General features: G+C 36.6%; 1 protein-coding gene across 1 annotated transcript; it reads left to right on the top strand.

Annotated features, from left to right (window-relative positions):
- Nucleotides 1-21,584: 21,584 nt before the first annotated feature.
- On the top strand, nt 21,585-48,313 carry LOC127840603 (uncharacterized). The gene is made up of 8 exons (XM_052369012.1): nt 21,585-21,687; nt 28,947-29,002; nt 31,319-32,423; nt 33,357-33,398; nt 35,175-35,407; nt 40,417-40,569; nt 47,767-47,981; nt 48,193-48,313. Exons 1-8 carry the CDS (start codon nt 21,585-21,587, stop codon nt 48,311-48,313), a joined length of 2,028 nt encoding a protein of 675 aa, XP_052224972.1.
- The last annotated feature ends 8,765 nt before the right edge of the window (nt 48,314-57,078 follow it).

Below are 57,078 nucleotides of genomic sequence, written 5' to 3'. Positions count from 1 at the left end.
ACATAGATTTAATGAGATACAAAATGCTTGTTTGAAAAGCATAAATACGTTACCTGCTATCTAATAGCTACTACCTTTCCAAGGTGGGTTTATTAGTGCCCCAGATAATTATCCCCCGCCAGAGGCGGAGGGATATTATTTTGGCGTTGTCCGTCCGTCCGGCTGTCCGTCCATATGTCCGTCCGTCCGGCCATTTTGTGTCCAGAGCCATATCTTAGAAGTGCTTTGGCGGATTTCATTGAAACTTGGTATGAGTATATATATGCATAAGAGGATGATGCACGCCAAATGGCATTGTATGCCATCTGTTAAAAACAGGGTTATGGCCCTTTGTATCTTAAAAAAATCCTTTTTACTATAGGCACTTTTGTGTCCGGAGCCATATCTTTTTTAACATAACATATGTTGTGTTCACTCTGCAACACTCTGAAAATTGAGTGTATATAAACATTGAATGTTTTTGTGGAAAACGCACAACTTATTAATTCACCTAAATAAATTTTGAAGGCTCAAGAACCTTCCTCTGTCTTAGTTTTGAGTTATTGTCCTCCGTCCGTCCATCTGTCAGTATGTTCATCCGTCCGATTTGCACCCATCCCCAAACAAAGCATATGTTGCGGGGGATATCAATTCTACGAATTTGCTTGTTATTTGTGAAATAGGGTTTTCACCCATTGGTTTTGAAAAATAGGGTGATTTCATTCTTGAAATATGGTGAAATGAGTAATAAAAGTGCATACCTTAAAATCGTTTCTGCTTTACTTCTGTTGAAGCTGCACACTTGTATTGATTCAATAAAACTGTAAACTATCGTAATTTACTTTAATAAACTGTTGTCAACTTAACTGCTGCATACACAGTTTCTAACAAAATCAATAACACGAATGATTCGGTACTTATTGGGTCTTGATTTTTTTGTTGAAAAAAGTTTGAGATCGACTGATATTTTGGCGCAACAATCACGGAAGTCTTTCAAACTCTCTTAGACATTTGTATTTCATATCGCAATATAAACTGAAAGTACAGACGCTTTACAAATACATGCACAATGAGCGATGGATTAAGTCAGATTGAAAACGCATGTATGTCGTCGTTAATAATTTGGTCAGACGCTTTATTTAACTATGAAATCTAGTCCACAGAGCGTTTGAATAACTTTAAACTGTTTTCCTGCTCTGTCATCCAGGTGCTTACTGAATGAAAGTGTTGCCGCTTATGATAAATGTTCCAAAAGAGAAAATACCGAAAATAATTAAACATTTTCGATCAAAGATATTGTATTGTAAGCATCATGTTTGACGGATTTGCGTACAAGTTAAATTGGTTGCTTTTCAATACGCATGATATTGTATTTCTTTGTGTTTTTAAACATTTTAATAGGGTGAAAGACACAGAAACGCAGCTTATCTGGGGCACTGGGTTTATTCATTCGGAAATTTCTCAAGCTGGGAACCAGCCACCTATATGCTGAAATTAGACTAGGTTAAACATAGTGCAATGTAACCCAGTCCAAAACAACAACCACAACTCAATCTTCTTTCCGGATCGGCCATGTGTACATCACCATTTTATTGGCTGTGACATTGAATTTATTTTTGATTGATTTTGCGTGGTCGTTTTGGGTTTTTGTTTAGATAAATTGTATTATTTATCTATCTACTATTCATTCGTGTTATTTCATATGTATTGTATTAAACCTTTGTTTAATTTATGCCCTGCTGGGTTTATTCAAGCGTGCACGTGCACAGAGTGCTCTTTTACAATAATAAACAGAGAGAATGTTAATCATTTGCATAATGTACAAATAATTATTTGAATGTGCCATATGACAATCTGGTTGATGACAATTTTATTGTTTCACATGTTTTGTATTAAGCTTTTGTTTAATTTATGCCCAAGGGCAGTGTGTATTATACTTACTCTTGACGTTCTCTATTACAATAATAAACTGAGAGAATGTTAATCATTTGCATTATGTGCAAATAATAATTAATTTGCCGTATGACAATCTGGTCTATGATCAGTTAATTGTTGAATATGTTTTACTCTTGTCTTTCATATACCAGCTGCACGAAGGTCGCAGATACAAAGAAATAGGACCTTCCACAGCCACAAGAGTTGAGAAGATCCTGTTCCTGTGGACCTTTACCACTGGACACCGGGCAAGACGTCGACCACATGGCTTCGGTCATGCGTCGGTAGACGTCAGACCATATGGCGTCAACCACGGGGCTTCGGCCGTACGTCAGACCATATGGCTCCCGCCATAGGTCGGTTTTTGCCCGGTGACGTTGACCACAGGGCTTCGGTCGACGTCAGATCATATGGCTCCCGCCATACTTGGTCTTTACCCGGTAACGTCACCGGTCATTTTATGACCGGTGTGGGCATCGGTCAGGTATTACCCGGTCATATTATGACTGGTCCATTCACTGGTCATCGGTCATTGACCGGTCCAGGCACCGGTCAGGTATTGCCAAAGAGGAAAAGAGAGAAAGAAAAGAAGAAGCAAGGATAGAAGATAAGAGTGAATAAGAGATAAAGGAAAGAGGAGACATTACCCGGAAACAATGGTCATATTATGACCGATCATCGGTCATTGACCAGTCCGGTCACCGGTTACCGGTCATAGACCGGTCCGGTTCGGACACCGGTCACCGGGTATTATAATAATATTCCGCCTCCTCTGACTTGTCATCGCTGGACTCATCATCTGTTTCAATGAGCCATCATTGCTACCGCATTAGACATCTGGCACGCTTTTTCCGAGCAGTTCTCGGCGTTGATCCGCCTAAGGAACAATCACACTAACTTCTGGCTAGACATTGGCTGAACGTCAGACCATATGGCTCCCACCATACTTCGGTCTTTTCCCGGTAACGTCACCGGTCATATTATGACCGGTCTGTTCACAGGGCACCGGTCATATTATGACCGGTCCGTTCACCGGTCATTGACCGGTTCAGTCCGAGTACCGGTCACCGGTCAATGACCGGTTCGGTCACCAGTAACCGATCACCAGGTATTACCCTTTGATTTCACCGGTCATGTTATGAAGCCCCACAGGTATCTTCTACGTTACCTAGTTGTATACCCCTGGCTGCTACTCCATGGAATCAAAATACTTTATGGATTCAGCAGTCTCCAGGATACTCTACCGGCGACCACCGGTTCCAAGTCAACTTCACTGACTTGGTCTCTGGTCGACTTTCCTTCCCAGCTAATTTCATTCTGGTACTGGATAATGAGCCACTGTTGCTAGAAGCTTATGAAATACCTCCATCTGGTATTCCTACTTCTATCTCAGCCGGGTACATGCAGACCACTGGTCTTGCAGATGGTTCAGCTGAAGCGGGCTCGGAGTCTAACGTTGAGGCCGAACATTACTACCGTAAATCTACGAATATAATACACACTTTTTTACCTGCCGATTTTTCTTCAAGTAGGGGGTGCGTATAATATATGAGTTTAGAGCAGAACAACATTTTTCCTGTGCTGTACAAATTTTGAACTTAATCGCTGTTATTCGCTTCGCGGCAGCCATTTTGAACTACACTATTACATCATAGGGGTGCAACAAGGCTCGCGCTTTTGTTCGCCATTTGAGTCATTTGCGAAAATATTGAGAATATCTTCAGGAAGTGCCCAACCAGAATTTTCTTACATTTGGTTTTCTACTGGTCGACCTGTTTACAACCAGAGACAACCACAGACTTCCTTTGTACGTGAGTCCAGTTTACAATCCAGCAGCGTGGGCGATTGTCACACTTTTGTCTGCCTGAGACCAACTGGACGCTTACGCCTATATCTCACCCATTCTATTCCTCTTATCTTGGAAAATCAGGGTGAGCTCTTGCCAGATCCTCCTGGTCGCTAATTGCTGACCCATGAGATTATGGTTCAACGACCTTCTCAGTCTCCTGTACAATTTTTCCTATCTCGGAGAGACAGATTTTATATAGATCCAAACATTTGCCACTACACGTCTGGCCATTATTTGGTAATCCCTACAGAAGAACGTTTTTTCTGTTAGGGCGTCAATCCTTGTGCCTCTGCAAGGAGAAGTCCACTAGAACAGTCTATGAGGCTCTCTGGAAGCTCTTGTCTGACTGGTGAATTGGAGGGCAAATTGATCGCCTCAATCACTCTGCTAGACGCATAGAGGATTTTCTCATCTATTTCTTTGATGATAAGAAACTTTTTCTTATCTCCATCAAAGGATACAGACTATGCTTTCGCATACCTTGGCTTTTCGTAAGTCATCACATGTCTGTGCTGACCTAGCTATTTCGTAACTGATCCAAGCCATGGAACTTCAACGCTATGTTTCAATTTGCTTAACCCCTTAAGGGGATTTGGCTTGCGTTCTTTGGTCGCTTACTTGGCTTCCTATGAACCCTTTTATCAGGCTTACTAACAGTTCCAAAAACTGGAAGACCGTTTTCCTTCTTATTATGGCTTCAGCCATACGGAGAAGTGAAATTCATGCTCTTTCTGTGGAAGACGACCATCTTAATTTTGATCCGATGGCGTCGTCACTTTGTTGTGTCAGCCAGGATTCCTTGCTAAATATCAACTCCCCTATATGGCTTCTAAAACCCTTTAAGGTCCCAAGTCTTTCTAAAACTTGTAGACGTGAAGATGAAGATAGACTCTTCTGCCTAGTCGGGGCTTTGAAGTTCTATCTCAGCAGAGTTAGTCCATTCGAGGTTCTCGCAAGAGACTCTTCATTCCCCAAAAAGGGGGGGGGGGAGATGTGTCTGCGGCTTCTATTTCTAGTTGGGTAGCTACGACTAAGAAAGGCTTACTCCTCTCTTTTATCTAGGGATTCATCCCCTTTTAAGATCAGACCGCATGAATTAAGAGCTCTGTCTGCTTTGTGGGCGTATATTAATCACACCCCACTCTCTGACGTGCTCCAAGCTGCTTTCTGGAGGAACCACCTTCTCATCCTTTTATCTTCGTTTTCTGGAGTGCCAACAAGACAACTTGTATATGTTGGGTCCTCTTGTGGTTTCACAAACAGTAGTGTCTTTTACGACAAAGACATACTTTCTCTTTTCAGAGAAGTCACAGTCAATACCGTAATAACGAAGATTAGCTGACAACCCTTGTTATGGGTTCTGCTATCATTAGCTGATAACCCTGAATATGGGTTCTGCTGTGATGGGGATTGGGGAGCTATACGGGAACCTTCCCGCCGCAGCTACTAAATCAACTATTAGATAGCAGGTAACGTATTTATGTTATTAAAACAAATTTTTTAAGTAAAATTCATTTTAATTATTAAATACTTACCTGCTATCGGTAAGTCCCACCTCCCACCCCGCTCTTCGACGTATGTTTTTGTAATATATTGAAAGAAGATTGAGTTGTGGTTGTTGTTTTGGCCTGGGTTACATTGCACTATGTTTAACCTAGTCTGATTTCAGCATAGAGGTGGCCGGTTCCCAGCTTGAGAAATTTCCAGATGAATAAACCCACCTTGGAAAGGTAGTAGCTATTAGATAGCAGGTAAGTATTTAATAATTAAAATGAATTTTACTTTAAAAATTTGTTTTAATTTTTTGTGTGACAATATATTCCATGTGAATTTCCCGCGATGATACCCGAACATTTACGAGTGAATGCAAGATTTGTTTCAAGCAGCTCATGAGAACTATGTCGTGCTTCTGACCCTGCATGGCTGAAGCTGATCTTGAATTTGATCGTAAATGTTGGGATATCGTCGTGAGATTTTATAAGAAACGCTGATTTTTAATGGGTTTACTTTATTTTACAAAATATTTTACAAAATATTCATTGATTGCATAATTTGAAAACTTTGGATGTTATCATTTTATTTTTTGACAATACAAGGATTGCTTATAAAACAAATAAAATGCAGACAGTTTCATGTCATCATGGAATTGGCCCAGGTGTTAAAGCACTAGACTTTTAATCTAAAGGTCAGTGGTTCAAGGCCATTTGTGGCTTACTTTTTTTCTTTAATTTATTTTTTTTATACTGAAATTCTCTAGTTCTCAATTTTGCATTTATCAATTAAAAGCATTCAATGACAAACTTCAAAACATCCCAAAACCTGTGAAAAGGTCCCTTAGAATAACTTCACTCAAAATAAAATAAAAAAAGACTCAAACACCATGATATATAAACCAATCATTGGACTACAGGTTTGACCACAATCTGTATGTCTATCTTTATCCCTCTGTTCTTCAGTCTATTAGTCTCACCATCTGTGTGCAAAACCTTTAAAGAATTTGAAAAGATAAAGTTTATCATGAACTTTTTTGCACGAAAAATGCACAATTTGCCCAACTGTTAGGTCTGCATAAATCTTAAAACTTCAGTCACCAATTTACATATGCCTTAATTATGATTTGATACAATTAAATATGGAGCAATATAATGTTTTTGCATGATCTTGCATTATAGAGGTTTTAAGCAGTAGTGGACTACCTTATTGCCAGAAATACTGTAAACGCCTTTTGTATTCATGTTTTATTTTATGCAGATCATTGGCTGAACACACTGTTGTGGGACAGAAAGTCTTCATGTATTTTAAGATTTGAGCATCTTGTCTGTAAAGCAGTTTGCGTATCACTAAAGCAGACTGTTGGTGTTGATAAGTTTATCTACATTGCAAAAGATGGAGGAGCTTCATGGCCAGGTTTGTAAACTGTTACTGAAAGTTTGCATGCAAATCTTGTTTATTAAACAATTTGCACAAACATTGTAGATATTGAGACTTAACTTACTTTCAACAATGTATGCCAATAATGTCTTAAATATGATATAGTTTTACCCCAAAACATGTAATTTCTATGCACTTTTGTAAAATCATTTATTTTTAGCAGAAGATGTTCCAGCACAATTTGTTGGATATATAGGGTCTGATGGTTCTGAAATTAACATGAGCATGTATATTGGACGAGCATTTACAAGGGCAATTATGGAAAACATGAACACTGTTGGAATATATGTTCAAGGTAAGCCATTCCTTTTAATATAATTTCTTGCCACACACAATATTCAGTTTCTGTGAAATGCCCCCTCTCTCATGAGGTTTTATATTGATTTTCTTATATTGACTGGTTCATATGGTGGATTGTGGACATTATAATTGAGACAATATTAGCTATACTCATTATTATCCTCCGCCATAGGAGGGATATTGTTTTGGCGTTGTCCGTCCTTACGTCGGTCCGTCCAGCACTTTTGTGTCCAGAGCCATATCTTGGAAGTGCTTTGGCGGATTTCATTGAAACTTGGTATGAGTATATATATGGATATGATGCACGCCAAATGGCATTGTACGCCATCTGTTAATAAAGTAGTTATGGCCCTTTGTATCTTGAAAAAATGCTTTTTAATATCAGCTTAGAGCTTTATCTCCATTAACACATGAGCCAGAGCCATGGAACTTGCCATAGTTGTTCTCAATCATCTGGGGGTGCTTCACATTCAACACCCATAATCCTAGGGGCTAAGGTCAAGGTCACACATTGAGGTCAAAGGTCACAAATTTGATGAATTATTCATTATTTAGTCATTACTTTACTATGCATCAAGGGATTCTTTAATAACTGTCTACAATGTTCTCCATTATCTAGCTGAGTGTCAAATATGCACCCATCCATAACCAAAATTTATTTTGTGGGGTGTTTCAATTCAACGAATTTGCTTGTTAATGACTTGGTTTGATAATAAAAGGTATCCACTAAACTTGAAATGCTGGTGAACCTTTCTTAACATATGTCCAGTCTGTCTGTTGACTTTATCAGTTATAAACTAATTTGTTAATATAATGTATTGAAATGAATGACCTTTTAACGAAAATTCACCGAACAACCCCTTTGACATTGACCAGCCTTTTTGTATAATTATGGCCTCTTGTGCACATAGAAAAATAAGGTCATGGTTTGCATGCAAGTTGATATTCAAGTTAAATTTCGCATGCAGCTAGTACAAATCTCTGTAACCAGTACAGTAGTGCTTCTGTTAGTAGTCTCAACAAGTGGCCAATATTGATTTTTCCAGCTGTCTATCAAATTCTTTTCAGTAATCACATGTCATCATCCAATCAGCGTTCATGCAGCCAGTACAAAGGTGTATAAATAACTGCAAACATCACAGATCAATACTGACCTATCTAAATGACTGCACTGTCTGTCTGTCTGTCTGTCTGTCTGTCTGTCTGTCTGTCTGTCTGTCTGTCTGTCTGTCTGTCTGTCTTCTGTCTGTCTGTCTGTCTGTCTGTCTGTCTGTCTGTCTGTCTGTCTGTCTGTCTGTCTGTCTGTCTGTCTGTCTGTCTGTCTGTCTGTCTGTCTGTCTGTCTGTCTGTCTGTCTGTCTGTCTGTCTGTCTGTCTGTCTGTCTGTCTGTCTGTCTGTCTGTCTGTCTGTCTGTCTGTCTGTCTGTCTGTCTGTCTGTCTGTCTGTCTGTCTGTCTGTCTGTCTGTCTGTCTGTCTGTCTGTCTGTCTGTCTGTCTGTCTGTCTGTCTGTCTGTCTGTCTGTCTGTCTGTCTGTCTGTCTGTCTGTCTGTCTGTCTGTCTGTCTGTCTGTCTGTCTGTCTGTCTGTCTGTCTGTCTGTCTGTCTGTCTGTCTGTCTGTCTGTCTGTCTGTCTGTCTGTCTGTCTGTCTGTCTGTCTGTCTGTCTGTCTGTCTGTCTGTCTGTCTGTCTGTCTGTCTGTCTGTCTGTCTGTCTGTCTGTCTGTGTCTGTCTGTCTGTCTGTCTGTCTGTCTGTCTGTCTGTCTGTCTGTCTGTCTGTCTGTCTGTCTGTCTGTCTGTCTGTCTGTCTGTCTGTCTGTCTGTCTGTCTGTCTGTCTGTCTGTCTGTCTGTCTGTCTGTCTGTCTGTCTGTCTGTCTGTCTGTCTGTCTGTCTGTCTGTCTGTCTGTCTGTCTGTCTGTCTGTCTGTCTGTCTGTCTGTCTGTCTGTCTGTCTGTCTGTCTGTCTGTCTGTCTGTCTGTCTGTCTGTCTGTCTGTCTGTCTGTCTGTCTGTCTGTCTGTCTGTCTGTCTGTCTGTCTGTCTGTCTGTCTGTCTGTCTGTCTGTCTGTCTGTCTGTCTGTCTGTCTGTCTGTCTGTCTGTCTGTCTGTCTGTCTGTCTGTCTGTCTGTCTGTCTGTCTGTCTGTCTGTCTGTCTGTCTGTCTGTCTGTCTGTCTGTCTGTCTGTCTGTCTGTCTGTCTGTCTGTCTGTCTGTCTGTCTGTCTGTCTGTCTGTCTGTCTGTCTGTCTGTCTGTCTGTCTGTCTGTCTGTCTTGTCTGTCTGTCTGTCTGTATGTCTGTCTGTCTGTCTGTCTGTCTGTCTGTCTGTCTGTCTGTCTGTCTGTCTGGTCTGTTGCTCTGTCTGTCTGTCTGTCTGTCTGTCTGTCTGTCTGTCTGTCTGTCTGTCTGTCTGTCCTGTCTGTCTGTCTGTCTGTCTGTCTGTCTGTCTGTGTCTGTCTGTCTGTCTGTCTGTCTGTCTGTCTGTCTGTCGTGCTGTCCTGTCTGTCGTCTGTCTGTCTGTCTGTCTGTCTGTCTGTCTGTCTGTCTGTCTGTCTGTCTGTCTGTATGTCATTGTATGTGTGTGTCCCAAGACTTTAACCTTTGTTAATGTTATGCAATAACTTTTGCAATATTGAAGATAGCAACTTGATATTTGGCAGGCATGTGTATCTCATGGAGCTGCACTTTTTTTAGTGGTGAAATGTCAAGGTCAAGGTCATCCTTCAAGGTCAAAGGTCAATTTATGGCTTCAAAGCGGCGCAATAGGGGACAATGTGTTTCTGACAAACACATCTCTTGTTAATCAGTACAAAGGGTTTACACAAAATACACAACAAATGTTTATTTGTGGCAATTCTATTTTTAACTTTACGTGAATATTTTCATGCTTTTCGGATAACCGGTTAAATTATGTGAATTGAAAATACTTACATGGAAAATATGTTTTTTGTTATACACATTTATACGTCATGTGATTTACATATGTTCAATGGGAATTCCCTGATCCCACAATTCACTTTATATATGAATGTGCATTTAATATGGGACGTCTGTGATTTTGAAATACTTAAACACATTCTTCATCAATATTGGCCATATTTTGGTTTAAAAATAGAAATTGTAATTACACAAGATTATTCTGAAATGGATAGAGTTGAAACAAGTGTGCATCCATCAATCAACGCATATGGTGGAATTTACTTAAATACTGAAATAAAAATGGGCTTCCCAAACTCATAACTGGGATATCCAAATCTTAAAAGTTGGAAGTCAGGACTTTCAACTTTTGAAATCTAGTGGAAGCACTGCAGTACAGATATTCAATTGAAACTTCACACATGTCTTAATGATCATCATGAAGGGTTGCAGACCAAGGTCTGTAAGTGTGACATGCACTTTAACAGAAGTATGCCCCTTATTGTACTAAGGATATTCAGGTAAACATGCAAGTCCAACATCTCCTATCTCTTGCTGACATGCGGAGATCAAGCATAGGTTTGCTTTTTGATCCAGTTCAAGGGCAGTGTTGCTTAAGGTATCTGACCCATCATACTTAATTAAACCTAACAAAAGATATTATTTTTTCTTGGGCATTAATATCTGGACTCTTTTTGCAAAATATTTGAAGATTTCACCATTTTTATGCTCCCCGAAATATGCTTACAATAATATACTTTTTCCGTCACACTTTTGTTACCGTTTCTCATATCACCTTCAATACTTTACCGATCTCTTTCATATTTGGCATGTAGGTACCTTGCATGGACCTACCTTTTGATGAGGTTTGAGGTCACTGGGGTCAAGGTCACCGAGGCTAATAATATACTTTTTCCTTCACACTTTGTTTACAGTTTCTCATAGCACCTTCAATACTTTACCGATCTCTTTCATATTTGGCATATAGGTACCTTGCATGAAACTCTACCTTTTGATTAGGTTTGAGGTCACTCAGTCAAGGTCACCAAGGCTAACAATAATATACTTTTTCCGTCACACTTTTGTTACCGTTTCTCTTATCACCTTCAATACTTAACCGATCTCTTTCATATTTGGCATGTAGGTACCTTGCATGGACCTCTACCTTTTGATGATGTTTGAGGTCACTGGGGTCAAGGTCACTGAGGCTAATACTATACTTTTTCTGTCACACTTTTTTACAGTTTCTCATAGCACCTTCAATACTTTACCGATCTCTATCATATTTGGCATGTAGGTACCTTGCATGGACCTCTACCTTTTGATGAGGTTTGAGGTCACTGGGGTCAAGGTCACCGAGGCTAATAATAGAATTTTCTGTGAAACTTTTTTATGCCCCCCTTCGAAGAAGAGGGGGTATATTGTTTTGCACATGTCGGTCTGTCGGTCCGTCGGTCTGTCGGTCGGTCGGTCCGTCCACCAAATGGTTTCCGGATGATAACTCAAGAACGCTTAGGTCTAGGATCATGAAACTTCATAGGTACATTGATCATGACTGGCAGATGACCCCTATTGATTTTCAGGTCACATGGTCAAAGGTCAAGGTCACAGTCACTCAAAACAGTAAAATGGTTTCGGGATGATAACATGAGAACACTTAGGCCTAGAATCATGAAACTTCATAGGTACATTGATCATGACTGGCAGATGACCCCCATTGATTTTCAGGTCACTAGGTCAAAGGTCAAGGTCACAGTGACTCGAAACAGAAAATGGTTTCCGGATGATAACTCAAGAACGCTTAGGCCTAGGATCATGAAACTTCATATGTACATTGATAATGACTGGCAGTTGACCCCTATTGATTTTCAGGTCACTAGGTCAAAGGTCAAGGTCACAGTTACTCGAAACAGAAAAATGGTTTCTGGATGATAACTCAAGAACGCTTAGGCCTAGGATCATGAAACTTCATAGGTACATTGATCATGACTGGCAGATGACCCCCATTGATTTTCAGGTCACTAGGTCAAAGGTCAAGGTCACAGTGACTCAAAACAGAAAAATGGTTTCGGGATGATAACTCAAGAACGCTTAGGCCTAGGATCATGAAACTTCATAGGTACATTGATCATGACTGGCAGATGACTCCTATCGATTTTTAGGTCACTAGGTCAAAGGTCAAGGTCACAGTGACAAAAAACGGATTCACACAATGGTTGCCACTACAACTGACAGCCCATTTGGGGGGCATGTGTGTTTTACAAACAGCCCTTGTTTTTACAGTTTTTCATAGTACCTTCAATACTTTACCGATCTCTTTCCTATTTGGCATGTAGGTACCTTGCATGGACCTCTACCTTTTGATGAGGTTTGAGGTCACAGGGGTCAAGGTCACAGAGGCTAATAATAGATTTTTCCTTCACACTTTTGTTACAGTGTCTCATAGCACCTTCAATACTTTACCGATCTCTTTTATATTTGGTATGTAGGTACCTTGCATGGACCTCTACCTTTTGATGAGGTTTGAGGTCACTGGGGTCAAGGTCAAGGTCACCGAGGCTAATAATAGATTTTTCCGTCACACTTTTGTTACAGTTTCTCATAGCACCTTCAATACTTTACCGATCTCTTTCATATTTGGTATGTAGGTACTTTGCATGGACCTCTACCTTTTAATGAGGTTTGAGGTCTCTGGGGTCAAGGTCAAGGTCACAGAGGCTAATAATATATTTTTTTTAGGTGGTTATTAACACATAGATTGACAAAGCGCATCATCCGGGAGCATCCATCAGTTTCACTGATATTCTTGATTTTTCCAGATATAAATTTCAATTACCACTTCCCTCTGTTTATAAAAAAAGGAACTGCTTTTATATATACATCTCTGCATGGTTAATATAAAATATATTACATTTTGATGGACAGTTTCCCGTCCTTACATTAATCTTGCTTTTTTTGTGACAGTAGTTGGGCCACTCAAAAACTTCTTTGACAAAATGTTATCAAACTAAAAAATAACCTTCATGCATGATCAACATCTTCTCATAGAAAAAGCTTGCTGATCTTTTCTTGCTACTTGATGCCATTTTGGCCATTTTGTCATATACAAAAGCCTTTATTCGGTTAAAGATAACCAAGGTTGAATACCTTGGCTAAATATTATCCAAAACTTCACCAAAACATGCACCTGTTCCGAAATCTAGATTTTAGCTCAGCTGTTTTCGAGAAAACCCGAGGTATTGTCATAGCCAGCTCGTTGTGTCGTCTGTGTTGTGCTAAAACCTTAACATTTTGTCAAGGTTTTGAACATTGGCTCTAAAATCAAAGTGCTTCAACCTACAACTTTGAAACTTCATATGTAGCTGCACCTTGATGAGTTCTACATGCCACACCCATTTTTGTGTCACTAGGTCAAAGGTCAAGGTCACTGTTACCTCTAAAAAAAAATAATTCTGACAAGCTTTAATTTATTCAAAACTGCACCCGCAGCAGAGCGTGGCATCCGTTATGCGGTGCTCTTGTTTATACAATCACAAACCAAAAATGATATTGTAAAATTGAAGATAACATAAAAAAATTATCCGCTGGATAAGAGTTATCCAGATTTGTATATTTGGCTACTTAAGTGCAAAACAGGACTGTTTCAGCTTCATTAAATAGTTCTTACTCTACCAATAGTCAAATCAACAAAAGGTTTACATGGTTCCCTCACATATCAAGAAGGAATTAATTACCTAAACCTTGAAATTAAAAGTGCATTTTTGTTCATTATGAAAAAGATTGGAAATTTTGACAAGGGGACATTATTGGACTTTTCAACATTTTGTGTGTACTTAAAAAAATGTCATTTATGTAGTATTAAACAACACTTTAATATTTGTATTGCTCTGCAATAACTAAAATGGAAAGATTCTGTTATATAAATTTTACAATAATAATAGGCACATGTCAGATGAGAAAACTCAGATACCACGGCCATGCTATTTCTTGATTTCAGACGGACTGATGACAAACAAGGTTGGACAATTATTCTGTATTACTGCAGCGGCAATGGCAAGTCAGTGTATAAGAACACTAAGAGTTGTGCTTCTGTTTAGTGAAGACAAATGGTGCAAAGATACATTCTTGCCATTTGAACAAGGTAAACATTGACTAGTTGTGCGTGTGATATATGTTGTAATAATTATAATTTGTCTTGTCATAAACAAGAAATGTCTTATAAAAAAGATAATTGGAAGTTAATACTTTGATGGTTTGCTATAAAATACAGTAAAAGAGGACAATGTTATTATATATTTTCTAGACAATATGTTGTTATAAGTTTTGCTAAACGTTTATTCACTCTAGGCAAATAAATCAATTTAACATGATTACCATTAGGATGCACTGGGAGGACTTAAATGGCAAAAATTATCTGTGTTGTCTAGTCATTGTCTAGCCTGCTTATGGAAAGCTTGATATAGCAATAACAATGGTTGAACATATATGAATACCTGACTGGGTTTCGATGTACGAGCTTATCCTGACTGGAACTTTTGTCATTCATCTTGCAATTTTAGAAAAACTTATCGCAAATGTTAACCATCATAAGACAAAGTTTTGCATGTAATTATCCCCCGCCAGAGGCGAAGGGATATTGTTTTGGCGTTGTCCGTCCGTCCGGCTGTCCGTCCGGCTGTCCGTCCGTCCGGCACTTTTGTGTCCGGAGCCATATCTTGGAAGTGCTTTGGCTGATTTCATTGAAACTTCGTATAAGTATATATATGCATAAGAGAATGATGCACGCCAAATGGCATTGTACACCATCTGTTAAAAACAGAGTTATGGCCCTTTGTATCTTGAAAAAATGCTTTTTACTATAGGCACTTTTGTGTCCGGATCCATATCTTGAAAGTGCTTTGGCGGATTTCATTGAAACTTGGTATGAGTATATATATGCATAAGAGGATGATGCATGCCAAATGGCATTGTACACCATCTGTTGAAAACAGAGTTATGGCCCTTTGTATCTTGAAAAAATGCTTTTTACTATAGGCACTTTTGTGTTCGGAGCCATATTTTGGAAGTGCTTTGGCGGATTTCATTGAAACTTGGTATGAGTATATATATGCATAAGAGGATGATGCACACCAAATGGCATTGTATACCATCTGTTAAAAACAGAGTTATGGCCCTTTGTATCTTGAAAAAATGCTTTTTACTATAGGCACTTTTGTGTCCGGAGCCATATCTTGGAAGTGCTTTGGCGGATTTCATTGAAACTTGGTATGAGTATATATCCCCCGCCATAGGCGGAGGGATATTGTTTTGGCGTTGTCCGGCTGTCCGTTCGTCACTTTTGTGTCCGGAGCCATATTTTGGAAGTGCTTTGGCGTATTTCATTTGAACTTCGTATGAGTATATATATGCATAAGAGGATGATTCACGGCAAATGGCATTGTACACCATCTGTTAAAACCAGAGTAATGGCCCTTTGTATCTTGAAAAAATGCTTTTTACTATAGGCACTTTTGTGTCCGGAGCCATATCTTGGAATTGCTTTGGCGGATTTAATTGAAACTTGGTATGAGTATATATCCCCCGCCACTCTGTCTTAGTTTTGAGTTATTGTCCTCCGTCCGTCCATCTGTCAGTATGTTCATCTGTCCGATTTGCACCCATCCTCAAACAAAGCATATGTTGCGGGGGATATCAATTCTACGAATTTGCTTGTTGGTCTCCATTTAAAGGTTGAATTTAGGCATATGTGGATTTTCCTTATGAGTCATTTGTCATACAATTTTAAAATTACGAATAACCGCCATGAACAGAAATGTAGCCTGTAACAACCATCTACCTTCTTTGGTTGTCAAGGTCATACATAGACATCAAAGGTCCAATTCTGCCATAAAGCAGCCTATCTGGACTGTAGTTTTGCCATTCGTCATGCAATTTTTAGCTAACTTGCCAATAATATCTACCATTGAGAAACAATTTTTTCGGATGTAACTTATGTCTCCCTACCTGAAAGGTGAAGGAAACATTGGTCCAAAGAAAATTTTGGGCAAGTTAGAAACGTGATCAACAACCAGATCACACATTCAAATTGAAGAAAAGGCTTGTGAACACTTTTGAATCAACATTCATTGCCTAATATTCATGAAAGTTGGTTTGAACATTAGTTCTAATTATTTCTCCATTGAGTGAGATATAAAGTCGATTGAAAAACATGGCTGCCATGAGGGGGAGACAGTTTTCTTTATCTGGCCAAAGAAAAACTATTAGAACATTGAATAAAGAATATTTGTAACCCATGCATCCCATTAAACAAATGTAACTTAATGATATCTGGACAGAGTTGAAAATGATTGTAGATTTTTAAAAACATTGCTTGCAGTAGTTAGGGCAGTTTTATTGTGAAACCTAGTGAACACAACCTGCTCTGTGCCTTTAAGTTCCATAGAGTCTTCGTTGAGTGCCTTAGATCATTTGGCCCTCTTGTTTAATTTAAACCCTTTACCACTTAGATTTGATTTTCACGCATATGTAGTCCTTCAGAAAGTTAAATTTTATTACAGGCCTTTCTTACTAGATCCAGGTTTTAAAAGTTTCAGTTCCAACCCTTACATACTGATGAGCAGCAAAAAGCAGGCTGTTCTGGGTTTAAGCTGTTTGCACATAGTTACTTTCACTTTGCCTCTGAGTGGGAAAGGGTTAAAGAAATGCAATTAAAAAATTCTAACTGTTTCTCCTCGACAACTATGCACCCTAAGTTGCGGATGCGATGTGTGACAGCTTCTTTTCCAGACTGTAACTATATAAATTACAATGCAATTTTAAAATAATAAACCTCATCTGTTGACCATGTGGAGACAGTCATGTGTAACAACCTACTCCTTGACTCGAAGGACAAGGTCACATTTATAGATCAAAGGTGAAATCCAAACTGTTACTTGCAGATCAAATGTCGAATTTTGACAAACTACAGCTTTTTGGACCATTTCGTATCTGTTACTTGATCATTTTTTTAATAGTTTGCAAATATTGCACACAAATATTCCCTGTTTGGAGAAGATGTGGCACAGCATGGGCAAATGTCAATTTCGCACTTTGGCCTAAGATAAAACATGCCTAGTGCAGCTTGTGAAATAATTACAAGCATTATTGACAATAGACTGAACACACTGACAGGCATTTTACTAGTTACAATATGATATGTACAATTAATTGTATAACCCTCTTACCAGTTCGTAATGGAGGGCAATATTATAATTATAATCTGTGCTCTGTTGCTGCACCAGTATATGGAGAGGTTTCTTAACCTTGACTTTCCCACATATTGAAAAAATAAGTACACAATTAAACTACTGTTAGCAAATAAGGCTGATATTACCGTTTGTATGCCTCCAGATCGAATGATCGGGGGTATATTGTTTTTGGCCTGTCTGTAATTGTACTGTGTGTGTGTGTGTGCGCGGGTGCGTGTTGTGTGTGTGTGTGTGTGTGTGTGTGTCCCAAAACTTTAACCAAAACTTTAACCTTGGTCATAACTTTTGCAATATTGATGATAGCAACTTGATAATTGGCATGCATGTGTACCGGTATCTCATGGAGCTGCTTTCGAATGGTGAAATGTCAAGGTCAAGGTCATCCTTCAAGGTAAAAAAAAAAAAAGCGGCGCATTATATAGGGGGCATTGTGTTTCTGACAAACACATCTCTTGTTTTACTCATTTGTTGTAATCAAAAGAGTATTAAAGGCTAAGGCCAACGGCCCTATTATAATCTAGTTTTTTACAGAATAAAGTGCAGATAAAATATTCATTATTCACCATGATTATTTCTTTTGCAGAGACTGTCAAGTCTGTTACATTTACTGCTCAAGGGCCAGAAAAAGATATTCAGGCGTTTCTGCATACACTGAGGTCTTCTAAAGAGGTAACGTTAGTATTCAGTTTTCTGTTGTTTGTCATGTGTTTAATGTTGTATGTTGTCCATCGTCAATATTACCCTGTGAACTCTCTGTTATGTTAATCATATGAAGGCATGTTTTAACAGACTTTATTGTATATATATAATAATAATTGAATTTTAAATAGTAGTTAAAAGATCTTTTTTTCATACGGACATAACAAATATTTCTTAAAACATAAAAAAGAAAACGTAAATATGCTTAAGCATATGTTTTTACGTTCCTAACCAAAAATGTGACTTTGTATACCTTAGAAAATGCAAATATGCATGAGCATATGTTATTGCGTTCAGACCAACGATGTGACTTGTAACAGATGCTAAAATGATTAACTTCTGGAGTGAAAATATGCATACCTAATGTGAATATGTATTGCTTTCAAACCAACAATATGAATTGTAGGTCAAACAAACATTCTCCTTAAGGCTGTTATACATAACAGATGCCAAAATAAATAGTATACATAATAGACGACAAAATGATTAATTATCAGAATGCAAATTCCTTGCCTCTAGAATTGTATGCTAATTAACAGCAATACACACTCTAATGTAATTTTGAATTATTCCTACTACCTCATTTAGTCAGCAAAAATAGAGAATCAGCCAACCAACTATCAGCACGTTTGAGGGGGGGGGGGGGGGCGTAATATTGCCTGTCCAAAAATTGAATACAGAGACGTTTGTTTGATGACCAGGTAGCTCTCAATATATATAATTATGTGCATGTTTTGTTAGAAAACACACACTCTGCGCTTTGATTGGGATAAATACTTGAGGCTAATTACTTAGGAGAGTGGGACGTGGATGAACAGAGAGACCGTCCAGTCTTGTAGTCATTTATGGAATAAGACTGTGTTTAGCTCACCTGAGGTTGTGCTCATGGTAAGCTTTTGGGATCACCTTTTGTCCGGCTTGTGTCGCCTGTCGTCAACATTTTGACTTGTTAACACTCGAGTTATCTTACTTATTCACAGATGAATTTGTGAATGTAGAATTGTAGTATATATTGAGAAATTAACTATACGTTAAGAAATTGGAGCGAAAATTAAATTTGACTTTAATTTCTTTATGAATTTATTGTTCTTTATTTCATTATACAGATGATTTATAGAATGGTACCAACTTATATTCGCCACATAATATACTGCTTTCACTTGTTAAGACAATTCACATCATTACAGCAAATTTAGCATGACATTGTTAATAAAACGACTATGCAACATCTCTAGTGGCTCCATTCATCGCCCAATCTTTAGGAAACCTGGTCAGAACATTTTTCTTAGTGATGCCTCGGCCAATCTTGAAACTGGATCACATGGCCATAAAACTTGGTTACAAAGTCAAATTTTAGAATAAGGCTTTGAATACTCACGAAAACATATTTGTTGCCTTGTAATCATGAAACTTGCTCAAAAGATTTGTTCTACTGCTATTTCAGCCAAGTTTTAAAATGGTTCTTGTCTATTGAAAAACATGGAGGCCAGGGATCAGGAAAGTTATCTTTATATGGTTGTAGTTAAACCTTGTGAACACTCTATAAGTCATTTTTTGGTTTAGTCATTACGAAACATGTTTAGAACATTTGATTAAATTATATTTCATCAGAGTTTAAAAATCTTTTTCGGTCTGTAAAGAAACATTGCCGACAGGGGGCAGGGTACCATTACTTGTACCTTATTGGCCAAATTAAATTCTTGTGAACACTTTAATTCTTGTTATAATGATATCATGGCCATATTTGACAATGGTTCTGGTCCGTTTAAAAATATGTTCTCCAATGGGTGGGGCAGTGTTTCTTACATGGCTATAGTAAACCTTATGATAACTTTAGAAGTCATACTTTTTGTCCATTTCATGAAAATAGCTCTAAACATTTGTTATAATAACACAAGTTAGAAAATGGTTCCTGTCCATTGAAAAACATGGTGGCAGGGTTGTTGTTCTTATAAAGCTGTATTGAAACCATGTCAACAACTATAGAACACTCATTATTAGCTCATGTACCTGTTCACATGTGCTTATGGTGAGCTTTTTTTATCTTTGTCAGAATATTTTCCCCAATTATATCTTGCTTGAGTTCAAAAGTAGTTGGGGTCTGTTAACAAACATGGCCACCAGGGGGCAGGGCACTTTTGCTTATAAATTGTCCTTATATGGCTAAAGTAAAATCTTCTGAACACTGTATAGGTCACATTTGTGGCTCAATCTTCATGAAACTTGCTGAGAACTCTTGTCCAAATTATATCCCATTGGAGTTTGAAAAGGTCAAATGGCTTGAAAAGTACCTAAGATAAAATTGTATTTATATCAAAAGTGATAACAGGGTATAAACTACTTTTTATACCACAACTGCCTGTAGGCAGACTAGAGCTATATTAAAATCACTTTGTCCCATGCATCTATCTGTTGGTCTTGACCGAAAAATTGTTCCAACTTACTTTCCATTAATAAAAAGTTTTTATGCTCCCCCAAAATTTATTTTGGGGGGAGCATATAGTCGCCGCTTCGTCCGTCCGTCCGTGTGTCCGTCCGTCCGTGCACAATTTTTGTCCGGGCTATTTCTCAGCAACTAATGACTGGAATTCAATGAAACTTTATGGGAAACTTCACTACCAAGAGGAGATGTGCATAGTATCAGCGGGCTGGGGTCGGATGATTTTTCACAGAGTTATGGCCCTTTGAAACTTTCTATTAAAAAATTCTTGTCCCCCCAACTACTGTGCCCTCAAGACGTTTCCTTTTATCTGAATATATAGTGTAATATTGTGACAAAAAAAACTTTGGGGAGCATCACCCGTCTCCAACTGTTTCTTGTTTAAATAAATAAGCACAAATTCTATCTATGTATAACGTGTGTGGTGCGCAAAACACATTTTGCTATCTTCAGGTTCAAGATCTTACTTGAAGTAAAAGATCAAAACACTGGACTTTTATACTATAAAAAATACTATTATCAAAATCAACTTATTCTTCACTTTGTGTCAAAAGATGTAAAAATAACTGAGCATAAATGTTCACCTATATGAGACAGTGTGTGTGAGAAATGATCATGTAGCTATATTCAAGGTTCAAGGTTGAAGAAAACTACATTTAGAAAATGGGGCTTTTCCACTCTATATTTAATTAATTACAAATAATATGGCACAATTTGTTCACCAATAAAAGACAGGGTGTCACACCTATAACTTCCTGGCTAATTTGGTGTTAAGGCCATACTTAGAGGTCAGATTTCAAAATACAGGACTTTTTTTGTCCAAATTGGGCTTTTCATTTCTTTAAAACGACCAGTTTAAAAGCATTTAAAAATTACTGGGTACACAAATTCACAATGAGACGGTTACCTGCATTTACCATCTGGCGAGCTTAAAGGTCGACATCAAAGTTTGTGTTAAAAGTCAATGTAACTGCCTTGAGTTGTAAAAATAGGGCTTGACCATGCAATGAAGGATTTTAAAGTAACAGCTCACACATGTTTAACTATAAATGCCTTGTTTTTACTCAAAAGATCAAAAGTGAAAATGCAGCAACTTAGATTGTCATGGTTATTCGTCTGTGTCTAAGTGGTATGTGGGGGTATTAATCACTGATTGATAAGTCTTGTTTCTACAGTGTTCAATTGTTGGGTGATTGTAACTAAAAAATAAAATTAACAAATACAACAAAATATTAATATTATTATTCATTGTATGTATTTAAATTATTACAGTTTCAAGCAGATACAGACAGCTCAATGGAAACAGTTGAGCCAAGTGTTGATATCAATGCATTTAATGGAGCAAAACCAAAACACAGCAAAGCTGCTGTAGCACCAAGCAAGATGACACTCCAGAGAGGTACTATCATTGTCTAGATGTTTTAAACATGAAGTAAATTATAGTACATGGTTTCATTTTATTATTCAACAAAGTAGCTTATCTGTTAATCAATGATAAAACTTAATGAACAACCAGTGCCTTGTGCATTCAACATATTATATGTATCTATTTTAAAGCTCACATCAAGCTTCCAAAAAAAAAGACTTAATAATTTTGAGTAATTGATACTTAATATTATTTTATACAATGTTTATGTTATTTAATATTAAATGTGGAATACTGAAAAAGATTGGGAGAATTATTCCCAACATTCTCTTACTAAGGAATACTTTTTAGTATACACTCTTAAAAAAATGCCAGTTTAAAAAAAAAATATGGGAACACTTGTGGCATGCTGAGAGCAGGTGGTGAGAGAGTAGTCAGGTGGTGATTAGGAGAACATTATGTCCACTTATAAACTCAAATTGGATCTTCCTGAATCTTTGTGAATATGTTTTTTGGCGTAATATCTGGTGCAAGTTTGATAACCAGCCTGATCACTGGAAACACTCTAAATTAAGGATCATATGCCAGTTTATGTATCTTGTTTACAAAATCACATATCTGTGGTACCATCTTGTGACTGTTGTTGTTAATATCCCGCCGCTTTGGAAATGCATTAAGTTGGCTTGTCGTTTTTGAGACAATGGGACAGATGACATGAATCAGTTTCTGATATTTACTCGTTAAAGCTGCCCGAGTTGATGTTTGGTATATTTTCCCATTTTTGTTATGTGTCGCAAAAATGTGATTATGAGTCAAAATGTGTTTGTATTTATGTCAGATGTGCCCTAAAATGTGGTCAAGAAATGCCCAAATTCAGTACAAAGATAGGGCTTTTCAATTTCTGTGCATGCACAGAAAACCACATGTAAAACCACGTGACCATTGCATCATTATTTACAATGCCATTTGCATGAATGATGAATAATCATGTCATTACCCATTTACAATGGGACAAGCAAACAGACAGGACATAGCAGCGTTATGTTTTTTGCAGCGTGATTTTTTGTCAATATCTATGCATATTACTCGACAAATATCAATATACATTAATCAAGCTTGATAAAAACTCCTTTTGTTTTCAATCCACAAATCGACCTTATTAAATTCGCTCTGATTTGAAAAATTGTTTTTATGTAATCAGCTTGCATTTTGACTTTTTACGAACATGATATTCAATACACAATGATCCTTGTTTATCCATTAAGACAAAAACATGTTTTTTAATCACTTTGCTAGGGCTATCAGTAGACATAATTCATTTGTAAATTGCTTGTGTTATTAAGTAGTTCTTCTTTGTTTTGAAATGCGCGGAAGTGTAAATCATGTGAAATTGGTGCACACATGACCCAAAGCGTGCATACGTCACAGGTTAATAATAGTCTAATGACTTGAGGATTCCGTTATGTACATGATGAGGTTTTCGTATTTTTGATGCTATTGGCATTTTTTGGCACAATTTTTGCAAAAATCAGTATGCAAGAGTTAAGCTTTAGAATGTATCTGACGAATACTGATCAATTCTGGTCAGATGAAATAACCGAATTGTTGTGAGAAAAATCAACTAGGGCAGCTTTAAGGTCAACTGTTTCATTTGAATAAAATGCCATGTACCATTTTTATGCCCCCCTTCGAAGAAGAGGGGGTATATTGTTTTGCTCATGTCGGTCCATCCGTCCGTCTGTCCGTATGTCCATCCACCAGATGGTTTCCGGATGATAACTCAAGAACGCTTAGGCCTAGGATCATGAAACTTCATAGGTACATTGATCATGACTCGCAGATAACCCCTATTGATTTTGAGGTCACTAGGTCAAAGGTCAAAGTCACGGTGACCCGAAATAGTAAAATGGTTTCCGGATGATAACTCAAGAACGCTTATGCCTAGGATCATGAAACTTCATAGGTACATTGATCATGACTCGCAGATGACCCCTATTAATTTTGAGGTCACAAGGTCAAAGGTCAAGGTCACGGTGACACGAAATAGTAAAATGGTTTCCGGATGATAACTCAAGATCGCTTACGCCTAGGATCATGAAACTTCATAGGTACATTGATCAGGACTCGCAGATGACCCCTATTGATTGTCAGGTCACTAGGTCAAAGGTCAAGGTCACCGTGACCCGAAACAGTAAAATGGTTTCCGGATGATAACTCAAGATCGCTTACGCCTAGGATCACGAAACTTCATAGGTACATTGATCATGACTCGCAGATGACCCCTATTGATTTTCAGGTCACTAGGTCAAAGGTCAAGGTCACGGTGACTCGGACACAGTAAAATGGTTTCTGGATGATAACTCAAGAAAGCTTACGCCTAGGATCATGAAACTTCATAGGTACATTGATCATGACTCGCAGATGACCCCTATTGATTTTTAGGTCACTTAGTCAAAGGTCAAGGTCACGGTGACCCGAAATAGTAAAATGGTTTCCGGATGATAACTCAAGAACGCTTATGCCTAGGATCATGAAACTTCAAAGGTACATTGATCATGACTCGCAGATGACCCCTATTGATTTTGAGGTCACTAGGTCAAAGGTCACGGTGACTCGACACGGTAAAATTGTTTCTGGATGATGTCTCAAGAATACTAATAGGCCTAGGATCATCAAACTTTATAGGTACATTGATCATGACTGGCAGATGACCCCTATTGATTTTCAGGTCACTAGGTCAAAGGTCAAGGTCACAGTGACAAAAAACGTATTCACACAATGGCTGCCACTACAACTGACAGCCCATATGGGGGCATGCATGTTTTACAAACAGCCCTTGTAAAATAATAACTCCAAAATATTAATATGTGTGTTTTTTTTTTAGATCTTTCTTTCTTTAACAGTTTTTTAGTCATATCACTCTAGTCAGTTGCCTACAAAAATTGTATTAAGTGCACATACTTTTGTTAGTAACTGACAACTTCGCTACTTAAATTAACCTTACCAGAGGTAGGAGCATAATTGTCATAGAAAAACTAATATGTACTAAATACCTGTACTCAACTGCATTAAATTGAAAGAAAATATGTTTTACATGATTATACTTTTTACAGTAGTATATTTTAAGTAAAATGGAGCAATTTACATATTTCCACTCTCTCAATTGGCCTGTGAACATATACTTTTTCTCTCTTTATTGAAAAAAATATTTCTCAGTATAATTTTTAAACAAATATTTTTTGATTTACTTGCATGCAACCATTATTTAGCTCAGCTGAGCACATAGGATACCAAGTTGTCCAGCATCCATAATTTCTAAAACATGAACAATATTCATATAAATGATGATACATTGTATATACAATTTAGATAATCAACAAAAAGTGTGCCATTTAGATTTGAATGGTTGGAGTCTGGAGAAGCTTCAACCTGGACCTGAGGCAAGAATCATTATCATTGAAGGAATAAAAAGTGGGACCTCTGAAAGCACCCTGAAAGAACAACTTCAGGGTTTTGTGAACAAATATAAACTGCAGTTGGTGTTTTGTGAAACAACAAATGTAGCACATGCTGTATGTCAGACTGATGATGGTATGCCCTTCACATTTCCTATTCCAGTATTTTTTTTTCAAGGTTTGAGTGTGGTTACGTTTTATTCTTATACACTAGTCCAATTAGGTTCACACTCAAGCTTTAAGTTGCTTATTAAGCCGATCCATGTAAATAGGTTATGTTCCTTGATAATTTCACATCTTCCGTGGTTAAACTACTTTGAAAAGCCGATGCTTAATTTGTTTTTAACATTTAATACAGGTTTGAAATAAATATTTAAAGCAATAAAGAGCAATACATGTCCATTATATCATCATAAGACCAAGTGTTAATGCTTATATTGAAAAACTGAGCTTTGCAAGAATTGTAAATTCTGTTTGTTTATGTATTGGATGCATTTAGCATTGCATGTTTCTGTCTGTCCATATGTATGTTGGAAAGCTGGTGTTTTCAACTCATCTTTAAGTACTGGATTGATCTCACTCAAAGTCTCACGTTTGAATGAGCTAAATTTACATGTATATGTAGCTGATTTTTGGTATGTGAGTCTACGTACACGACTCACATATGAAGTATGAGTTTCATTCCGGTCCATTAATATTTGGTAAAGTAATGGACTTCAAACATTTTCGTTTTCCAGAGTTTTTTTGCGAAATGCTTTCAGATTTTGAGCACTTTTTGTGGGTGTATCTCAAGCTGATCCAATATGGCCAAGAACTGGACCAATATTCTTCTTATTGTTTTTTTGTTGCTCTTTATGTTAAACTTCTATATATTGAAAAATGTAACCCAATAACCTTATTTAAATATTGTCAGATGCCAAGGCACTTTTGAAAGAAAACTTGAAGAAATTGACGATGAAGCCACATCCAAGAATGGTATATTATTTACAGTTACATATTTATTACATGCTGAAAGCAGCTAGTTGCATGTCCTTTGTACACAACTATTTGAAATGACATGTTGCCCAATTAATTTATAATGGACATTTTGCTGATTTAAATAAATATGATGCATTGTTATCAGTTAAATATTATCAATTTGGTACTGTTTAATTGATTTATTTCTGAGCCTCTGAGAACTGGTGATGCCCTTGCAGTTTATAAACAAATACTCAATTTGCAGTATATATATTTCTTTCACATCAGGCACTTTCAAACATCAATAAATGTGTTTCTAACACACGAGATTGTTTTTAATAGAATTAATGTCATTTATTTTAATAAGAACTGATGCCGGTTTAAAATGATACAATTATAAGTCTCGTAACTGTTCATCAAAGTGGAAATAAAGTTTACCATATTAAGAAGGTTATGTCCTTCTGTCAGTCTGTTTGTTTGCCTATGTTCCTGAAATTTCTCATAAAAATTGGATTTTGAAATAACTGGCACAAATAAGCACCACCATCAGACAAAGTATCACATGAAACAACTGTCTTACAACCTCAAAAGTCAAGGTAATACTTGTGTGTCAATATTGGTCATAAAACAGCTTGCAAATTCCTGTCAAATCCGTTATTTTGCTATATATTGATAGATTAAAAAAAAAATTGTTACAAATTTTAACCATAATAAGATGACGTGCTGCATGTAATAACCCTATCTTGATGGGAAAGGTCACTGGGATAGTCAAGAGGGCTAATTTGGCTTGCTTTCCTGGACTGTAACTTTGTCATTTATCATGCTATTTTTAAATAATCGACCACCTATGACCACATGAAGAGACAACATGTTGCGTGAAGCAACTGTCTCCCTTGATGACTTGTGATTTGTTAAATACTGTCAAAGCCTTGTTATAATTTGAATAAAGCTTTGAGTGTGAAATAATTATGTGTTACATGCATTTGAGTATACCAAGGCATTATGTGACCTACCTACAATACATCTTTTTGATCCCTTCCAATTAATCATTCCACAAATGGAGTCCATGTTTAATTTAGTATACTGTTCATCTGAATTTTCGCAGTTGTTAACCATGTAACACTTATTTATTGCAAATGCAACTAACCAGACACTTTCTTTCAATAAAAATGCAACTATTTGAACCTATTCAGCAATGTTAAAAGTAAACTTTTGTTTTAAAGTTAATTATTTGTCATTTAATGATTTGTGATTTTGATGAACCATGGGGAAATCTTGAAATTGTGTCATGGATAACATGTGGTAAAGTGTTTGTCGTTCAGATTAAATTGCTAACCTATGTTGTTTGATTGTAACCTTTTTAGCTCACCTGATTGCTCATGTGAGCTTTTGTGACCGGTTTTTGTCTGTCTTCCGTCTGTCCGTCGTCCACATTTGTTCGTAAACACTAGAGGCCACATTTATTGTCCGATCTTCATGAAACTTAGTCAGAAGCTTTGTCCAAATGAAATCTCGGTTGAGTTCAAAACTGGGTCGTGCCGGGTCAAAAACTAGGTCACTAGAACAAAAAAAAAGAAACAACTTGTAATCACTGTAGAGTCACAATTCATGCCCAATCTTCATGTAACTTTGTCAAAATGTTTGTCTTAATGATATGTTGGTTGAGTTCAAAAGTGGTTCCCGTCCGTTGAAAAACATGACCGCCAGTGGGCGGGGCAGTTTTCCTTATTTGGCTATAGAGAAATCTTGTAAACACTCTAGAAGTCACAATTTTTGCCCAATCATCATGAAAGTTGGTCAAAACATTGGTTTTATTAATATCTCGGACGAGTTCGAAAATGGTCCAGATCGGTGAAAAAACATGGCCGCCAGTGGGCGGGGCATTTTTCTCTATATGTATATAGTGAAAACATGTGAACACTCTAGAAGTCACATTTCTGGCCCAATTTTCATGAAATTTGGTCAGAACATTTGTTTCCTTGATATGAGAGTTGAGTTCGAATGGTTCCGGTCAGTTGAATAACATGGCTGCCGGGGGGGGGGGGGGGGCAGTTTTCTTATGTTTATATAGTAAAAAAAGCTTGTGAAAACTCTAGAAGTCACATTTTTTGCCCAATCATCATGAAACTTGGTGAAAAGATTGGCAGTTTTCCTTATGTGGGTAGAGAGAAACCTTGTGATCGAACACTATAGAAGTCACAATTTTTGCCTAATCATCGTGAAACTTAATCAATACATTGGTTTTATTGATTTCTCGGACAAGTTGGAAAATGGCTCAGATCGGTGAAACACACTTTTTAGCTCACCTGATTGCTCAGGTGAGGTTTTAGGATTGGTCTTTGTCCGCCGTCCGCCTGTCCACATTTGGTTTGTTAACACTCTAGCATTCACATTTCTCAAGTATTCTTTATCAAATTTGCTGAAAGATCTCAGTCAAGTTTGATAATGAGCAAAATCACATAATTAATGCCATAATTATTGCCCTTAGATTGTCCAAATTTTCATTATATTATACAAAATCCTTGTGAACACTCTAGAGGTCACTATTTTATTTCAGATTTTATGAATCGTGGTCATAATATTTATGTTTGTAAGCAAAGTTTGATGTTTGGTAAGGGGGGTCAACTCAAAAAATAGGTCACCAAGTCAAATCTTACAAAAACAAAAACACTCCATATGCCAGAGTTTTGGTTCAATAATGATGAAACTTGACCAGGATGTTTGTCTGGACAATATCTAGGTCAAGTTTGATGTTTGGTAAAGATTGAATGAACAGACTCCTCTCAGGTGAGCGAACTAGGGCCATCTTGGCCCTCTTGTCTAGATATTAAAGAACAAATATGTGAGTCTTTTATGTTAACATGAGTTTGATGTTGACAGTTAAGCTTGACAATCAGAAGGTTAAAGTTTGCTGCAGAAATAAAGATGCCCTGAGAATATAGATGCAAACTGTATACTCATTAAGCATCTGGTTACATCATATATCATCATGAAATAAATACAAATATAGATAAATATTGAAATGAGCTGCATGGGGGTAAAACTGTTATTGTTAATTATGTCATGCATTTTTAGCTCGACTTTTTAAAGAAAAATGAGAGCTATACTACTCGCCCTGGCGTCGGCGTTGGCTAAAGTTTTTTATAAAGTCAAATAACTTTAACACTATCAAAGATAATTAAGTGAAACTTGGAATACTTCTTTATGACAACAAGACAATTGTGTAGGTGAAGGTGTACAACTCTGTCATCATTATTTTTAGAGTTATGCCCCTTTTTTTGCTTAGAAAATTGAAAAATTGGTTAAGTTGTGTGTTTAGGTCCACTTTATTCCTTAAGTATCAAAGCTATTGCTTTCATACTTGCAACACTTACTATCATAAGGGGCCTGTGCAAGCAAAGTTATGTAACTCTGACTAGCATTTTGACAGAATTATGGCCCCTTTTATACTTAGAAAATTGAAAAGTTTTGTGTTTTGGTCCATTTTACTCCGAAAGTATCATAGTTATTGCTTTCAGACTTGGAACACTCGCTAACTATCATAAGAGGACTGTACAGGACAAGTTGCATAACTCTGGTTGGCATTTTGACTGAATTATGGCCCTTTTTTGACTTAGTTACTTCGAATATTTTGTTAAATTTTGTGTTTAGATGCACTTTACTTCTAAAGTATCAAGGCTTTTGCTTTAAAACTTCAAATACTTTCGTACTGTCATAAGGGTACTGTACCTGGCAAGTTGAATTTGATCTTGACTTTTGAATGACCATGAATCTCAAGGTCAAATAAATAAATTTGCTTAAATTGCCATAACTTCTTTATTTAGGATCAGATTTGATTCATACTTTGACAAAACAACACTTATCTGACATACCACAATGGACTCCACCCAAACCATCCCCCATGCCACACCCCAGAACCCCCCCCCCCCCCCCCCTCCCAACAAAAGAAAATAATTTGTTTTCCTTTATTTTTTTTATTTTTTTTTAATATATCATCTAATAAATGACCACTTCCCCACATTATTCCCCCTCTCCACCCCCCCCCCCACCCCCACATACAAAAAGAAATAAAAAAAATTGAAACATGGTAAAAAAAAACAAAAATATTTATTTTTATTATTTTATTTTTTAAAGACCGTCCAGCCGTCCCACCCAAGCTATTGCTATCAAACTTGAAATAAAATCTTATTAGTTTGTTTTATGTCTTTACAAATGTTCAATAGATTGTGGAAAATATACCTGAACTCAGAATTAACTATAATGTACAACTTCTATAAAACATAAGCGATCAATATGTTTCAATTACAGTCCTAGCTCTTCCAGTTAGAATATGACTATATTACCTTGACCTTATTGAATATGAAAAATTTCCCCATGATGGCTAATACGTTATACTGTAAAGCACTCGAATCGTCGATCGTGCTGTCTTCTGACAGCTCTTGTTGATAATCTTGTTTTTCTAAGCGGTTATATTGCCTATGCCAAACAGGTGTAAACATTGTACACAAACACACTAGTTCTAGGCTGTTTTCGGAGAAACCCCGAGGTATTGTCATAGCCAGCTGGCCGTCCGCCTTGCTTAAACCTTAACATTGGCTCAAAAATCAAAGTGCTTCCACCCACAACTTTGAAACTTCATAAATTATGTAGATGCACCTTGATGAGTCCTACACGCCACACCCATTTTTGGGTCACTAGGTCAAAGGTTAAGGTCACTGTGACCTCTAATATAAAACTTTAACATAGGCTCTAAAATTAAAGTGCTTCCACCTACAACTTTGAAACTTCACATGTAGATGCACCTTGATGAGTTCTACATGCCACACCCATTTTTGGGTCACTAGGTTAAAGGTCAAGGTCACTGTGACCTCTAATATAAAACTTTAACATTGGCTCTAAAATCAAAGTGCTTCCACCTACAACTTTGAAACTTTATATGTAGATGCCCCTTGATCGGTTCTACACACCACACCCATTTTTGGGTCAATAGGTCAAAGGTCAAGGTCACTGTGACAAGCATTCATTTATTCAAAACTGCATCCGCAGCCGAGCGTTGGCACCCGTTATTTGGTGCTCTTATTCAGTGTGTTAGTGATTTTTTCCTGACATTTAAACCCTATCTTCCTCATAGAATATGTTTGATCTTGGAGGTTCAATGATAGACAACAACATCAACTTTTTTTCAAAATGACACATTTGACATTTTTGATTTATATACTGAATGTGAATTGCTTTGTTTTTCTAAATTGCAGTACCTTCAGCAATACACATATTATATCTCCAAAGACAGACTGCAGAAAGGGCTTTTACTTGACTTCTTTACGCAGAAAAAATGTACAAAGCCATACTTTACTTTTACTGAAGACCAGACTGGCAATTACAACGTTACATCACTGTCTTTGTATGGCGCGGAATATATCAAGTGGTCATTGGAAAGGTATGAGTACAAGTCATATAGTAATGTCAGCGAGCTGAAATTTGAAGTGCTGATTGCAAAGTATGGGTCTGAAATACTAGGCGTAGGCAGAACAGATGGTGATATTTTATTTGAAAATGGTCTCATACAATTGGTGTGCCGAAAGTCTTGTGTAGGAATAGTCGATACATATATCAAGACTCTGCTCCAATTTGAAGGAGAAAAAGACTTTTCAATAAAAACATCAGATTTAGAAAAAACGAAAGAATTGTGCAAAGAACTTGTTGAAGATGGATACGAGAGTGTGATTACAAACAACGAGGGACCAAAACTGATTGTTCTTTTTGAGACGTATGACGAAATTACCAAAGTTTCAAAAAGAGTACAATCAATTCAAGGAAAAGATGTCAAGCCAACTGGCAGACAACGTAGACATGGAGCTGCTGCTGACCCTTTACCTAATTCCAATGATTCAGAACAAGTTAAAGAATCAGCTATGTCTGGAAGAAAAATGACATGCCGACCGGAGAATCTTGTTAAATACTCTGTTGGCTCGTTCGAAATACAAGTTTACAAAGCAAGCATTTGTGATCTTAGTGTTGATTGCATAGTGAATGCGGCTAATGATAGACTTTCACACGGTGCTGGAGTAGCAAGGGCAATTGCGGATCGTGCAGGCGATGACCTAACTAAGGACGGAAACAAGTATATTCGCTCTAAAGGTCCAATACCAGTTGGAGATGTTGCTGTTACAACTGCAGGACTTCTTCCGTACAGATGTGTTATTCATGCAGTGGGACCAAATTGGAGTGATTACGATACTAACACACCTGATGGTGTTCAACAATGTGGCAAAGATCTCTACCAGGCTGTTTTAAACAGTTTTTCAATGGCAAATGCTAAAGGAATGAAATCAGTTGCAATACCAGCAATAAGTTCTGGTATGTGGGCTACTACTGTGTAGTAGATAAATGTAATTATAAAATATTGTCTCTGAATGTCCACCAAGATATGTTCTTACAATTAATTTCAATGATTTGTATATATATTTATTTTTGAAATTTAACTTAACATTCTCATTTTACTGCAAAACTATTTTTACAGTATTTAACTGTTCTTCAAAAACAGTTCTTATTGAATAAACTTGCTCTGAAGTTAACGTCTCACTTGATGAGCTTTATGAAACACATCTGCATACATTTATATTGTTTCAGCTATATTTGGTGTGCCAATAAAGTATTGTACAATGATGTACGCCAGGGCTGTGTTGGACTTCCGTACCTTGAACAAAAACGATACCTGTCTGAGAGAAATTCATTTTGTTGATGTGAATGAAAAGACTGTAGAAGAAATCCAAAACATGTTCAATTGTATGATACGTGAATTGAAACCGGAACCTTATCAACCATCAGATTTTCTGCCTAAATCGCACAGTCGACGTAGGCATGGAGAATATATGCCAATGGACACTTCCTCCACTCCAAAGAACCAGCAACAAACATTTAGTGCCAGCATGAGAGAAAATGAGCATCATAAGCTAATTGCACCTTTGATACATGAAAAAGAGAACAAAAGCCAAGGTGTCATTATTCATAAATTTCAATCACTTGAGCTTGGTCAGAACATAATTTGTTACATGGGAGACATATTAGATGCAAAAGTGGATTCTCTGGTGGTTATAATAGACACTACAGGTGGGCCTGGGCAGATATGCAGGGGATTAAAAGTACGCATGGACGTTAGCAAAGTAGGAATGTATGAAAGCAATTTAAAAGGTGAAATTTCTAAAAATAGCTACATAGGGTCTGTATTTGAAACTGGTGGCTACGGGACTCAATTTAAAAACATTCTCCATGTAGTTTTGCCTTTGACAGTGAAATCAAAATCTCCAAAGGAACGATGTGAGATGATGAAAGGTACTTATCAGATATTGTATCAAAAGGTCTGCAACAATGCTATGACAAGATCGGTTGCAATGACCCTCTTAGCAGTAGGTAAGTTTTTATAGTGGATCAGGATTTCAGTCATGTCAGTTGCAAATAGGACTATGTGTTTAGATTGACTTGTCCAATAACCGTTAAGTTGAACTGGAGGAGACTATATGTCAAACCTCTTTCCATCGTGTTTGACTGTCTGTCTGTCTGTCTGTATTTATGTCAAAACATACGTCAGTCTTAAGGTTACCTGGATAGATATCAGTTGATTTAATAAACTTTGATAAAATTAATAAATTAATTTAAAAAAGTTCAAAATAATCATGAATATTGGTCTACATATTAGCCTATTGGTTTTACATTTGTTTTTGAGCGTCAATCCATAGTTTGCTCATCAGTTTGTCTGTCTGCCTGTCTGTGTGTCAGGAAAAAAACAAAATAGTTATTGAAGAACATGAGATAAACTTGTTCCTACTAAAAAACTTTGATGAAATGTTGTTCTTAGTTAAGGTAATGTGTAGATAATGTAAGATGTTTAGATTTTACGGGACGTAAAGGGACAGGTCTCTTGAACAAATTGTGATATTGGAAAAGTATAAAAGGTGTACTCATGAAATGTAGTAGGTACACATTCGGCTATAATGTTTGCCATGCGTATGTTAGTCTTGTCCTCTGTTCATCCCTTAAAAGTTCTTTCCGTTTGCAAAGAACGGAAGTATGATTATGTTTTATTTTTCCAGTGGTCAAATTCAAGGTGACTTACTAAAATATAATTGCATTTAACACAGCAATAATTGTTCAAGTACATAAGACATCACCATGAAATGTGGAATAAACAAGAAGGGCCATATAACATTACTGCTGAAAATTGATTCACCACATGCTGTGATGAATATTAAGGACAGGAATTGCTCAGACTTTTGTAACAAAACTGACATTGAAAACAATTGTGAAATAGTCCACGTGTATAATAACTGTAGCAATTTTTATATAATGCATAACATTTGTACATGAGTTTTCACTGGCACTGGTACTACGCGTATTGCGTACAGTACTATAAAAACATGTTTAACATGTTTTGCGTTTGAGTCATTTTTTTTGAAGATCTAACTCCTGTTAATTGTGCCAATAGTATAGTTAAAGGCCAAAAACCACTATTAAACAACCAATATTATCTTTAAAGCCTCGGCATATATAAGAGGTATGATATCTGCCAATGCTCAGCTGAGTGGTTTTGGACATAATGACCTTCTTGTTTCTCTTAAATATGGAAATCTGATGTAGGCGCTGTTGTACTGGCAGTGTGTATGTTAACTAACATTCATATTTAATTTTTATGCCCCTGAAAGAGGGCATATAGTGATCAGACAGTCCGTCCATCTGTCCGTCCTTCCTTCACACTTGCGTTTAGGTTTCGCGTATAGGTTTCGAAAAATGCTCATAACTTCTTTGTCCCTTCACATAGCAACTTGATATTTGGCATGCCTGTGTATCTCATGGAGCTGCACAATTTGAGTGGTGAAAGGTCAAGGTCAAATGTCAAAAAAACATGTGTCAAAGCCGTGCAGTAGGGGACATTGTGTTTCTGGCAAACACATCTCTTGTTTATGATAAAGTTCAGTGAATTGTTTCTTTCTTCGCGTATTTCCCGGAAAAAAACACATAATGTATATCCATTTGGAGATAGTTTTTTGATAAAATATTCACTGAAAGAAGATTAGCCGTTGAAAGTATTCCTTTATTGTTTATATTTTGCAGATACTGACAAATCAGACGATATAACATTAGGAGCTGAAATGTTTTGGAGCGGGTTCCTTGCTTATTGTGAAAATGTTCAACGAAAAGAGAAGGAGACTAGAAATTTGCTAGATGTGTACCTTGTTTGTAACACAAATTATACCCTGTCGAAGACAATAGATTTACTTGGAAAAAAGAATGAATTGTTGGCACAGGATGTAAAGAAAATACCCGCAGGCAATGTGGGGAATGACGTAGGTGGTCAATGTTTTTGTAAATTATTCTACAGCTGATTGTTCTTTTTGAAACGTTTGGTAAACTTTTTTTTTCTGCTATAAAATTCATTAGAATATAGCATAAAAGTAACTCCAGAAACTTTTCTTGTTTGTACCCATGTCCCTTATAACAAAACACCTTGCAACTATAAGTGTAAAATAATTAAACAGGACTCTGGGCTTTTCCCAGAATTAGCCAGAATTCTCTTAGCCCAAAATTAATATCAAACCTAACGCGTGTCTTAAATAATATTAATCAAATGCAGACTGAAAATGAAAGCATTTAAAACCCAAACTGTTAATAGAATAATGCACATTTTTAAACACTGCCTCCAAAGTGCAATGCAGTCTACTTTACATGCCCAAAGTAAAAGCTTGATAACCTTCTCAGAAACAAATTGCTTCAACGAAATGGTAACATACCCTTCTATAATTTACAGTATCATTTAGGCACACTTTAAAACAATAACTGCCAAGAGATACAATGAATTTTTCTTAATTTGTGGTTGACATTATCACTTTGAACACATTTGACAAGATTTCATGCATAATGTTTTATGTTCCATTTTTTTCTAATCTTAATTACCGTATATGTCCTTATTGACGCTCATGCCCTAATAGACGCTCAGGCCGTCTTATCTGGGGTTCATCTGAATTTATCGGACCCATTAGATAAGATGTATGTAGCCCGTAATCCATTAAAGAGTGGCACATAACATTTGAAAACATCGTTTTTGTGGCCATTTTGTTTGCAACACCGTGACATCGTAAATATGCTACCATGCGAGTATACTACACTACGTAGGTTACAAACCAAGAATAATAATAATTCACTTTATACCCAACATTAAAATAAATTTTATTAAAAGTGCACCCCACATGTTGTCTGCTTGAAAAGTGTTGGTGTATAGATATAAAAAAAATTACAGTGCAGAAAACCATGAGAACTATAGAAACTACTTTCATTAAAAAAATTGTTCTATAGTTTGTAGTATCAAAACTTGGTCATCATGATCGCATACGATAATTATGCATTTGATTTCTTAAAACAAAATGGAACAAGTACGCTGTTTCTGTTAAGCAATTACCATTTACATTGTTCATTATTGATTATATATTTTGTTGATGTATATTCCTCGAGGACTGCGTGTAACTTGGGTGTTAGGCAGCAGTGAAAGGACGTTGTCGTGTGGCATCTTCCCTTTACGTGGATGACGCCAACTGTATGGTATTGAGCGTTCGGGTGTATTGTTTGTAACACTATAAATACTTATCAATTAGATGCAGTGAAGGCGTGAAATATCGGGTCAAACTTGAATTAATGGTGAGCATCTCTTAATGGGGAAATATTTAAGTCAATGGAAAATAAAATGGGATCCACGGCCGATTAGCGTTAAATTGGACATCGCGATGTAGCGGGTCTGCAGCAGACTATATCATACGGTTTGATTAAACAATGTTATGAGCGGAAGGTAATGAAATTGTTACACTGTTCAAATGTGAGGAATAGGTGATAGTGGTTAGAATTTAACGTGCAGGGGTCTTGAAAAAACACGCGCAGTGCGCGTCAATAAGGACATATACGGTATTCTTCTTACAACATAGCATCCATGGGCTTTGCAGTTCCCTGGTACAGCTTTATGGATTACATATAGAAAATCCCTTAACGTCCATTTTGTCATCTACCAAATATATTGTAATAATTCTCATTAAATAAAACATTGTCATCAGGGTGTGACTGCCTTTACCTTAAATGGCAGTAATTATTTCTACTTTCTTCCTCATTTCAATTCAAAATGCTCATATAGAACTCGATTATAGCCTGTTGATTGTTATCTGTCTTCAGCATTTACCACACAAGCTCTTTAATTGCTTACATAACCAAATCTCCATGAAACTGGCTCCAAAAGTTTGTTTCAATGATATCTTTAGTTTGAAACTCGGTCATGTGGGTTCATAAACAATGTTGTGATGTATATTTTTATGAAAATATTTGTTGACACTCTACAATGATAAAGTAATTTTTAGCGAGGCTGTTTTCGGAGAAAACCCGGGCTATTGTCATAGCCAGCTCGTCGTCCGCCGGAGGCGTCATGCTAAAACCTTAACATTGGCCATAACTTTTTAAATATTGAAGATAGCACCTTGATATTTGGCATGCATGTGTTTCTCATGCAGCTGCACATTTTGAGTGGTAAAATTTCAAGGTGAACATCATCCTTCAAGGTCTAGGGTCGAAAAAACAAAGTCAAGGGAAGTAATAAGCTTTAAATGGACATAGTTATTTGACCTGCCTACGTATATATTTTTGTTAAATAAATCAAAGCGGCGCAGTAGGCGGCATTGTGTGGTTCTGACAAACACATTGTGGTAAAAGGTCAAGGTCATCCTTTAAGGTCTATGGTAAAAAATACAGATTTAAGGGAAGTAATAAGCTTTAAAAAGGGAGAAAATTATTCAATATTGAACATGGCCACTTTTGGCATGCATGTGTATCTCATAGAGCTGCACATTTTGAGTGGTGAATCTACAGTCACAGTATAGTGGCTTTTAATTATTTGCTACTAAATAGAGATTTGTTACAGACAATTATTTTCAAGGGAAGTAATTTATATAATTATAAATCTCATATTATATATTTCCTTACTAAGAATTTAAGTTCTTTTCACAGTTACTGTACAGATTTATTATTTTGATTATTTATAACCCAAATGATTGATTTTTCAAAGTTTTTTTTTAAATGATATAATTATAATTTCTTTGATGATCATTACATACCTGTAGACTTATGTCCATATTTACATCTCTTCTAAACCACAGGCCCTGGTTGTCAGTGATGTCTGACATGGTCTTAATTGACTGTGAGACCCTCCCCCCCCCCCCCCCCCCGTTTAGATTGGACAAAATTCAAGGGAAGTAATAACCTTAAAAGGGAGATGATTTCTATACCTGCCAAATGATTAATAGAAATTTTATTTCAATGTGGCACAGTAGGGGGCATTGTGTTTCTGATAACACTAAACACATCTCTTGTTGGGTCACTAGGTCAAAGGTCAAGGTCACTGTGACCTCTAAAAAAAAAAAAAAAAAATTCTGACAAGCTTTCGCAGCTGAGCGTGGCACCCGTTATGCGGTGCTCTTGTTATGTTTAATTTCATTTATCAAACTATGTGTTATTTTGGTAACTTGGCTTAGTTGAAATACATTATTGTCAAGTCAGTTTGCCATAGATAGCTGTATTCACAAATTAAATAAATCTTATTTTTACTTAAGTGGTAAGATGTTTTGACTCATTTATTTTGAAAAAAACAATTTGACTAAACTGATGCCTATGCGGCTTGCGAAACTTGGGACATGCTTCGCAAAATTACAGCTCAAATTGTAAATGCAGCTTGTTTACACTGTCAAAGTCACAATATAGTTGGGTATATAATAGTTCAAGCTTCTACAACCAACTTGGAACCTGCTTTACCTTTGTCATTGCATGTGCACAACTGGGCAGATTGTTTCTGTTTCTTTGTTTTCATCATAGAAGGAACAGTATCATTTTAAGTCTCTGGGGTCTCACTAGAATTTTAATACAGGAGTACTTGGACTCCTTACTTGGAAAAAGTAGGAGTCCAAAAGGAAAAAATAGGAGTCCCAATGAATATTGCACTCATCTTCAAATTTTCAGCAAAGAAACCATTGAAATAAAAAATGAATGTAAAAAAAATAATATTTTTGTTGGTTTAATTATTAAAAACCAAATACAAAATATTCATTAGGAATCCCACTCATTGTTCTCTTTATTGTTACTTAAATAAAAAATCATATAGGAAAAAAAACAGCTCATTTAAGGCAAGTGTGCATAAAAGTGCCTAATATATTTACATACACACCCCACTTATATACATTTACTTTTTTGTAAACAAAACATTATCATTACCTTGCAATGATATTTCCATTTGAAACAACAATAAAACCAGTTTAATACAAAAGTCTTTGCCAACCACAGCAGTGTTACTGGATGACATGAATTAAATCTATGCCTTAAAAACTGCAAGTTGTGAATGGTGTCCCCAGACATAAAAATGTCTTTGATGTGAATGCCGAGTTTGGGCAAGTTTCTAGGAAGTTAAAACTGTAAACTTATAACACATTGGCAATTGGCCATTTCAAACCGCATTAACCAATACTGTTGGATAAAGCATCAAGGCTCAGCTCCCTAGAGGATGGGATGTGGAAAAACTATCAGACAGTTTAGAAACATTACTGCACTTGATTTATTCGATTTTAAACAGGTGTATGTGTTGGCTTGAGTTTAAATAGGAGGCTGCTCTACAGGTTTTGTTTGTTAATGGATTGACTTGAAGAACCCAGTTATTCAAAAAGGTGGTGGTGGGGACTCTCAATTGGCTTCCAATTAGCGTAATTTTTCAAATTTATGCGTACAAATACGCTTGATTAAGCGTTTCCGAGAGCCCTGAAGCTCTATTAAGCATTTGAAAAAAAAGATATTGGCCTTTTTCAAATGCGTGTCATTTGATGTCAAAGACAATGTTGATTGTTGATTGAAAATGTTTGTGTAAGCCTAAGATTCCCATTATTCCTTATCACCATTGAACGTGCACCAAACATCTTTAACTTTATGTTAAAAAGTATGCTCTGTTCATAAACATTACCATCTTTGGGGCGGGGCAATTTTCTCTATGTGGTTTTATTGAAAGAGCAAGCAGAAGAAAAAGTATGACCTATCAAATGAAACTTACTCAAAACATGAGTCCTAATAATATCATGGGCAACTGAAAAACTGGTTCTTATTCAGTAAGGTTGTAATGTATTAATTGTTTGTATAAGTGTCAATATTTATATAATCTAAGCTAGCAATTTTAATGTATAATATCTGCATGTAATAATTAGTTGAGCCGTCATTAATCGTTTGTTAACATGTTTGAATATAGTTATATATTTCTTATATTACCGGGTAACTGTGACTTTCTTCTCAGATTACACAAGAAGAATTGAAGAACCAAGACACTTGTGTTATATGTATGGAGAAAATAAATGAACCGAAAAAGCTTGTGTGTGGTCACATTTTCTGTAGAGACTGCATCGACCTATCACTAAGCTTCAAGCAAACTTGTCCAACGTGTCAGTGCGTATGTGGAAAAATCACAGGTAAACAATAGTATAAAGCTTGATTGACTATTTTTATGCCCCCCTTCAAAGAAGAGGGGGTATATTGCTTTGCACATGTCGGTCTGTCAGTCGGTCTGTCAGTCGGTCGGTCCGTCCACCAGGTGGTTTCCGGATGATAACTCAAGAACGCTAAGGCCTAGGATCATGAAACTTTATAGGTACATTTATCATGACTTGCAGATGACCCCTATTGATTTTGAGGTCACTAGGTCAAAGGTCAAGGTCATGGTGACCCGAAATAGTAAAATGGTTTCCAAATGATAACTCAAGAACGCTTAGGCCTAGGATCATGAAACTTTATAGGTAGATTGATCATGACTCGCAGATGACCCCTATTGATTTTCAGGTCACTAGGTCAAAGGTCAAGGTCACAGTGACCCGAAATAGTAAAATGGTGTCCGGATGATAACTCAAGAACGCTTAGGCCTAGGATCATGAAACTTGATAGGTAGATTGATCATGACTCGCAGATGACCCCTATTGATTTTCAGGTCACTAGGTCAAAGGTCAAGGTCACAGTGACCCAAAATAGTAAAATGGTTTCCGGATGATAACTCAAGAACGCTTATGCCTAGGATCATGAAACTTTGTAGGTAGATTGATCATGACTTGCAGATGACCCCTATTGATTTTCAGGTCACTAGGTCAAAGGTCAAGGTCATGGTGACCCGAAATAGTAAAATGGTTTCCGGATGATAACTCAAGAACGCTTATGCCTAGGATCATGAAACTTGATAGGTACATTGATCATGACTCGCAGATGACCCCTATTGATTTTCAGGTCACTAGGTCTTAGGTCAAGGTCACGGTGACCCGAAATAGTAAAATGGTTTCCGGATGATAACTGAAGAACGCTTATTCGTAGGATCATGAAACTTCATAGGTACATTGTTCATGACTCGCAGATGACCCCTATTGATTTTCAGGTCACTAGGTCAAAGGTCAAGGTCACGGTGACCTGAAATAGTAAAATGGTGTCCGGATGATAACTCAAGACGCTTATGGATAGGATCATGAAACTTCATAGGTACATTGATCATGACTGGCAGATGACCCCTATTGATTTTCAGGTCACTAGGTCAAAGGTCAAGGTCACAGTGACAAAAAACATATTCACACAATGGCTGTCACTACAACGGAGAGCCCATATGGGCGGCATGCATGTTTTACAAACAGCCCTTGTTATGCTAACATTTGAAGTTAGAATAATTAAAAGTTGCACTTGTTCGTCGCGAAACTTGCGTTTTTTACTTTTTATGCCCCCCTTCGAAGAAGAGGGGGTATATTGTTTTGCACATGTCGGTTGGTCCGTCTGTCGGTCCGTCCACCAGATGGTTTCCGGATGATAACTCAAGAACGCTTAGGCCTAGAATCATGAAACTTCATAGGTACATTGATCATGACTGGGAGATGACCCCTATTGATTTTCAGGTCACTAGGTCAAAGGTTAAGGTCACAGTGACTCGAAATAGTAAAATGGTTTCCGGATGATAACTCAAGAATGCTTAGGCCTAGGATCATGAAACTTCATAGGTACATTGATCATGACTGGCAGATGACCCCTATTGATTTTCAGGTCACTAGGTCAAAGGTCAAGGTCACAGTGACTCGAAACAGTAAAAGGGTTTCCTGATGATAACTCAACAATGCTTACGCCTAGGATCATGAAACTTCATAGGTACATTGATCATGACTGGCAGATGACCTCTATTGATTTTCAGGTCACTAGGTCAAAGGTCAAGGTCACAGTGACTCAAAACAGTAAAATGGTTTCCGGATGATAACTCAAGAATGTTTACACCTAAGATCATGAAACTTCATAGGAACATTGATCATGACTGGCAGATGACCCCTATTGATTTTCAGGTCACTAGGTCAAAGGTCACAGTGACTCGAAACAGTAAAATGGTTTCAGGATGATAACTTAAGAATGCTTATGCCTAGGATCATGAAACTTCATAGGTACATTGATAATGACTGGCAGATGACCCCTATTGATTTTCAGGTCACTAGGTCAAAGGTCAAGGTCATAGTGACTCGAAATAGTAAAATGGTTTCCGGATGATAACTCAAGAATGCTTACGCCTAGGATCATGAAACTTCATAGGTACATTGATAATGACTGGCAGATGACCCCTATTGATTTTCAGGTCACTAGGTCAAAGGTCAAGGTCACAGTGACAAAAAACGTATTCACACAATGGCAGCCACTACAACTGACAGCCCATATGGGGGGCATGCATGTTTTACAAACAGCTCTTGTTATTAACAACTTGGGGAATATTGCTCAAACTTTCAATGTTTAATAACTTTTTTATGTAGATGAACATTAATAGTATACAATTACCATTGTCTCAGTTTTTCCCCTGTTGAATGTTTAGTTCCCAGTCGCTTGTTTTTCATCTTCAGCAGGATATCACTCAATATTTCACAGTTGTAAAACCTGTAAGAGAAGATGATCTTTAATTAAGAAATTTAGGCTGCAAACATGTGTTAACAGAATTATAGCTATTTAACTGTTTTTTTCAAACATAAAATATTGAGTTGATAAAATTTTATGTTGTCAACTCTTATTTAACCACTTGGTGGATCTCACTCAAACATTCACAAATGAATTAACTGAATTTGCATATGATCTTTAAGAATGCAATTGTGACTATGTTTCACTTAGTTAAGGCCCTTTGACTTGTCCAATGTAGAATTTATATAATGGATTTGTCTGTGTTTACACATATGTTGTGGGGGCATCAGTGTCCTGGACATATTTATGCCCCCCTTCGAAGAAGAGGGGGTATATTGTTTTGCACATGTTGGTCTGTTGGTTGGTCCGTCCGTCCGTCTGTCCACCAGATGGTTTCCGGATGATAACTCAAGAACCCTTAGGCCTAGGATCATGAAACTTCATGAGTACATTGGTCATGACTGGCAGATGACCCCTTTTGATTTTCAGGTCACTAGGTCAAAGGTCAAGGTCACAGGGACTCGAAATAGTAAAATCGTTTCCGGATGATAACTCAAGAATGCTTAGGCCTAGGATCATGAAACTTCATAGGTACATTGATTATGACTGGCAGATGACCCCTATTGATTTTCAGGTCACTAGTTCAAAGGTCAAGGTCACAGGGACTCGAAATAGTAAAATGGTTTCCGGATGATAACTCAAGAACGCTTAGGCCTAGGATCATGAAACTTTATAGGTACATTGGTCATGACTGGAAGATGACCCCTATTGATTTTCAGGTCACTAGGACAAAAGTAAAGGTCACAGTGACTTGAAACAGTAAAATGGTTTCCGGATGATAACTCAGGAATGCTTACACCTAGGATCATGAAACTTCATAGGATAACTCAAGAACGCTTAGGCCTAGGATCATGAAACTTCATAGGTACATTGGTCATGACTGGCAGATGACCCCTTTTGATTTTCAGGTCACTAGGTCAAAGGTCAAGGTCACAGGGACTCGAAATAGTAAAATCGTTTCCGGATGATAACTCAAGAATGCTTAGGCCTAGGATCATGAAACTTCATAGGTACATTGATTATGACTGGCAGATGACCCCTATTGATTTTCAGGTCACTAGTTCAAAGGTCAAGGTCACAGGGACTCGAAATAGTAAAATGGTTTCCGGATGATAACTCAAGAACGCTTAGGCCTAGGATCATGAAACTTTATAGGTACATTGGTCATGACTGGAAGATGACCCCTATTGATTTTCAGGTCACTAGGACAAAAGTAAAGGTCGCAGTGACTTGAAACAGTAAAATGGTTTCCGGATGATAACTCAGGAATGCTTACACCTAGGATCATGAAACTTGATAGGAACATTGATCATGATTGGCAGATGATCCCTATTGATTCTTAGTTCACTAGGTCAAAGGTCAAGGTCACAGTGACTTGAAACAGTAAAATGGTTTCCGAATGATAACTCAAGAATACTTAGGCCTAGGATCATGAAACTTCATAGGTACATTGATAATGACTGGCAGATGACCCCTATTGATTTTCAGGTCACTAGGTTAAAGGTCAAGGTCACAGTGACAAAACACGTATTCACACAATGGCTGCCACTACAACGGACAGCTCATACGGGGGGGCATGCATGTTTTACAAACAGCCCTTGTTTAGTTAAAATCAGTATTTAAAGCTTGTATATGGAATAAGAACTTAGATGATGCTTGTTAGCTCACCTGTCACCAAGTGACATGGTGAGCTTATGTGATCGTGTGATGTCCGGCATCCGTTGTGTGCGTGCGTCCGTACGTCAACAATTTATTTGTGTAGACAGTAGAGGTCACAGTTTTCATCCAATCTTTATAAAATTTGGTCAGAATGGTTATCTTGATGAAATCTGGGTTGGGATCGTATTTGGGTTATCTGGGGTCAAAAACTAGGTCACTAGGTCAAAAACTAGGTCACATAATAGGTCAAATAATAGAAAAACCTTGTGTAGACAATAGAGGTTTCAGTTTTCATCCAATCTTTATGAAATTTGGTCAGAATGTTTATCTTGATGAAATCTGGGTTGGGATTGTATTTGGGTCATCTGGGGTCAAAAACTAGGTCACTAGGTCAAATTATTGAAAAATCATCAACAATTTGTTTGTGTAGACAGTAGAAGTCACAGTTTTCATCCAATGTTTATGACATTTTGTCAGAATGTTTATCTTAATGAAATCTGGGTTGGGATTGTATTTGGATCATATGGGGTCAAAAACTAGGTCACTAGGTGAAAAACTAGGTCAAATAATAGAAAAACCTTGTGTAGACAGTAGAGGTCACAGTTTTCATCCAATCTTTATGACATTTGGTCAGAATGTTTATCTTGATGAAATCTGGGTTGGGATTGTATTTGGGTCATTTTGGGTCAAAAACTAGGTCACTAGGTCAAGTTATAGAAAAACCTTGTGTAGACAATAGAGGTCACAGTTTTCATCCAATCTTCATGAAATGTGGTCAGAATGTTTGTCTTGATGAAATCTGGGTTGGGATTGTATTTGGGTCACCTGGGGTCAATAACTAGGTCAATAGGTCAAATATAAGAAAAACCTTGTGTAGACAATCGAGTTCACAGTTTTCATCCAATTTTTATGAAATTTGGTCAGAATGTTTATCTTAATGAAAACTGGGTTGGGATTGTATTTGGTTAGTCAGGTGAGCGATTCAGGGCCATCATGGCCCTCTTGTTTTTAAGTTGTTACCTATCTAGGCACAGTATGCTGCTCAAAGGGAGCTTTCTGGGTACGGTGATTTTCCGATGTCAGGTGGCGTTCACATTTTATGCAATCGTTGTTTTGACCATTTTCCAAAAATTGATTTATCTTGGTAGAGGTTTTCCTTCTTTTGTTGTGTGATAATGATTCTATATTGTGCAGAACTCTGGTTGCCATGATATTTTCAACAGGCTTAGTGATCTTTTATGTTTATGGAAAAAGCTCAGAAGATCAACTGCTCAATAACCAATATCTCTATTTAAATATTAACATGCCAACCAACGGTTGTGGCTTCTTAGCTTTACTGCAACTTTTCCATATCACTGATTCTCTTAATGGTATTCCATTGACAGTTTATAAATGGGTCTCAGGTCATTTTGTGAGGTCACTTACCAAATTATAAACTCAGACATGCAATTCAGCAGAATGATGTCACCTTTGTGTTCTTCGAAATTTGGTTATGGCAAAAGCACAACTTCTCCATTATCACTGCTGCTTTTACAGTTATTCAATTAAAACTTCACACATGTTTGTTGGGTTATGTATGTGGTCATTGATTGAATTTTATAATTCTCTGCCTGCAATTAAGCAGAATTATACACCCCTTTTGTATTTAAATTAGGTAAATATGTGACTTATCCTTATCTGTGTTTGCACTATTGTCTTTAATTGTAACTGCAAACATGTGTTTGGGTTTTAATGTCAAGTTATATGACACTGAGATGCAATTTCAAAGCATTAGTCTCCTTTTTGCACCTACACATTTGGGTAATGTAAATTTACAATATCTCAATATCACTGTTTCTTATATGGGTATTCAATTGAAACTTCTCCCATGTCTGTGTGGTCATTGTTTGAAGTCACTGTGACCTGAAATGATCAAAATTTTGTCTATGTTTGTACATAGTTATTCTGGTTAACGTTTGTGTGCATCTCCTCCATATCATATATTAATGTGAATGAACTATATTTACTACAGATATGGAAATAAACAGGAACTTTCTGTAAAAGCACTGAGCCAGTATAACTTTCACCATCCTTTAAGCTTGAGTATGCCCCCATTAGAAGCAAAGGCCCATAGATATGATATTTTTTATGTGACATCGTATGTTGATCCTCGACCAAGTTTGTTCAAAGCATGCCCCAGGGTTTAAAATTGGACCCACCCTGGTTAACTGGTTGCCTTATTTGTATATAGTAAAATCTTAAGTAATCTTCTCTCTAACTACATGTATATAGTTGAAGCCTAGATATTTGACATGAAATAAGATGTAGTGGTTTTGTACCATTTTGTTAAAATTGACTGGGGTCAAAACAGGCCTCGCTCAGGAGTCGCATGGTTTATATTGATTTTTTATGCAACAATGTTTTAGATATCTTATTCTCTGACAATGCATGCCAAATCATGCCTCTAGGTTCAAAAATGGCCATGATTCAGAGGCCACATTGTGAATACAGACTGAATTTGAAAAAAGAGACCTTTTTTGAAAAAAACTTTACTAGTACTTCCTCATTGAAACTGAAGTGTTATATTTGTTATGTATGTGTTCCTAAGTTTGTAACAATAATGCCCGTGGCACAACATTCCATAAAAAAACGCTGCTCAGGTGAGCAATCTAGTGCAATCTTGGCTCATTTGTGCTATACTTGAAGTTTTTTAACATTTGTAAAATTATTTCAGGTGATCAACCACCTGGGAAGATGACTGTCAAACAAATACATGGTTTTTGTACTGGATACGAAACCGTTGGAAAAATTAGAATCAATTATGACTTTTTTGGTGGACGACAATTGGTATATTAAAATATGCCATACTTTCTTTTCATTTAGATACACATGTGGCGCATGAAATGTTAAAATTGAATTATTTAATAAAACAATACAATTAAAACACATTGAACAAAATTAAAAAATGGATTGTTCCATTTTGATATGTGTCTTCCAGGAAACTCATCCGTCTCCTGGTAAAATGTATGAAGGGATATCGAGAACCGCATATCTCCCTGACAATGAGCAAGGACGAAACATTTGCAAAATGCTGAAAGTTGCCTTTGAAAGGAAACTGGTTTTCACCATTGGAGACTCACGCACAACAGGCCACGACGGCGTGATAACTTGGAACGATATCCACCATAAGACAGATTATAGGGCATATAGCCAGTATGATTTACTACCATTATGTTATTAAGATGCTCTGTTATTTTCATGTGTAGCAGATGCTTTGACACTAGGTGCATTAAATCTAATTATTTAATTATCCATCAGGCGCAATGTTACTATTTTTGATGACACACTAGTATGTGAATGATTTGAATAAAAAAGTACATTCTGTTGCAATAATCATTTATTATACATGTTTTTTATGTTAAAGGTTTGGTTATCCCGATCCGACATATCTGGAAAGAGTGACCGATGAGCTCAAAGCTAAAGGTGTGACGCTGGATGATATTAACCCAACAGATAAACTGGAGGGAATCATCACAACAGACTAATGTGTTAACAGCTGTCATTCTTACGTTAATGAACAGCGCTTAACAACAGAATAAGATGTATAATCTTATTGACGTGTGTTTTAAAATGCGTGATCATACATATGAAAAATCTTTGTGTACACATAAACACTAGTACTGTCAAGTTACTTTGTTTTGGCTCCAGCATGCTGTATATTTTGACGGACATGATAGAATTTGCTTTAATCATACAGTGAAAGCAATAATTTTTATTGTTATGTGTTTGCAACTGTTGCTTGAATTGCTGTATTAATTAGTAAGAGTAGGCAATGAAAAATGTCATAGGAATATTTTTTTTGAATTATTGTAAACTTTTTAATTTTAAACAATATTTTTTGTTCTACTGAATCACTTTGGTTGAATGATAAAATGTGTTGGCTTGTTTTGTTCAAATTTTAAAATTATGTAAATGCAATATAGCTGTTTGGCATGGTATACCTGTTTTAACGTTTTAGCTAAGTTGTCCATATGATCTTTTTGTCGTCTTTATTTGTATACGCATTTTCATTAAGTGATAGGCTTTTATGTCGCATGTGAATTTTGTGTCTATATGATGTATTCCTTAAAGGAACTTGTTCTTTGTAGTAAAAAAGCCATTTTCTTTATTTTCGTAATATTTAGCATAAGTCCCAAATAACTGAATGACTGTAGAATCTTGGCGTTAAAACAATAGTAGCAAGATGGGATGTGGGACTGTTTCATGTTTATTAAATTGTGGGCTTGGCTTGCTTTTGTTAAAAATTGGACTTGACACAGATTAAAGACTTTCATCATATCGTGCACAAGTAGGGTCCAGTAAAAGCAAACCAGAATCTCCAACTGTCTACCTACATGTAGACAAAAGAAGCTTACTGTTTGATTTTGTGTTTAGTGATTCAATTAAACATTTTTTCAAAGTTTTAAAAGTCACCATTTATGTATGCCCATTTTATTTGTTTAAGTTGCCAGACCTGTATGCCTTGGTTATATTATACCGTATTCTTTATCAGCACATAATGATCCAACTTTTGCGGTTATTGTTTTACCATCCAAACTTTATACAAAGAAAATATATTGAGTAAGAAACACTATGTTGGCACATGTCTGATTTTAAAATCTGCGCATACTTAAACTTATGACGTATTGATCGTCGATTTTAAATTCATTAGTAACCAATGTTATGTACAATATGACATACAGTGCATGCAATAACTGTTAATATAGAATTGAACGCTCCATACTACATGTTTGACGTATATCGTCAAAGAAGACATATTGGTAAATATTGGCAAGGTATTTATCAATTTTCAAAAATCCCTGCAGCTGGATATGCCATGTACACATTTGTTAGAACATTTATTTGTCATGTACTTGGTTTAAAATACCTGCAAATAATATTGAAAAATTGTTAAAACCTCTTTTGCATACCACTGCACTGCCCGAGGAATGAGCACATATTGATCCTGCGCTCAACTTACACTTATTATACATATCTATGTTAAAATGGCATTCGACATTACAAGTACTCGGGGGACTAATTTTAGCCATTAGTGCCCTCATCTTTACCATTTGTATAGTGCACATGTTAGTTTTTACTGATTGAAATATACGCAAGGTGGTGGGGATTTCAAAATTATTCTTTTAATGTTCTTATCCTTAGATTCGTATTTGAATGTTCTTAAAACGTTTGTGGCATGTTTGATAAACATGATTTCTATTGTTTTATGAACCTGAAGATAGGCAACATTTATTGAATTCACCTTTACATTCCGATGTTGTGCTAATAAACCTATATTTGTGCATGCTTTACAATTATAGAACCATATGTTTTTTTTCGTTTCACCTGTAAATGTTAAACTTGGTTTTATTGTCTTTAAATTAGGATTTTATACCATGTTGATGGTCACTCGGGACAGAACCTGCTCATTTGTTATGCCCCCCTTCGAAGAAGAGGGGGTATATTGTTTTGCACATGTCGGTCCGTATGTCCATCCGTCCACCAGATAGTTTCCGGATGATAACTCAAGAACGCTTAGGCCTAGGATCATGAAACTTCATAGGTACATTGATCATGACTCGCAGATGACCCCTATTGATTTTGAGGTCACTAGGTTAAAGGTCAAGGTCACGGTGACCCGAAATAGTAAAATGGTTTCCGGATGAAAACTCAAGAACGCTTATGCCTAAGATCATGAAACTTCATAGGTACATTGATCAAGACTCGCAGATGACCCCTAATGATTTTCAGGCACTAGGTCAAAGGTCAAGGTCACGGTGACCCGAAATAGTAAAATGGTTTCCGGATGATAACTCAAGAACGCTTATGCCTAGGATCATGAAACTTCATAGGTACATTGATCATGACTCGCAGATGACCCCTATTGATTTTCAGGTCACTAGGTCAAAGGTCAAGGTCATTTGGAAAAAAAAGTTATGAGCTATTGTCATCACTTTGGCGTCGGTGTCTGGTAAAGTTTTGTGTTTAGGTCCACTTTTCTCATAAAGTATCAAAGCTATTGCATTCAAACTTGGTACACTTACTTACTATCATGAGGCGACTGGGCAGGCAAAGTTAGATAACTCTGGCGTGCATTTTGACAGAATTATGTGCCCTTTTTATACTTAGAAAATTGAAAATTTGGTTAAGAAAAAAGTATACTTTTTGCGATTGGGAATATAGCCGAATTTCGGCTATAAAATCGGGCAAAAAAAAAACCTGCCTAGGATCATGAAACTTCATAGGTACATTGATTATGACTGGCAGATGACCCCTATTGATTTTCAGGTCACAAGGTCAAAGGTCAAGGTCACAGTGACTTGAAACGGTAAAATGGTTTCCGGATGATAACTCAAGAATACTTAGGCCTAGGATCATGAAACTTCATAGGTACATTTATCATGACTTGCAGATGACCCCTATTAATTTTCAGGTCACTAGGTCAAAGGTCAAGGTCTCAGTGACAAAAACGTATTCACACAATGGCTGCCACTACAACTGACAGCCCATATGGGGGGCATGCATGTTTTACAAACAGCCCTTGTTAATGTATAACTTTCATCCAATGTTGTCTGTGGTGTTTTTAAGAAATTATATTAGTATGTCATAGATTGTTGTCGAATTATTCAAGGCCGGAAGTTTAGATTCATAAGGGTTTAATCACGAGTGCGTACATTTTTATGAAATATTGATTATGATGGCATACATCAGGCCCGTGAAGATGTTCCTCTGCATTGCTTTCATCCTATTTTGGTGCGTGACTTTCATTGTAGCGTGTGCTCGGAATGTGTTTGCTCCGCCGTTAATTATTGTAGAAGAACAATTTTTAGCTCGACTATTATATATGAAATATTTATAGTGGAGCTATCCTACTCACCCCGGCGTCGGCGTTCCAGTTAGCGTTAGCGTGCAAATGTTAAAGTTTGCGTACCACCCCAAATATTTTCAATGTCCCTTGACATATTGCTTTCATATTTTGCATACTTCTTTACCAACATGACCCCAACCTGTAGACAAGAGCAGACAACTGTATCAAGCATTTTGTGAGAATTATGGCCCTTTTTTCACTTAGAATATGCATATTATTGATAAATCTATGTTAAAGTTTGCGTACCACCTCAAATATTTTCAATGTCCCTTGACATATTGCTTTCATATTTTGCATACTACTTTACCAACATGACCCCAACCTATAAACAAGAGCAGACAACTGTATCAAGCATTTTGTAAGAATTATGACCCTTTTTTCACTTAGAATATGCATATTATTGATAAATCTATGTTAAAGTTTGCGTACCAACATGACCCCAACCTATAAACAAGAGCAGACAACTGTATCAAGCATTTTGTAAGAATTATGACCCTTTTTTCACTTAAATATGCATATTATTGATAAATCTATGTTAAAGTTTGTGTACCACCTCAAATATTTTCAATGTCCCTGACATATTGCTTTCATATTTTGCAAACTTCTTTACCAACATGACCCCAATCTATAAACAAGAGCAGACAACTTACACTTACCTGAATACCACAATGGATTCCACCCAAACAATACCCCACGCCCCAACCCAGAATCCCTGCCCCCCCCCCCCAATTTATTTATTTTTTTTTCCCCTTTTTTTATTTTGAACGATCATTTAATAAATAACCACACCCCACATTATACCCCCCCTACCCCCCAAAAAAATAATCAATAATTTTCCGTTTTTAATCATTTACTTTATTTTTGAAGGAACGTCAAAACTTCCCACCCAAGCTATTGCTATCAAACTTGAAATAAAATCTATTTAGTTTGTTTTATGTCTTTACAAATGTTCAATAGATTGTTGAACATTTTCCTGAACTATTACCTTGACCTTATTGAATAATTTAAACAATTACCCCATGATGGCTTACGTTATACTGTCAAGCACTCAAATTGTCAAGCGCACTGTCCTCTGACAGCTCTTGTTGTTTGTGCAAGTGCGTTTGTATCGTGTTAGGATTGATATATTTTATCAAATATGTATATTATTTTAAACATTGTGAAAATACTTAGAATGTAAAGTGTGTTGTTAAGAACTCTTTTTATTTTTTTATGCTCCCCCAAAAGTATATATATAGTCGCCGCTTCGTCCGTCCGTCCGTGTGTCCGTCCGTCCTTGCACAATTTTTGTCCGGGCTATTTCTCAGCAACTAATGACTGGAATTCAATGAAACTTTATGGGAAGCATCACTACCAAGAGGAGATGTGCATATTATCAGCGGGTTCTGATCGGATGATTTTTCACAGAGTTATGGCCCTTTGTAATTTTCCATTAACTGTACATATAGTGCAATTTTTGTCCGGGCTATTTCTCAGCAACTAATGACCGGAATTGAATGAAACTTTATGGGAAGCTTCACTACCAAGAGGAGATGTGCATATTATCAGCAGGTTCTGGTCGGATGATTTTTCACAGAGTTATGGCCCTTTGAAATTTTCTATAAAAAAATTCTTGTCCCCCAAACTACTGTGCCCTCAAGACGTTTCCTTTTATCTGAATATATAGTGCAATATTGTGACAAAAAAAACTTTGGGGAGCATCACCCGTCTCCAACGGTTTCTTGTTTATAAATACATATATGTCAATGGTTTCTTAAGTATTTAATTGAAAGACAACATATTACTGTTTTAAAGTCGTTTTACGTTTTACAAAGAGCATTTTACATATGTGTATGAAAAGTAGTATGCGATCAGAAACTGTTAGAAACTGTGTATTAATCAGATGGCAAAATAATTCCGATGAAACTTACACTTTCTTCTAAACAAATTGTTTACTTGCTTGTTTGCCTGCTTTTTCTCATCTTAGCATGAAGCTTACGATGGGGTATTGTGATCAGTCTATGTGCAGCGTTTAAGCTCATTACCACTCTAGAGGCCATTTTCGTGGCTCAGTCTTGATGAAACGTTGGCTCGATTGGTGATTGTTGGCTCGATTATTACTTAAATGTACCCTGGGTACTCTTAAGTATACTTAAATGTACACCGGGTACGGAAAATATACTAACACTATACTAGCCAATTTAAACTGTACCCGAGTTTTTTCCCGCCCAAATACGATTTCGTAAAAAGCGCTACGGAATACGAAACATAATTCTCTGCAAACAAAACTTAAGTCAACATTATTTTTTATTATGAGTTTCGATAATATAGAGGCCATTTTACAGAATATTGACAAAATATGAACATATTAATTTGAAAACAATTGTCAATGCCCAATTCAGCGTAGAATTTCCGAGTACGTTTAAATATATTTTCCGTGACCGGGGTACATCTAAGACGTACCCGAGCAGGCAATGACAAATGGAGCGAAATTTGGTCGAATTGTTTATATTGACAATATCTTGGCTAAGTTAGGACCTGTGCCTCATGTGCCCAAAACACTAGGTCACCAGGTTGAATGTTATACAAACATGGAAAACCCATGTTACCACTCTAGAAGACACATTTCTGAGTCAAATTTGATTAAACTTTAAAAAAAATCTTCAAAAAATCTAGGCAAAGTCTGAATCTGGGTAACGCTTGTTACCAGGTTATTATTTATTTATTTATTTATTTATAAAGCAATTGTTTGTTTCATAAAACTGTCAGCAGTATAATTATGTACATTTTAAAATGCGTAACTTGTGCTTTGATGGGAAAACGACCAGCTACATGTTATCAGGCCTCAGCCCTGCAACGAGGGTTAATTATTTTAATCTGCTAATTAAGTTTTAGAAATTTCGAAAATCAGTGTCTGCACATCGGAGTAACGAAAAATTAACCAATTATTGCCATACCGCTCTGTAAGCCTTATTACTGACTCAGTATTTATGACACATGGTCAGATTATTTGTCTTGATACTATAAAGGCAGTTTGAATATTTGTAAAGTGATGTTACAAACTAGGTCACCAGGTAAAGTATCCCACAAATGTACATTAAACTCAGGCAAGTAAGTGTTGTATGCGTTATACTACCAGCAGTTGTAGTATCTTTGTAACATGTCACTATATGCATGAAAAAGTATTTATGCTTGTCCATTTTGTAAGCGGATGTATGTTTATTATCAATGCATTGCATAATTTGCAAAAAAAATCATGTAATTGATGTATACATATTGATACAAAATTATTAATACAATATGGAAACTTATAAAATACGTAAAAGATATTTATTTAGTTACCAATTTTACCTACGGAGGCCATAATGAGACGAATGTAATTAACTTTACCTCAATAAATGCATGCTTTGCTGCCCTAGTTATATTTAAAGGACTTACGCTTACTTTGCACAAGCTTCACAAACATGATAAGCAACGATCATAAAGATATTGTAAACGCTGGTGAGCTTCTTAATGCCATATTCGTCCTCTTATTTGGAATTGAATACTTTAATTAAATTTTAACACATGATTATGATATTTTTAAGTCATTTAATTGTTGTTAATAAATTTGATTTGTTTCCGATACAAACTTTTTATGTCCCCCACTATAGTAGTGGGGGACATATTGTTTTTGCCCTGTCTGTTGGTCTGTTTGCGCCAACTTTAACATTTTGCAATAACTTTTGCTATATTGAAGATAACAACTTCATATTTGGCATGCATGTGTATCTCATGAAGCTGCACATTTTGAGTGGTGAAAGGTCAAGGTCATCCTTCAAGGTCAGAGGTCAAATATATGTGGCCAAAATCGCTCATTTTATGAATACTTTTGCAATATTGAAGATAGCAACTTGATATTTGGCATGCATGTGTATCTCATGAAGCTGCACATTTTGAGTGGTGAAAGGTCAAGGTCAAGGTCATCCTTCAAGGTCAGAGGTCAAATATATGTGGCCAAAATCGCTCATTTTATGAATACTTTTGCAATATTGAAGATAGCAACTTGATATTTGGCATGCATGTGTATCTCATGGAGCTGCACATTTTGAGTGGTGAAAGGTCAAGGTCATCCTTCAAGGTCAGAGGTCAAATATATGTGGCCCAAATCGCTTATTTTATAAATACTTTTGCAATATTGAAGATAGCAACTTGATATTTGGCATGCATGTGCATCTCATGGAGCTGCACATTTTGAGTGGTGAAAGGTCAAGGTCATCCTTCAAGGTCAGAGGTCAAATATATGTGGCCCAAATCGCTTATTTTATGAATACTTTTGCAATATTGAAGATAGCAACTTGATATTTGGCATGCATGTGTATCTCATGGAGCTGCACATTTTGAGTGGTGAAAGATCAAGGTCAAGGTCATCCTTCACAAGGTCAAGGTCATCCTTCAAGGTCAAACGTCATATAGGGGGACATTGTGTTTCACAAACACATCTTGTTGTGTGCATGTAACGTTTGCAATTGCTACCAATTGGGAAAACATGTGAATCATTTGTGTTGTTTTGTTTTATATGAGCCCTTTTGAAAAACAGTGTGAACAGATGTGAATTGTTGTGAATGCTTATGGTTGAAACAATTTCAAAATGCACAAACTTTCAAAAGGAATCCATCGAAAGTAGACTGACAAAGAAATACTTTGGAGTTCAACATTTTAAGCATACGAGGACATTCTAGATACCATTTAAACATGTTTATTGTGAACTTTTTTTGACAAGTTTTAGTTTGCCGTTGTTCGTGTCGATGATTTGTACGTTTAGTGTCCTAAGTCATCCTCAGTTTGGCAAACACTTGGCTGCAGATTGTACATGTAAACTTTGCCGTGCTTCCACTCACTAATTACAGATATATACCATATCGGACTGAAAAACAGATAAAAAAACAAATGACATATAATATATATATATATATATATATATATATATATATATATATATATATATATATATATATATATATGTATATATATAATATATATATTAATTATAAGTATGTGTGTGTGTGCGCGCGTGTGTGTGTGTAATACAAGGTCATATAATTATAAAAGATGCACATACAAAATTATGAATCACGATTGTCGTAGATTTACCAAATATACATTTAACAAAGCCAATAACTTTTTAGTAAACTTTTTATAACCAATATCTAAGAAAAGAAATATGCGCATTCTCTAAAAAGAGATACACATTCATTTGATATACTTTATTGTGACAGGTTCCAAACATGTAAAAGCGTGAATAATTAATATCGCTGATTGCTCTAACTGTACTTTTTACAATTAGACCATTTAATAGAAAGAAGTGCTTATATAGGTGGCTGACCAGCGTCAGTCGTAAAAACTTTGCAAACAACGTCTGTTTCAACATCTGGCAGATGTTCA

Source organism: Dreissena polymorpha, chromosome 8 (assembly GCF_020536995.1).
Source record: "Dreissena polymorpha isolate Duluth1 chromosome 8, UMN_Dpol_1.0, whole genome shotgun sequence".
Classification (NCBI taxonomy): Eukaryota; Metazoa; Mollusca; class Bivalvia; order Myida; family Dreissenidae; genus Dreissena; species Dreissena polymorpha.
Note: the sequence above shows the minus strand (reverse complement) of the source record. Positions and strands in the feature narration are given on the sequence as shown.

Bases quoted from the DNA above. Each gene is read 5' to 3' on its own strand.
- LOC127840603 (XM_052369012.1), top strand. From the start codon at position 21,585: ATGGAAACAGTTGAGCCAAGTGTTGATATCAATGCATTTAATGGAGCA. The intron at 21,688-28,946 runs GTACTATCATTG...TGATGTTGACAG, and splicing joins CAAGATGACACTCCAGAGAG to TTAAGCTTGACAATCAGAAG. The intron at 33,399-35,174 runs GTACTTATCAGA...TATATTTTGCAG, and splicing joins ACGATGTGAGATGATGAAAG to ATACTGACAAATCAGACGAT.